The 70,505-nt window shown below is 46.0% G+C and overlaps 2 protein-coding genes and 1 long non-coding RNA gene across 4 annotated transcripts; 1 reads left to right on the top strand and 2 right to left on the bottom strand.

Annotated features, from left to right (window-relative positions):
• Positions 1-16,235: 16,235 nt before the first annotated feature.
• On the bottom strand, positions 16,236-19,785 carry LOC309833286. The gene is made up of 5 exons (XR_014297739.1): positions 19,646-19,785; positions 19,183-19,292; positions 17,736-17,800; positions 17,330-17,410; positions 16,236-16,471 (listed from the first exon to the last, which is right to left on the bottom strand). It is a non-coding gene; the product is annotated as an uncharacterized lncRNA (long non-coding RNA).
• Positions 19,786-20,025: 240 nt separating this feature from the next.
• On the top strand, positions 20,026-47,895 carry ZNFX1 (zinc finger NFX1-type containing 1). Its single transcript, XM_082671505.1, has 15 exons — positions 20,026-20,407; positions 21,730-21,845; positions 22,431-22,545; positions 26,711-28,519; positions 32,641-32,772; positions 34,219-34,367; positions 34,951-35,100; positions 36,405-36,519; positions 37,791-38,041; positions 39,725-39,864; positions 40,876-41,030; positions 41,408-41,553; positions 43,166-43,276; positions 43,698-43,793; positions 44,403-47,895. Exons 3-15 carry the CDS (start codon positions 22,485-22,487, stop codon positions 46,842-46,844), a joined length of 5,757 nt encoding a protein of 1,918 aa, XP_082527631.1. The 5' UTR covers positions 20,026-20,407; positions 21,730-21,845; positions 22,431-22,484; the 3' UTR covers positions 46,845-47,895.
• A 2,294-nt stretch (positions 47,896-50,189) lies between these two features.
• DDX27 (DEAD-box helicase 27) lies at positions 50,190-70,298 on the bottom strand. 2 transcript variants are annotated; one of them, XM_082671581.1, is made up of 21 exons: positions 70,149-70,298; positions 67,979-68,125; positions 66,734-66,793; positions 66,290-66,455; positions 64,954-64,997; positions 64,750-64,836; positions 63,963-64,068; positions 62,344-62,517; positions 61,520-61,670; positions 58,756-58,855; positions 58,495-58,636; positions 57,456-57,609; positions 56,547-56,628; positions 56,257-56,434; positions 54,434-54,540; positions 54,125-54,227; positions 52,460-52,554; positions 52,241-52,364; positions 51,632-51,719; positions 50,452-50,526; positions 50,190-50,320 (listed from the first exon to the last, which is right to left on the bottom strand). In XM_082671581.1, the coding sequence occupies exons 1-21, from the start codon at positions 70,239-70,241 to the stop codon at positions 50,302-50,304; spliced, it is 2,295 nt and encodes a 764-aa protein (XP_082527707.1). In that variant the 5' UTR covers positions 70,242-70,298; the 3' UTR covers positions 50,190-50,301. The 2 variants fall into 2 exon arrangements, with proteins under 2 accessions (XP_082527707.1, XP_082527708.1); XM_082671582.1 differs by having other exon boundaries at positions 58,495-58,606.
• Positions 70,299-70,505: the final 207 nt, after the last annotated feature.

The following is a 70,505-nucleotide window of genomic DNA, read 5'->3' as shown; positions in this document are numbered from 1 at the left end:
TCCCATCATGGTAGTCTCACAGCCAAACTTCTTCGATGGCAATTAATTTATTCCAGAGCAATGTTCCAAAAGCCAAGGTGGAAGCTACAGGGCTTCTTACAACCTCAGAAGTCAGGCACGTCACTTCTACTCCATTCTGTTGGTTTCGCAGGGTCAGCCCAGAATGAAAGTGGGAGGGGCCATACCGGAGTGTGAAGAGCAGAGTGCGTGGTTCTCTACGGGCCATCTTTGGAGGCCAGCCACTATAGTGTTGCCTGCCAGGAAACACTTTCTTCTCTTCCTCCTCCTCTTACCTCACCAGCCACTCCTTCTTAGTTGCTTTGAGTGGTTTTTGCTCATCTTCTGGCTTCAGATTAATCGAGTGCCCCCAAACCCAGATCTGGCCTCTTCTCTGCCTACACACTCTCCCTTATTGGTCTCATCTGGTCTCGCGACTCAAAACACCGATAAGTTGACAACTCCTGAATTTACATCGCCAACCTGGACCTTTCCTCTGAAGTCTAGCCTCTAATATCCAACTGCCTGGGACTTCCCTGGCAGTCCAGTGGTTAAGATGCTGTGCTTCCAACGCAGGGGGAGCAGGTTTGATCCCTGGTTCGGGAACTAAGATCCCACATGGCGTGGCCAAAAAATAAAAATAAAACTAACCATGCAACTGCCTAATTGACATCTATGCTTGGGTATCACATGGGGACCTCAATGTCAGCAGCTTTAAAAATAACTTCGAGGGCTTCCCTGGTGCACGGGACACGGGTTCATGCCCCGGTCCAGAAGGATCCCACATGCCGCGGAGCGGCTGGGCCCGTGAGTCATGGCCGCTGAGCCTGCACGTCCGGAGCCTGTGCTCCGCAACGGGAGAGGCCACAGCAGTGAGAGGCCCGCGTACCGCAAAAACAAAAAACAAAAAACACAAAACACCTTCAACCACCTGCTCCCAGACACTTCCCAAAAGAGTATATGTGAATAGCCAGTAATTGCACATAAAAAGATGCACCATAGCATTAGTCATTAGGGAAATGAAAATTAAAATCACAATAAGATACCACTGCACATCCATTAGAACATCGAAAATTACAAAGACTGATCATAACAAGTGTTGGTGAGGACAGGGAGCATATGGAACTCTCATACGCTGCTGGCGGAATGCAAAATGTGCTAAACCATTTTAGAAAATAGTTTCTTGAAATGTTAAACCTGTTCCCACCATACGATACCATCCAGCCATTCCACTCCTATGCATTTACCCAAAGAAACAAAATATTTGTCCACAAAGACTTGTACTTAAATGTTCAGAGCAGCTTTATTTGTAATCACCAAAAACTAGAAACAATCTAGAAAGTTCATCAACGGATGAATGGATAAACAAATCATGGAACATCCATACATGGGATACTTCTCAGCAGTAAAAAAAAAGAAAAGGATTGATACCTATGGCATCTCAAAATCATCATACTGAATAAAAGAAGCCAACCTCCATCACCTAAAAATGAGTACATACATTGTGATTTCATTTACATAAATTCTAGAAAGTGCAAACTAATTTATCGTGACAAGAGTAGGTCAATGTTCGGGGGTGGGGGGAGGAAGGGAGGGAGGATTGCAAAAGGGCACAAGGATGGATAACAGATTTGGAAGGTGATAGATATGTTCATTATCTTAATTGTGGTGAAGTTACCATGGGTTTGACATGTAGCAAAACTAATCGAATAACACACTTTAAATGTGTGCCGTAGAGTGTATAATATAGTGTATTATACCTCAATAAAGTTGAATCAAAGGAAAAGAACAAAGGACCAAAAAAAAGACATGTGTTTGGATGAATACACACCAAAAGTTAATCATCATTACCTTCAGGGAGTGGGAAGGGGGGGCAAGAACTATCACTTGTTACCTTACATGCACCCAGCTTCCTAGTTTAAATGTTTTCCAACACGCATGTATTACTAATGAGCTTAAGAAAAAGAGTAATACATTTTTTGCCCCAAACCTCAGCCCAGCGCTCAGGAGACCTGTGTCACATGCCCCCAGTGGACCAGGTTGTTCCGCTAAACAAAGACACCTCCTGGAATTGAGCCAAGGGTTTCTGGGCCAAATTCCCATCTGGAGACAATGAAAAATGCTCTCCCTCAGAACAGGGACTTTATTTACACCTTATATCTACATTCCAGACTGAGGCCCACATGGGATGATTGCCCAGGAAGATAATGGAGTCATTAATCTCTGCCCAAGACTGAGCTCTCGCAGCCAACTTCCCATCTGAGTAATTAAACCAGCTGGCAGCCTGGTATCAGTCTCCACAGCATCTGCAGGGCAGAGGGAGAGGGTACCTCTGGATGCCGCACTTGACTTCTCCAGAGGGGCAGCTTCCTGGATGACTTTAGGACAAGCGAACTGAACAAAGGCTGGGGTCCTTGGTCTTGACTTGGCTAAGGCCAGGACTCAGGCAAACATGGACCTCTTGGCATGTCAGGGCTTTGGGAACAGCTGTCTGAGCTTCTGTATTTGTGATGTTGCCCATGTGTGTGCTTCTATTTTTCCTAACCTCACCCTAAACACTGGTTCCACTGAATGCCACAGGAGTGGGCTACCCCACAGCTAGTCTACCTCTCCCCCAACTTTCTCCCTTCCTCAATAACAGCATCAAGGTGTTTCAGGAGACGGCCGCCTCCCCCTGCCCTCAGACCCAGAAGGTAAATCTTGATTCGGCTTGGCCCTCACTACCCAGAACAGAGTCCAGCATCCGCATCACCTGGGAGCTTGTCAGAAATGCAGAATCTCAGGCCCCATCCCAGACTTACAGACCCAGAATCTTCATTTAAAAAATTTTTTATTTATTTATTTGGCTGTGTGGGTTGTCTTGGTTGCAGCAGGGAGGCTCCTTAGTTGCAACACGTGGGCTCCTTAGTTGTGGCATGCAAACTCTTAGTTGCGGCAGGCATGTGAGATCTAGTTCCCTGACCAGGGATCGAACCCGGGCCCCCTGCATTGGGAGCGTGGAGTTTTATCCACTGCACCACCAGGGAAGTCCCCAGAATCTTCATTTTTTTTTAGCAAGATCTCAGGTGATTTGAACACATTAGTTGTCAAACCTACTTGAACATTAGAAGCCCCAGAGAGAGTTTTCCCAATACCAGTACCTGAGATTCTCAGTTGAGATTTTGATTCAGTTGATCTGAAATACAATTTGGACATCAGTATTTTTTACATTTAGTAAAGTTAAGTGCACTAACTTTAAATGGATAGATTGGTATTTTTACACACATGTACACCCATGTAGCCACCACCCAGATAATGACATAGAACATGTCCAGAAAGTTCCCTCTTGCCCCTTCAAAGTAGGATGACACACTGTCCTGATTTGTCCAAGACTGGGGGTTTTTTCTGGGATGTAGGACTTTCAGTACTAAAACAAAGAATGTCCAGGGCAAAGTGGGACAAGTTGGTCACACTTCTTGAAGGTCTATACCCCAGCCCACTTCCAGAGGTAACCACCATTCTGATTTCTATCCAGTGGTAATTTTAAGAGTTGCCCTGATGACTTCAGTGTGTAGCCCGGGCTCAATCCAGTGTGTATCAGAATCACTGGGAGACCTTGGGAAACCATTGCTGGGCCTCATCCCTCGCCTTTCTAATTCACTAGGCCTGGGGTAGAACCCAAGAATTTGCATATCTAACAGGTTTCCCAGGTGGTGCTGATCCTGCTGGTCTGAGCACCTTCCTTTAAGAACTAGCTGTCTAAGCCAATCACAGTCATCCTATCTCCTTGCCAATGACGGGTTAGCCTTGACTGCAGGACGCTCTTCTGGCTACGGAGACGGAGACGTGAGGAGAAGACCGCTGGGAGCTGAGGCAGCATTCCGGTAAAGTTTATTAAAGTGGTACCCCTGGGCTGTGCATATCAGTAGCCCTCGACGGGCGGGGGCTCTGGGAAAGACTTTCCCACTGATAGTGGGAAAGGCACAGGAGGAGATGCTCTCCTCTTCCCTTGGAAGTTCAGTAGTGTGTGGGTGTCCCCTGGAGCTGTCTCATGACCTTGAGGCAACAAGCCTGAAGACTAAACGCCAACCACCCGGGATGGGGGACAGGAAAACGGGAGAGGGCCTGAGTCCTTAAAGAACTTGTTGAACTGCTGGATCAACCAACCCTGAACTTCCTCCTTGGGAACTTCTTTCCTTTTTATTTGTCACGTATAATTGGCTTCTCTCTTATTTGTGTCCAAAGGTATGCAACACCCTGCTATTCAAAGTGTGGTCCTAGAACCAGCAGCATCGGTCTCGCCCGAAATCTTGCTTGTATCAAATGGCAAAACTAAAACAATTTAGTAACGTGTTCGATGTCTTTGTTGAAGGGCAAACAATCCATGGAGTGGGGGAGTACAGCGCCTCCCGAGCAATGGGACACTGTTCCTGAGGGGTTTGGGGCAAGAGCAAGTTTTATAGAGCATTAGAGGAGGCAATACAAAACAAGGGGGACTTCCCTGGTGACGCAGTGGTTAAGAATCCGCCTGCCAATGCAGGGTACACGGGTTCGAGCCCTGGTCCGGGAAGGTCCCACATGCCGCGGAGCAACTAAGCCCGTGTGTCACAACTACTGAGCCTGTGCTCTAGAGCCCGCGAGCCACAACTACTAAAGCCCGCACGCCTGGAGCCCGTGCTCTGCAACAAGAGAAGCCACCGCAATGAGAAGCCCGCGCACTGCAACGAAGAGTAGCCCCTGCTCGCCGCACATGCACAGCAACGAAGACCCAACACAGCCAAAAATAAATAATATTTTAAAAAAATACAAAACAAGGCATGATGGGCTAGAAGGTCCTGCTTTCTAGGGTTAAGGTCAGCTCATGAAGTTGGAGGATTGTGATTGGTGTATGTTAGGATTCCTTGACAGGTGTTTCCCACAAGTGCAGGCAGACTTAGGTTTGGATCTGTGACATGAGCCAGGCCACTGAAGCAGCCCTCACTTTGTGGGTCCTGATATACAAATTCACTTTATCATTAGAAATGCAGAACCTCGGGTCCCGGCGCAGAATCTGCCTTTGAACAATGCACATTACCCCCACAGTAAGGCCTGAGAAGCACTGCTCTAATCGACACAGCAGCACGTATGCTTTGAATATTCTGGGCCTTTCGGCGGGCTGCCTGCCCCACCTAATAGCTGCATGCAATCATGCTATTGCAACCACGCAAGGGCTCCTGTGCCCTTGGCGCAGAAAGCCAACGTCTTGACAGCTGTTTGCAGCAAAGCAGGGCGCCAAGCAAGGGAGTGGGAGACAAGCCTCAGATGACTCCAACTTGGTCTTTGATTAGGTTTTTTTTTTTTAAAGGGGAAGAACAAAGAGGTTGGGATTAATCATTATCTTGTGACATTTCTTAATCCTAGTTTCGAGAGTCAGAATGTCTCTGGTTTATGATTCTCTGGCCAGGTGGTCCATGACTTGGGGGTCTGTTAACTCACCTTGCCCTGAAGAAACAACCTGAGTTTGTACGTTAATGATGACGTATCTATAACAGCGATTTTAGTACGTTAACAATCTTATTGACAACAGCAATTGTAGTCACAATTGTAGTCACAACAGCAATTGTAGTCACTCATCTGGTTGATGAGTGGTTAGCAGAGGATTGAGGTCAGAGGGGACAAGAAAGGGAATAAAGATTTGGAGAGAGAGAGATTAATCATAAACTCAGTGAGGGAACTTGGTTTTAGGGAGACTCAGTTTCATGATTATTAATAATCATATGAAAAGATGCCATGGGCACTGCATCTAGAAACTCCCTGGCCAAGTTTCCCTTGCATCTTATTGGTCAGAACTGAGCTGCGTGCCTTAATGCAAAGGAGGCTTGGAAGGTGAGTGGCTGGCTTCATCTGCCTCTAGAGTGGGAGACTGGTTGCAGCAAGGACACGAGGCAAGGAAATGGCTGTTAGGTAGGAACCAGCAGTATCTACCACAAATAAATATTATTAATGACTTTTGCAGAGATTGGACAAGGCTCAGAGGTGTGAAGTCACTTGCCTACAGTCACAGAGCTAGAAAGTACTTGCCACTTCGTAGAAAACTGGTAAATTTTTATAAATGAAGGTGGCTGAGTCAGTGCCTAAGCTGGGCCTTGAACCGTGATGTCCAATATAGTGATCTAGCCACTTCCTCAAGCTGCTTTCCTCTCGCCCTTTGCGTGTGTTTATATCTTAAATAATATGTTTTTGAAGGACAGAGCTAACTCAGTGGGCAATATGTGTCTGTGTGACTTCCTGTATGGCTAGCCACACCCAGAGTGAACAGATGGATGCCTGAGAAAACTGGAATTTTCCCAGCTGCTTTTGGATACCACCCAAGCCAAAATGCATATGGTACCCTCAGCCACCAGGAAAATGTTATTTTCACCATTTCCTGCCAAATGTCTAGCGGGCTCCACTGGTAAATGATGAAGTTTAGGGTGGAGCCAGGTGTATGACCCTCTCTGGACGGTTAAACTTCCAGCTCAATTTCCCTCTCTGGCAGAGAGAGTCTGAGAAATTGGAGGCCCATTAGTTAGAGATGAGGAAAATTCCTTCAAAGCAAATGAAACACAAGTGTTTAGAATGTCTGGAGTTTTCCATTTGTACTCCACATTAACAAGAGTCCAGGTCTGATAAGTGTTTTTTGTTTTATTTTGTTTTTTATAAATTTTTTTTTTTTTGTGGTACGCGGGCCTCTCACAGTTGTGGCCTCTCCCGTTGCGGAGCACAGGCTCCGGACGCGCAGGCTCCGGACGCGCAGGCTCAGCGGCCATGGCTCACGGGCCCAGCCGCTCCGCGGCATGTGGGATCTTCCCGGACCGGGGCATGAACCCGCATCCCCTGCATCAGCAGGTGGACTCTCAACCACTGCGCCACCAGGGAAGCCCTGTTTCTTATAAAATTTTTAAAAATAAATTTATTTATTTATTTTTGGCTGCCTTGGGTCTTCATTGTTGTGCGTGGGCTTTCTCTTCCCGGGCCAGGGCTCCTACCCGTGTCCCCTGCATTGGCAGGCAGATTCTTAACCACTGTACCACCAGGGAAGCCCCTAAATTTATTTATTTTTTATTATTTATTTTTGGCTGCGTTGGGTCTTTGTTGCTGTGCGCGGGCTTTCTCTAGTTGTAGCAAGCAGGGGCTACTCTTCGTTGTGGTGTGCGGGCTTCTCATTGTGGTGGCTTCTCTTGTTGCGGAGCACGGGCTCTAGGCATGCAGGCTTCAGTAGCTGTGGCACGTGGGCTCAGTAGTTGTGGCTCACGGGCTCTAGAGCATAGGCTCAGTAGTGTGGCTCACAGGCTTAATTGCTCTGCGGCATGTGGGATCATTATGGTTTATCACAGGATATTGAATATAGCTCCCTTTCCTATACAGTAGGACCTCATTTATCCATTCTATATATAATAGTTTGCATCTTCTAACCCCAAACTCCTAACGCATCCCTCCTCCACCCCCCTCCCTCTTGGCAACCACAAGTCTGTTCTCTACGTCTGTAAGTCTGTTTCTCTTTCGTAGATAGGTTCATTTGTGTCATATTTTAGATTCCACATATAAGCGATATCATATGGTATTTGTCTTTCTCTTTCTGACTTACCTCACTTAGCACGTTAATCTCTAAGTCTATCCATGTGGCTGCAAATGGCATTATTTCATTTTTTTTTATGGCAGCATAGTATATCATTGTATATAGGTACCACCTCTTCTTTATCCATTCATCTGTGGATGGAAACAACCTAAAAGTCCATGTCTTGGCTATTGTGAACAGTGCTGCTATGAACATAGGGGTGCACGTATCTTTTTGGATTATAGTTTTGTCTGGATATATGCCCAGGAGTGGGATTGCTGAGGAACCTCCATACTCTTTTCCATAGTGGCTGCACCAACTTACATTCCCACCAACAGTACAGGAGGGTCCCCTTTTCTCCACACCCTCTCTAGCATTTGTTATTTGTAGACTTTTTAATGATGACCATTCTGACCAATGTGAGGTGGTACCCTACTGTAGTTTTGATTTGCATTTCTCTAGTAATTAGCGATGTTGAGCATCTTTTCATGTGCCTTTTGACCATCTGTATGTCTTCTTTGGAGAAATATCTACTTAGGTCTTCTGCCTATTTTTTTTAAAGCATTTTGGGGGTTTGTTTGTTTATTTTTGGCTGTGTCGGGTCTTAGTGGCGGCACATGGGATCTTCATCACAGCATGTGGGTTCTTTGTTGTAGCGCAAGAGCTTCTATCTAGTTGTGGCTTGTGAGTTTTCTCTCTCTAGTTGTAGCACACGGGCTCCAGAGCACGTGGGCTCTGTAGTTTGAGGTGTGTCTGCTCAGTAGTTGGGGCATGTGGGCTTAGTTGCCCCGCAGCATGTGGGATCTTAGTTCCCGACCAGGGATCGAACCCGTGTCTCCTGCATTGCAAGGCAGATTCTTTACCACTGGACCACCAGGGAAGTCCCCAAGACTGTCTTTTAAATGGAAGATTTCTTCAAAAATGACATATTCTAATTTTTTTTTGGATGTGGACCATTTTAAAAGTCTTTATTGAACTTGTTACAATATTGCTTCTGTTTTTTGTTTTGGTTTTTTGGCCCAGAGGCATGTGGGATCTTAGCTCTCTGACCAGGGATCAAACCTGCACCCCCTGCACTGGAAGGTGAAGTCTTAACCACTGGACCACCAAGGAAGTTCCAGAAAATGACATATTCTAATAACTCCATTGCCAGCAGAAGTTCATATTCTAATGATATGTCCAACACCAGCATTGCCAGAGGAGAGTTCATTATTTCTCACTGAGAAAGGACCCTGGGCCAGATGTCAGGAGAAACTCACTATGTCCTTGAACAAAGCAAGCTCTCTCTTTGGGACTCAGTTTACTCATCTATATAATGGGGATAGGGTTGAGGGAGGGCCCTTTTCCAACAGCTCTTACATCTCTGACAGCCAATGACTATAAGCTGTGATGCAAATACTTTTTTCCATAAGGGTCATAAGCTAGTAGACCCACAACAGTAAAAACCAGAGGGGACCAGCTCTAAGATGAATTATTTGGGTGGAACTATTTTACACCTATGTGGGTCATGGAAAGTTACCTTATGTTAACACTGTGGCAGACACTGCTCCTTCCATATTACCAGAGTTTATTGTTGCCCTTGAACATTTTTTTTCTAATTGTGGTAAAATACACATAAACATAAAATGTACCATCTTAGCCATTTTTAAGTGTACAATTCAGTAGTGTTAAGCTGTGCAACCAATCTCCAGAACTTTCTCATCTTACAAAACTAACACTCTGTACCCAATAAATAACCCCCAATTGTCCCCTCTCCTCAGCCCCTGGCAACCACTCTTCTATTTTCCGTTTCTACGTGTTTGACTACTGTAGGTACCTCATATAAGTGAAATCATACATTTTCTTGTCTTCTCATAACTGCCTTATTTCAAGGATACTGTCTTCAAAGTTCATCCATCTTGTAGCATTGCCAGAATTTCCTTGTTAAAGTTGAGTAATGTTCTGTTGTATGTATATACCACATTTAAAAAATCCATTCGTCTGTCGACGGACATTTAGATTGCTTCCACCTTTTGGCTATTGTGAAAATGCTGCTGTGAACATGGGTGTATAGCTATCTCTTTGAGACCCTTCTTTCAATTCTTTGAAGTATATACCCAGAAGTGGAATTGCTGGATCATATGTCATATTTTTAATTTTTTGAGGAACCACCATAACATTTTCTAAAGCAGCTAAACCTTCCTACCAACAGTGTGCAAGGGTTCCAGTTTCTCCATATCCTCACCAACACTTGTTATTTTCTGCTTTTTTTGTATGGTAGACATCCTCGTGTGTGTGACGTGATATCTCATTGTGGTTTTGATTTGCATTGCCCAAATGATTAGTGATGCTGAGTATCACTTCAAGTCCTTGTTGGCCATTCATAAATCTTCTTTGGAGAAATGTCTATTCGAATTCTTTACCCTTTTTTTAAAAAAAAAAAATTTATTTATTTTTGGCTGCGTTGGGTCTTCGTTGCTGTATGCAGGCTTTCTCTAGTTGCAGCGAGTGGGGGCTACTCTTTGTTGCGGTGCGCGGGCTTCTCATTGCAGTGGCTTCTCTTGTTGCAGAGCATGGGCTCTAGGTGCGCAGTCTTCCGTAGTTGTGGCACGTGGGCTCAGTAGTTGTGGCTCACAGGCTCAGTAGTTGTGGCTTGCGGGCTCTAGAGCGCAGGCCCAGTAGTGTGGTGCACGGACTTAGTTGCTCCGTGGCATGTGGGATCTTCCCGGACCAGGGCTTGAACCCGTGTCCCCTGCATTGGCAGGCGGATTCTTAACCACTGCGCCACCAGAGAAGTCCCAGGAAATGTTTCTCAAAATGATTCTCATTAAGAACTTGGGGGTAGGGTGAGGGTGGGTGTGCAAGACTTCACTAGGAGATTGTTCCTAAGAACAAGTCATGTCAAGCTAGCATTGTTTTTTATTTGTTTTTAATAGAGTCCATATACTAGCAGGCACAGAAAATGCACTTAGCAACATTTCCTGTAATTGTTGGAGAAAAGAATAGAAATGAGAGTAGAGCCTGGTCCAAGCCAGAATGAAAACACCGTGGCTGGCAGGAGCAAGCAGTTCTAGGATGCCATTAGCAAAGAGGTTATTTTGGAGTCCTTGGGTTCGAATCCCAGCTCTGCCTCTCTACCAGTCCTGGCCCACTGGAAATAGAATAACTCTAAGCAGAGTATAATTCAAGAAGAATACAGTGGTGCTCACAGAATATAAGGAAACCACAGGAGCTAGTACAAAACCTTGGAGCTGGAAGTAGAGGGGATACCCCTACATCTGAAGGGGCCAGGGAAGGAGCATCAGAGCCCAGAAGGAGGGTCAGGTAGAAGAACCTGTGGAGACGTGTCCCCACAGGGTGCGGCCAGGGGGATGCATAGGCCATCCTCACTCCCCAGCCCCACCTCCATCTCCTGCTGGAGCTCCCACCACAGGGCTTAGAGCTGGCGCTGATGTGTCCCTGCTCTAGGAGTGGTGAGCAAGGTGGACTAGGGTAAGGAGGGGACCTGGATGGACAAGGAAAGGCATTGGTAGAGCCATTTACTGACTGTGTGACTTAGGTAAGTCACTTCCCCTTTCTAAACCTCAGTTTCCTCATCTGTAAAGTCAGGATGATAATATTACTGCCCTTGCAGAGTTGAGGTGAGGAATAAATTATTTTAAAATGTAAAGTACCCTAGATTAGAGGCTGGTAAGAAATTTCAATAAATGGCATTGCAGTTATGGTGCTGTTACTATTATGATTCAAGTAGGGAGAAATGGAGCTTACAGAGGAATGTTTGGACTTGACCATACAGTGCAACAGTGAAATATTTGAGGCAGCCTAGCATTTACTTTGATGAATACCACCACTCTCAGCAGGTAGCTCCTCTAGCTGTAAAAACACCAGGTCAACCTGGGCACAGCCAAAAGTGATGACAAAGTCCCAGTTTGCACATGCCACCATTTTAACACTGGAGCAAAAAAAAAAAAAAGAAAAAGAAAAAAATGCTCTCACCCACCAGGACCACCCCCATCCCAAACCCTCCCACCTGCAAACTGTGGCCCTGTGGCGCCAGTCTGTTTTAGCAAAAGGACCATTTGTTTAAATGAGCCTGCCAAGTGAAAGGATCCAGATTTCTCCTTTTCTCTCTTTTTAAAAAAGCCACAGATATAAATAAGCCCAAGATGGTCTGTTTCTGCCATGACTAACAGATAAAGGAAAAGACAGTTGCCTTCTAAACAAACCTGCAATTAATCAACATTGGGACCTTGGGAGAAACTGATCAGGGGACCAGCCCAGGGGACCATAGGACCTGCCAATTCTACCCATCCAGGCATTACAGCCAAATTGTAAACTATCGGGAAATTTCAGAAACCCCAATTCCCCCCCCCCCCCCCGCCAAATAATCTGAGAGGAAAGTTCAAGTTGGCAGAGATACAAGTTACTCAGAAGGAATGAGGTCCATCAAGGCTTCATCTTAAAGAACAGATGCACCATCCCAAGCCAGATGCTCCCTGGAATGAGGTTGCCAGATCTAGCCAATAAAAATACAGAACACCCAGTTACATTTGAATTTCAGATAAATAACGATTTTTTAGTGTAAGTATGTTCCATGCAATATTTGGGACATGGTTAAAATTATCTGAAATTCAAATGTATAATAACTGGGCATCATGTGTTTTACCTGCACCAGGAATGACAAGGGCGGTGCTGAAAGGATCACAGCTCAAACTCCAGAGGTCTTACACTGGTGGCCTCTGGGCTATATGAGGCTCACACGTGTGCATTGTTCAGTCTTCACAGTTTATAAAATTGGAATCAGTTGCCAACATTTTAAGGGTTTCTGGCTTTCTTTAAAAATTGGAAGCTCCAACCATGTTGGTGGTAGCTGCTCCACTACAACGAGAACAGAAGGGAACACGGAAAAGTGAAAACTGATTACTGACATGTTAGATGAAGGGATCGTGGGTAAATTTGTTTTTGGTTGGTTTCTTACACTGTGAGTGGTGGTCGCACGATCAGCAGCCCATGATTCAGGCCCGGGGAACTCGCCCTTTCTCAGGCTCCCCTGTGACAGCCAACCCGCAAAGTGCTGGCTGCAGGATCTGAAAATCTGGCCTAACTATGAAAACTCCCCTGCGGGCCATCTTCCTTCTTCCTAGCCGGAGAGTGGAGGCATCTCGCACAGGCTGGAGAAACGTGTGTCCACAGCGCCCCCTGCAGACACAGGCTGGAGCTGCAAGTTCTGGAAGGGATAAATGGGATTGTAATGAACAAGGGTGGGGTATGGATTAATGAAATAATGATACAATATGGCACATGGTAAGCACTCAATGAGCACACTTCTTACATCTCCTCAGCACAGATTTTCTCCCATCTCAATGTGGCAGGAAGATTTGTTTATTCACTAGATATGAATTGTGTCCCTATAATGTGCCAGGCCTGGGCTAAGTGCTTTACAGACCTGATTTTATTGAAGGTTTCAACTCTCTGAAGCAGGCATTGTTATGAACCCCATTTCACAGATGAGGAAACTGAGGCTGATAGAGGTAAAGAATGTGCCCAAGATCCCTCAGGTAAGAGGACAAAGAAGTAGAATTAGTCTGAGGCATCAAATGTTTTGTGGGACTGAAGCTGGGGGGACAAGATGCAAAGAATTTGAGCATCTGAGGCCTATCATTGCCTTTGGGGTTCAGGGAAGCAGTGATAGCAAAGCCTAGAGACTTAAGGGGGTGGGAGCTCTCTAGGGAACTTCTCTGACCCCTGGCTGGTAGGCATTTGGGGCCACTTCTGACCTCAGAGGTGTCTCACCAACAAGGAAGTCAAAAGCATTGAACTGGACTTCCCTGGTGGCCCAGTGGTTGAGAATGCGCCTGCCAATGCAGGGGACACAGGTTTGATCCCTCGTCGTGGAAGATCCCACCTGCCGCGGAGCAACTAAACCCATGTGCCACAACTGCTGAAGCCTGCGCGCCTAGATCCTGTGCTCTGCAACAAGAGAAGCCACCGCAATGAGAAGCCTGCGCACTGCAACGAAGAGTAGCCCCCTCTTGCCACAACTAGAGAAAGCCCACAGGCAGCAACGAAGACCCAATGCGACCAAAACATAAATAAATAAAATAATTAATAAATAAATAAAAGCATTTGAACTTTTCAGAACCGGAAATTGGCTCCCTCCTGTATCAGTCAGACTGCATTTCAGTAAGAGGCTGCAATTAAGCCAAGGGTTACAAACTCAAGAGCCAGACTTTAGAAACTGCAGGTGATACAAAGAACTGAAAACACTTCTTGTTCTGGTAAAAGGCAGTTAAGTTGGAGAGAGAAAAGGAGTCAAATAAGAGTTTGTGACCTGATTCTGTCTCATATAGAGACTGAGTTTCCTCATCTGTGCAATAAGAGTGAGAATCATGCTAGTTCTCACCTCACAAGGCTGTTGTGATGAGTAACAAAGTGTGCCAGTCAAGGGCTTCCCTGGCGGCACAGTGGTTAAGAATCCGCCTGCCAATGCAGGGGACACGGGTTCGAGCCCTGGTCTGGGAAGATCCCACATGCTGCAGAGCAACTAAGCCCATGCGCCACAACTACTGAGACTGTGCTCTAGAGCCCGTGTGCCACAACTGCTGAAGCCCGCACACCTAGAGCCTGTGCTCCACAAGAGAAGCCACTGCAGTGAGAAGCCCATGCACAACTAGAGAAAGCCCACACGCAGCAACGAAAACCCAATGTAGCCAAAAAGAAAAAAAAAGAATAAACCTTTTAAAAAGGTGTGCCAGTCAAGTACCTTAGCAGTCCTGCCACAAGGCAAGCGTCTGATTCACTTTTTTTTTTTAAAATATTTATTTATTTTGCCGGATCTTAGTTGCGGCACACTGGATCTTTGTTGCAGCATGCAGGATCTTTAGCTGCGGGATCACAGCATGCCGGCTTCTTCGTTGCGGCGTGCAGACTCTTAGCTGCGGCATGCATGTGGGGTCTAGTTCCCTGACCAGGGATCAAACCCGGGCCCCCTGCATTGGGAGCACGGAGTCTTACCCACTGGACCACCAGGGAAATCCCAGATTCATTCTTTCATTTAATATTTATTGAATGGCCTACCATGTGCCAGGATCTGTGCTGTGTGCCATGGAGGGGCCACAAAGGAGGGACAGCTGCTATCTACACTATCTATCTCTTGTACTATCTACCATGGAGTCATGGTCTAATGTAGGGAGACAGATGACAAACATATATGCTACATAAACATACACATATAATGTATGTATACTGTATACACATAGGCACTATTTATTAGGCAGTGGAAAATAATACGAAGAAAAATATAAGGGAATAGAAAGTGATGGGGAAGATTGTTTTAGATAGGTTCCCAGATAAGGTGACATTTAAGTAAACAAAGGGAACCATGCAAAGATCTGGCAGGGCTGGGCCTGGTCATTCATTCCAGGTTGGAGTGCACCTAAAGTGATGGAGGAGTTAGACCTGTGTGACTGAAAGAGAAGGGAGGAGATGAGGTCAGAGGTTAATGGAGAGGAAGATGGTCCAGGCCATTGAGTCCAGCTTTTACTGTGTGAGGTGGGGAGACACAGGACGGTTGAGCAGGACAGTGGTGTGATCTCTGGTTTTCAAGGGCACTCTGGCTACATATAGAGAATTAGATCTCAGGGAGCAAAGGTGGAAGTACAGACCAGTAATCAAAGCTTGGATGATGGTGGCTTGGATCCGGAAGATGGTAGCAATGGAGGTGGGAAAAGGGGTGAATGTCAGATGTATTTTAAGGGTAAACCGGGAATTCCCTGGGGATCCGTTGGCTTCTGGGGTCCGGGTTCAATCCCTGGTTGGAGAACTAAGATCCCGCATGCTGCATGGCACAGCCAAAAAAAAAAAAAAGGTAAACCAACGTGGGGAATGGAGCAAAACGTCAAGCGTAACTAAGATTTCTGGCCTGAGCACCTAGCTGACAGTGTTGCGACACCTGGAATAGAAATGGTTGTGGGAGCTGCAGCCTTGGTGGAAGGGGGTCAGTTCAGGTTTGGACATGTTAAGTTGAATGCTCACAGGCATCATGGTGTCAGTAAGGTTTCTAGTCACCAAATACCAGGGGAGGATCTGCTCCCAAACTCAGTTGTTGGCAGGACTCAGTTCTCTGCACATTATTGGCTGGAAGCCAATTGCAATTCCTCACTAGCTTGTTTCACTAAAGTGAGCAAGCCAAGGAATAAGACAGGAAGGGAACTAGGCAAGAGGATGTCAACAAGTCTTTTATAACCTAATATCAGAAGTAATACCCCTCTTGGACTTCCCTGGTGCAGCAGTGGTTAAGACTCCGAGCTTCCACTGCAGGGGCATCAGGCCGTGGTGTGTGGCAAAAAAAAAAGTAATATACCCCTTTAGCGAGTTTTCTATTTACCGGATGCACTAGGTCCACACACTCAAGGGACTTGGAGTCAACATCAGGAATCAGATTAGAAGGTACAAAGTCAAAAAAACCCACAATGGAATCGTATCTTCCTAAGATTAGTCAGATCAAGTATCTGGGACAGAGTAGGGAAGTTAAAGTGAAACCAGATTAGCCCTATGTCACTAGTCTGTTTGGAACTTTCCATGTTTAAACATTAAAATTTTAAGTTTAATATTAAAAGCTCTCTCTGCCCCTAGAGCTTTTTACCTTAAGTATCATTTGGTTCAAGGTCTCTATCTCCAATGACCAAATACAACAGTATTTTGATTCAAAGGATTTTATTTTCTTTCTCCAGATAGGAAGGCTACAAAGTTAGAAATTTTTATCTAAGTTTAATATAATACTTGATTCTTCAAAACAGCCAGAGGCTTTTCAGCTCTGGACACTCGGGTTACACAGCAACCTTATGAGACTGATTCAACTGGAACCTTCATGCTTTCTCAGTAAACAGGGTCATCTTTTTCCAAGAGACCTTGCATTCCAACTCCACAGTTGAGAAACTCCTTAAAAGAAAAAAGATACATCACGATCAGGACTTCATTCTGATGTAAACTGATATAAACAGCTACTTGTTTGGGATGTGGAAGTATCTAGACTTCAGGAACTAGGTGGATGTTGAATTAAGTACCAGACCGAGGAGAGACTTCCAACCTCTCGAGTCTGGCACCTCACTGAAGTCTGTGTTGTTCCTGATAACGTCAAAATGTTCATCATCAATCTACAGCCTTTCTAGGTACAGTAAATTGAGGTAAGGGAGACAAACCCAGGACCACACCAAAAGTTATGTTGATTCTAGAGGGACTTAACACAAATGAAACTCATTCAAAAGATACTTTAGGGACAAATGGGGGCATCTGAAATATAAAGTGGATAAGCAGACATTAGGGATACAAAGTGTTATTTGTTTAAAAAGAAAGGAGGCAGGAGATAGAGACTGCCTGTCTCCTTGGCTTGCTCACTGTGATGCAGCAAGCCACTGTGTTCCTTACCCATGGGGTAAGGAACTGAGGTTGGCCTCCAGCTAACAGTGTGAAGAATTCAACCTTTCAAAAAAAATTACAACCAATTTCAATCTCAACTCAAAAGATGGCTTGGAGCTCCTCATCTCGTATTATCTGCCAAGGCAGAATTAAGTTTTCATTTAATTTTTCCCCCTTTCTTAGGGAAAGACCTGGTAGTACCAATAGGTCAACAGTACTGCCAAGGACACGATCTTCCCCTCCTGTTTTGCCCAACTTGGAACTGGGTACTCAAGTTACTCCCAAGTGGGCAAACCCAACACCTCTCTACCCTGAGCACATTTAGTAATCATTTTACTAAGGAGGGGTTAACACCTAGATAACAATTTGCAGAAACCTCACCTGTTACAGGACAGACTGAACCAAGCTGAGATCAGGCTGCAATCAACCTACTTACGCCCTGACGTACAAAGGGCTCTGGTCCTGTAGGAAGTTAACAGATGAAGCCAAGATAAATGACTTGAATGATGGAAGAGGGAAAAACCCCATAAGGCAAGCCCAATTCCCACTAAAAAAAGCCCCACAGAAAGTAGTCTGTTGGTGGTTAAGCAGAAAACAGATAAACAGAAGTCTTTGTGGCCAATGCATCAGACAAAACTGGCTAATAGTTCAGTTAGATCAACAGGGTCGATCTGACGGGGAAAAAAGTTAAGTCATCAGCTGCTATGGCCATACGAGTCACAGAAAGTAGAAAGCAATGGGGATAACCTCTTTCAAAGAAAAGCAGTTAATAATGGACGTGACTTACCAATTCTCTCCCAATCCTGGATCCATCATGGTCCATTCAAAGTCTGCTTTCTGCCAACAGTGAACCTGAGATGAAAACAGAAACATGACCGCCAGTCAGCTAGATACCCAAAGGAGTGGGGGACAGAGGAGATGCTCAAGCTGGCGTATCAGACAGAAACTGGCTTAGAGAAGTTAGATCAACATGGTCGATCTGTCGGGGAAAAAAGTTCAGTCATCATTTATGCCAGCAGGAAGCTTTTCGCCTCTACATAAAGAACCCTGGGGACTTCCCTGGTGGTGCAGTAGTTAAGGATCCGCCTGCCATTGCAGGGTACATGGGTTCAAGCCCTGGTTCGGGAAGATCCCACATTCCGCGGAGCAACTAAGCCCTTGTGCCACAACTACTGAAGCCCACATACCTACAGCCTGAGCACCGCAATGAAGAGCAGCCCCCGCTTGCCCCAACTAGAGAAAGCCCGTGCGCAGCAACGGAACGCCCAATGAAAGAAGGGAGGGAGGGAAGGAAGGAAGGAGGGAGGGAAGGAAGGAAGAAGAAAAGAAAGAACCCTGAACTAGGAATAAGATTTGGTTCGTCTGTTTCTCTACCTTCGACTTCATGCAGTATTTCAGCACTTCTGTGTCCTGTTCTCGGCAATAAGATAGTAGCTAAGACAAATACCTCTGACTTCTGTGCTTACATTTGATAGAGGCCAGCATGGCTGGCAAGAATTGTGGGGAAATGGCTGGGTTTTACTTAGGTGACTGCAGGGTTTCGACTATGTGTTAGGATGTTACACTTTAATGCAAGATGTCATCACTTAAAACGCGACTTAATACTCTGGGACAGCAAGGTTTAAGGAACACTTCGTCCAAGAAGTCCCACCCTTAAAGTGCATTTCTGGACTCAGTTAAGTTAAGGAGTTGGTAATTAAAGCAAATAGGCCAACAGAAACACATTTGGCTTTCCTTAAAAATGTCATCACACCTAAATGGGAAGGAAATCTGAAAAGAGGGGATATATGTATACATGTAACTGATTCACTTTGCTGTACAGCAGAAACTAACACAACATTGTAAAGCAACTCTACGCCAATAGAAATTTTTAAAAAATGTCATCACATTATCCATCCACTTGGAAGCTTAAGTATAAAAGAAAGCTGTTTATTAAGAAACAAGTGAAGGAATGGCATCTGAAAATGTGCCTTAAACAGCATTACAAAGACATTTAAAATTTAACACCTATTCACTTTCAAGAGATAATTCACTTATTTCACTTTGTAATAAGATATGTTTTTGTGAATTATAATAAAACCAAGCACCCAGAACACCTCAAAGAAAACCTAGTAACTAAAATATGCTAATTGGCTGCCCTTAATCATCTTTTCTTTCCCTCCAAGCTGCCTAGCAAACTAAGAGGCTCCTTAGAGCATGCGTTTCTTACAATAGGCCCAAAGACAAATGCTTACTCCAGAGGTCAGGAGATTGAAGGTTGTTCATGTCTACACGTGGTTTCCTTGAAGGCCCAGCAGGGACCCCTTCCTCCAAGATCCATTCTGTATGCTGTGATCGCGCAAACCTGCGAACCAACAAAGAAAGGTCATCAAGCGCCATCTTCCCACAGTCGGAAGACAACATGGCAGCGCCTTTTGAGGCCGGTGTCTCAGAACTAACTGGCAAGTATTCAAAGACATCAGCATTGTCGATCTGATGGGGAAAAAAGTGAAGTCATCATTTACACCAGCCGAAGACTCCTCAGGCCCGAGCACAAGGCGCGGGCTTTTCCAGCTCTAACTGATCTCCCCAAAGGCGCTGAGGCCTATTTAGGGTCAGAGCAGAGGCAACCACGAGGAGAGGGGGCCACCGGTAGGGGCGACCGCACAAAAAATGGAAAAAGAGGCACAGAGATCTCGAAGCGAGGTTTCCACTCACCACATACAGTAGTAAACCCTGGTTGCCGGGATGCGACGACACGGGAGGAGAAACAGAGGAGCTACGGCGAAGAACGGACAGCACCGAGGACGGAAAAGAACAAGCAGCTCCAAAGCCTCCCTTATATAACCAGAGGGGACTCACGCCTGCGCACTGGGCCCGAGGCGCTTCCTCCCCGCCCCCCAAGCCGCGCCACGCGAGGCCCTCTGGGAAATGTAGTCGCCGCGCCGCCCAGGCGGAGGAGGCCTAATGGTTGTCAAGGCGACACTAGCCCCGCCCCTTCCCGGTACACACGAGGCCACCCGGGCTCGTCGGCCTCGCCGCCATGTCGCGCTTCACACGCACCAAGCTGTCCGCTGGGTCCCCGCTCCTTTGGGTACGGCTGAGGCCTGCAACGGCCTCGGGTGCCGTTAAGCCGCCCCCCGCAGTCCCCTCCCCTCAGCGGCGCCGGCCCAAGACCGCCTGCCCCGCCGCCGCGGGGAGCTGAGGCGACGCCCGCGGGTCCAACCGCCCCTGCCGGGCCTAAGGGCGGGGGCGCCGGCTGCGCCAGGGCCCGGCCCCCTCGCTCGCCGTCCCAGGCCCCCTCCTGCTCCCCTCCCTCCTCCTCTGGGCCGGCCCCTCGGGCCGCCCAGTGTCTGCGGGGAAAGGAAACCGAAAGTAAGCTGCGCCGGGCGGGGCCGCTGACCTGCTTGGGCCCGAGTCCGAGCAGCAGACGGCGGCGGCGGCGGCTTCGCTGGCAGAGAGAGGACGCGCTGGAGCCCGGTGAGCGACCCCCGCCCCGCGCCCCGGTCACGCATTTGCTCCCGCCCGCCGCGACCCCCGGCGCCCGCGCCGCCCCTCCACTGCCACTTTTGCCCCGACGCCCGCCTCAGCGCCCCCGCCACCTCCTCAGCCCCCGCGCCCCCATCACCCGCTTCAGCACCCGTCACCGCCTCAGTACCCGTCACCTCAGCGCCCCCATCACCCACCTGAGCCCCTGGCCCCTCTCCTCAGCGCCCCTCTTAGCCCCCTCAGCGCCTCCATCACCACCTCCGCCTCCAGCCTCATCACCTAGCTCTCCTCTGTCCCCCCATCTCCATCCTCATTTTCTGCCACAGCTCCCCCTTCATCTTCCAGCGTCCTCAGCTCCCCTCATCACCTCATTCATCCCCATCCTCTACAACCACCCTCCGCACCTAGACTCCCCACTCCTATTTCCAGGCCCTCATCACTTTAGCAAACAGCCCCCAGCTGAGCTCAGCCCCACCCTCTCCTTGAGGCCCCCAAAGCTCTTCTACTGTCCCCCACCTCCCCAGCGGCTCCCCGCTTCAGCTTTGCCCTGGCACCTTCTTCACTGCCGCACACAGCCCTGGCTCTCCCTTGACCCTACAGTATCTCCATTAGGAGCTGCTGGGCGCCTGGGTGACAGGGACTTCTCCATCCTTTCTTATACTCTCTCAGGACCCTGGAGACTTCCCCCTGAAACCCAGCTCTAACCTCTTTCATCCCATCCTGGTAATTAATATTCCTCTCTAATTTAACCACTACAGCAGCCTGACCATCACTGATTTTCTTCATCCTGCCCTTACAGGCCTTGATTCCCAAAGAAACCCGTTCAATTCTGCTTTTGTGGTAGCATTTCCTGTTCCTCTCTGCTCCTCCCTTTCCTTGCCTTTCTTTTTTCTTTTCTTGTTTCTTTTATCCCAGAAAATTTGTGAGTTTCTATTCAACAAGAGGAAGAAGGAATTTTCCTCTGAGCATTTTTTTCTAATTAGACAAACAAACAAAAAACCCTCTAAATATTGAACCTGTGCCATGAGAGCTGGGTTTGATAAGATGAGGGATGAGATTCACCAAAAATATTCCCAGCAGGAAGGAAAGGGACTCCTTTCTCTGATGAGGGTAAAAGCTACTCCTCATGTAATGCCAGATCTATTCACAGTTTCCAACTATGAATGTTTTAAAACTCAGTGAAAGGGACAGTTGAAAAAGTCCCTTTGCTGAGGACTCTCAGTTAGCCACTCTTTCCCTAGCCCCAGCCCACATGATGTGTATGAGTAGGATGGAGAAGTTTCCTTATAAGGGGCTTCCTCTTTCTCTTACAGGACTACTGTCGAAAACCATCAAGATAAAAGAAAGAGGAGAAGGAAAGAACTGCAGATATCTAGCTGTCCTGAGGAAACAGCATCCTGTAGATGCTAAGCCTCCTGGTTATTGAAACGTAATTTCTTTCTCTTGATTCAATAGAGCGGAGGACTTAATCCATTTGGCTGTGTTCCAAAGAGTAGTATAGGGATAACTGCTCACTAATTATTTATGTACTATAGAGTACTGTAAGCTATAGAGTATTATATAGTATAAATGCTGGATGGAATGGTAAATACATGGTTTGGGGGTTCATAAAAATGTACTTCTTTCTGTTGTGGCAACAATATTTGTTTGCTTTATAGGAGAGGAAAGTGAAACCTAGCAACTGCTTAAGTATCTTGGCTAAAGGCATAAATCAAACAGGAGTTTTGAATGGGAATTGATGACACTCCCTTAACCCCAAGAAAGTACAAGGATAAAGGGAAGGGGGAATTTGATCCTTTGAAATTTGATCCTAGATTGTGAATTTAGTGTTTTGTATCATAATTGAGCATTCGCAGAATTGAACACTTGTGCACATGATTAAAATCTATGTTTGACTCTTAATTAACGAATCATTAAGATGTAGAGGTAGAAAGGATTAGCTTGATACTATTTGGGTTTTTTTCCTGCTGGATGCTGTATTTCAGAAGGCACTAATAACTGTCAACCTGTGCAGACTTCCAGACAACTGAAAGTAACGTGAACGTGGAAGAAATCAGGTGACTCAGACATGGAGAACCGAAGACCTTGTCCGGAGGCCCGGCCCAGGAATCCTCATATTAACCACAGAGGTGAGCAAGGGTTTCTACCTTCAGATGGTCCCAGACTGATGATGGTTCCACTTATGATTTTTTGACTTTGCAACATGGTCCAAAAGCAATATGCATTCAGTAGAAACCATACTTCAAATTTTGAATTTTGAACTTTTCCTGGGTAAGATACTGTCTTGTGATGTTGGGCAGCGGCAGTGAGCTGCAGCTCCCGGTCAGCCACTCTGTCCCAAGGGTAAACAGCTAGTACACTTACAACCATTCTGTACCCAGACAACCATCCTGTTCTTTCAGTACGTTATTCAGTAAATTACATGAGGTATTCAACACTTTGTTATAAAATAAACTTTGTGTTAGATGAGTTTGCCCAATGGTAGGCTCATGTAAGTGTTCTGAGCACATGTTAAGGTAGGCTTTGCTAAGCTATGATGTTTGATAGATCAGGTGTATTAAATGCTTTTTCGACTTAATGTTTTCAACCTACAGTGGGTTTATCGGGAAGTAACCCAGTTGTACGTTGAAGAAAATCTGTAATGGGAAGGAAATTGAGTTACTTATGAATGAGCAGGCCCACCAAAATAGACTGCATCTCTCAAGTAAAGAATGGTTTATTCCTGGGAATTCCCAGATGGCCCAGTGGTTAGGACTTGATGCTTTCGCTGCCAAGGCCCAGGTTCAATCCCTGGTTGGGGAACTAGGGTCCTGCAAGCCGCACAGCATGGCCCAAAAAAAAAAAAAGAGAATGGTTTATTCACTAGCTACAACATGAATGACTCAGACTAGACGACCGTCCCCTCTCCTTAAGAGAGCTTCTAAATGGGTGCAGTTCACTTTAGCAAAGGTAGTGTTGAGGTGTTAGAAATGGAAATAACTGTTTTTTTTTTTAAAAATATTTATTTATTTGGCTGCGCTAGGTCTTAGTTGCAGCACGTGGGATCTTGTTCCCTGACCGGGATCGAACCTGGGCCCCCTGCATTGGGAGCACAGAGTCTTAGCCACTGGACCACCAGGGAAGTCCCCGGAAGTAACTGGTTTAGAGGAGCATTATCCAGTAGAAACATAATGCAAGCCCAAAACTTAATTTTTAATTTTCTAGTAGCATCATTAAAAACAAAAAGAAACAGGTAATATACATTTTAAAAACTTAATATAATAAAATTTGGTATTTGTCTTATTTAAGCCAATATATCCAAATAATATCATTTTATTATAATTGAATATATTTTACTATTATAGTACTTTTCTTGGAGTTTTTTTTCTTTCCAGATTTATTGAAATATAATTGACATACAGCACTGTAAGTTTAAGGTGTACAGCATAAATGATTTGACTTACATGTATCATGAAATGATTACTGAAATAAGTTTAGTGAACATGTCATCTCATATAGATACAAAATTAAAGAAATAGAAAAAAAATTTTTTCCTTGTGATGAGAATTCTTAGGATTTACTCTCTTAACAACTTTCCTATATAATATATAATGGTGTTAATTACATTTATCATGTTGTACCTTATATCCCTAGTACTTATCTATCTTATAACTGGAAGTTTGTACCTTTTGACTCCTTCATCCATTTTCCCCTCCCCCAACTCCTTGCCTCGGGAAACCACAAATCTGATCTCCTTTTCTATGACTTTGTTTTTGAAGTATAATTGACCTACAACATTATGTTAGTTCCTGTTACACAACATAATGGTTCAGTATTTCTATATATTTCAAAATAATCACAGTAAGTCTAGTTACACAATCTGTTACCCTACAAAGATATAACATAATTATTGACTATATGCCCCACACTGTACATTTCATACCCATGATGCATTTATTTTGCAACTGTAAGTTTGTACCTCTTAATTTGCCTCATCTATTTATCTTCTCCCCCTACCTCCCTCCCCTCTGGTAACCACCTATTTATTTTCTGTATCTATAATTCTGTTTCTGTTTTTTTGTGTTTGTTCATTTCTTTGGTTTTTTAGATTCCACATATAGGTAAAATCATACAGTATTTGTCTTTCTCTGTCTTATTTAGCGTAATGCCCTCTAGGTCCATCCATGTTGTTGCAGATGGTAAGATTTCATTCTTTTATGGATGAGTAGTATTCCGTTTTATATGTATATGTATGTGTATATATAGTGTGTGTGTGTGTGTGTTTGTGTACACCCCACATCTTCTTTATTCATTCCTCTGTTGATGGGCAGTTAGGCTGCTTCTGTATCTTGGCTATTGTAAATAATGCCGCAGTGAACCTAGGGGTGCACATACCTTTTCTAATTAGTGTTCATAGTACTTTAATAATCTTAATATTTGTATTGACTCCCCCCAGATATTCAAATATTATAATTTTAAGATGTTATCAATATAAAAAATTTTAATGAGGTATTTAACATGTTTTGCTGTTAAGTCTTTAAAATTCCATGTGTCATTTTACACATCTTAATTCAGACTAGTCATATTTAAGATGCTTAATAACTACACATAGCTAGTCACCGTGTATTTGATAGTACATGTCTAGAGTCCTAGGCACCAAAGCAAAGTTAGTTCCGAAAGCATCACTCTACTGTAGTGATTATTCTGTTTGCTCAGAACTTTCTAAAACGAAACTAAACTGAATGGATTCTTGCCTTTCCCTAAGTTTGCAACATGTCTTCTGAGTATCAGTCATGGAACGAATGAGGAGGAACTGTAGAACTTTATTTTATGAGCTATGTGAATGTTGAAAGGATGAGAAATGATACAATTTTCCATTCTTCCAAAATACTGAGTCTTCTAATCAGATCAGATTATTAAAAGTAGGACTTTCTTATGATGTCTTGGGAGTTTGAAAAGTAAATATAAAAGTAACAATTATAAAAATTTAAAGTTCGGTATTACAGTATTTATATTTTACCAAATTTTCCTTTGTCTTGTCACATTAAAATTTTCTCGACAACATACAAAACAAGGAAATGTACATTAGTGGATTTAGGATCTGATGGCATGAAATGGTACAATCATCTTGAATATGATGTGCATTTGAAACTTTCATAACATTTGTTATCATCCAATCATGGCATACAGTCTTCTTTTGTTTATTTGTTCTTAAAATCTCCAAGTCATTCTGCTAAGTTGGGTCAGCTTTAGAATCCGTTTTAGAGAAAAGGAAATTGAAAGAAAAAGGGCTTGGGTATGTTTGCCAAGGTCACTTATGAAATGTGTGGCAGATCAAGGAAGACAAATTCAGCTTCAGCCACAGGATGATGTTAGCTTTCCTGTGTGTGCTGGGTATGTCTCCTTCCTCTCCCCACACCTCCTTGTCTGAGGCTTGGGAATAGATAAGTACTAGGTCGATGAACTCGTGCTGCAGAAAGGAGGAAAAGTTAATTTTCATTTTTCAGTTTCCTGAATCACAGTTTGAGTTTCATTTCTCAGTTTCCTGAAATAGAACTTGAGTTTTATTTTTCAGTTTCCTTCACAATCTATTATTTGGCTCAAAAACATCTTGGTAAAGGAAGCCCTACCTTCCCCTTTGCCATCTGATGCTGAGGAAGGTTCAAAAAGCATTTCCCTTTATGGTTTTATCCCATTTGATGTCTCTGTTGCCTATGACCTAATTGTTTAGAGGCAGAACAAATGGTCCTAGAGATCAGCAGCGTATTCCCAATAAAAAATTATTAGTATTTCTGTTAGTAATTAACATTAATGAGAGCTTTTTATGTGTCAGGTAGTATACTAAGCATTTTATAAACATTTAATCTTTACAGCAACCCAGATGGTGAAGCTTAGAGAAATTATGCAACTTAGCCAAGGTTATACAGTAAGGAAGTACCTAGACCAAGGTTTGAACCAGGTCTGTTCAGCTTTGAAACTCATGCTCTCACTGTTGTTCGGTACTGCCAAGAGACTGAAAGCAATGAGATGACCTTTTTGAGCCTCTGAAATAATCCCAGCTTGTGAGGATTAAATGAGTAGTTATCCTCTATCATGTATTAGGCACTCAACAAATGTTTATTTTTTCTGTTGCACCCTTTGAAAAAACAATATTTTTGTAATATATACAACAACCCTTGTAAACTAGTTTATATTTATCACGACTTGGTCGGAAACCTTTTTTCTCTCCAAATAAAACCTAAGCTCCTTAGTTGTTTTGGAAAATGAAAGTATGTCCATATCATTGTGCTTACCCAAAATTCCCATTGTGTTTAGGGCCTATGGATGGAGAATTACCACCAAGAGCTAGAAATCAGGCCGATAATCCAGCGGCCAGTGCTCTCAGAGGAGGAGCCAACCAGCCCGGAAGGCATCCTAGGGCCAACAACCATCCTGTTCCTCATCGGCAAAGAGAAGAGAGGTTTGGGGCAGTGGGCAGGAACCCACATCAGGGAAGGAGAAACCAGGAGGGGCATGCCAATGATGAACCTAGAGGCCAAAGACATGGTCAGGAAAATGACACCAGGCAGAGAAGTGGCAACCAGGAGGGAAGGAACCGCAGACCACCACGATCCGGTGAAAACTTTCAGCAGTGGCGGAACCCCCACCAAAAGCCTGTAGAACAGCCACAGCAGGTGAAGAAACTGGGCTACAAGTTCCTAGAAAGTCTTCTGCAGAAAGATCCCTCTGAGGTGGTCATCACACTTGCCACAAGTTTAGGACTGAAGGAGCTCTTGTCTCATTCTTTTATGAAGTCCAACTTCCTTGAGCTCATCTGCCAAGTTCTTCGGAAGGCTTGCAGTTCCAAAATGGACCGCCACAGCGTTCTCCATGTTCTGGGCATATTGAAGAATTCCACATTCCTCAAAGTCTGCTTGCCGGCTTATGTGGTAGGGATGATCACTGAATCCATCCCCCATGTTCGAAACCAGTATCCAGAACACATTAGCAACATCATCTCCCTCCTCCAGGACCTTGTAAGTGTCTTCCCTGCCAGCTCTGTGCAGGAAACTTCCATGCTCATTTCTCTCCTGCCAGCTTCTCTTAATGCTTTGAGAGCCTCTGGTGTTGACATAGGAGAAGAGACAGAGAAGAACCTGGAAAAGGTCCAGACCATCATCGAACATCTGCAGGAAAAGAGACGAGAGGGCACTTTAAGAGTGGACACCTACACTCTCGTGCAGCCTGAGGCAGAAGACCATGTTGAGAGCTACCGGACCATGCCCATTTACCCCACTTACAATGAAGTGCACTTGGATGAGAGGCCATTCCTTCGCCCCAACATCATTTCTGGAAAATACGACAGCACTGCTATCTATCTGGATACCCACTTCCGACTCCTGCGAGAGGATTTTGTCAGACCCCTGCGGGAGGGCATTTTGGAACTTCTCCAAAGCTTTGAAGACCAAGGCCTGAGGAAGAGAAAGTTTGATGACATCCGAATCTACTTTGATACCAGGATCATCACCCCCGTATGTTCGTCAACAGGCATTGTCTACAAGGTGCAATTTGACACAAAATCACTGAAGTTTGTTCGCTGGCAGAACTCCAAGCGATTGCTCTATGGGTCCTTGGTGTGCATGTCCAAGGACAACTTTGAGACATTTCTTTTTGCCACCGTGTCTAATCGGGAGCAGGAAGATCTCTGCCGAGGAATTGTCCAGCTCTGCTTCAATGAGCAGAGCCAACAGCTGCTAACAGATGTCCAGCCCTCTGACTCTTTCCTCATGGTGGAGACAACTGCATACTTTGAGGCCTATAGGCACGTCCTGGAAGGACTCCAGGAAGTCCAAGAGGAAGACATCCCCTTCCAGAGGAACATCGTGGAATGTGACTCTTATGTGAAGGAGCCAAGGTACTTGCTAATGGGGGGCAGATATGATTTCACTCCCTTAATAAAGGATCCCTCTGCCACTGGGGAATCTCTGAGGAATACTGAGGGCTTGAGACATCCCAGAGTTAATGTCTTAGACCCCAGCCAGTGGCCCTCAAAAGAAACCCTGAAGCTGGATGACTCCCAGATGGAAGCCTTGCAGTTTGCTCTCACAAGAGAACTGGCTATTATTCAAGGACCTCCTGGAACAGGTAAGAGAAAATTTTTCAGAGCACATGACATCTGCCCTGTGAGATAGGCAAGGGAGGCTTGACTCTAGGTTTCTGGAATGTCTCAGTTTAAAACATTGCCCTGAAATGGGCATTGAACTTGTTGAAAAAGCAGCTTCTCATAGTGATTTTCCAGTGAGGACCCATTGGTGTGCGTAGTAAGACTGCTGAGGGGTCAGACTTAGGGAGATGCATTACTTCTGCTCCGTTGCAGGCTATATTAATTTGCTTGATCTTATATAAATTTAAGTTAAATAATATCAGGTATATAATAGCACTGGACACCAAATACTGCTGTATATGATTTGCATCTGTTAACTCATTGCAACTCTGTGAGGTAGAAACCATTCCATTTTACGGATGGAAAAAACTAAGGCAAAGAGAGGTTGAATAATATGTTGAAGCTCACCCAGATGACAAGTGACAGACCGAAGACTAGAACTCAGCAGTCTAGAAGCCGGCTCCTGGCTTCTCTCTCTTCTCTTGGAAATATACTTCCCTACATCTTCCTCCCTGTGTGCCACTCTCTAATCCTCCTCTGAGATGATAGCTACTATTAGCAGTTTGACATGTGTCTTTTGAGATGTTTTCCAAAGTTAAAACTGATATATCTTTGTGTCTTTATGGGTATTTATATGTTTACATAGCACACTTTTCCTATTTTTTAAATAACAAAAACAAGATTATGCTCTATATATTGGCCTACAGTTTATATATATGTGTATAACATGTACGGATATTTTTACATTCTTTACACTACAGTCACATTTAGAAATATACCTCACTCTTTTTTACCATGCCTGCATTCATGGCATGAATGCACCAAGATTTTTTTTTTTGGTTTCATAGACAGTGCTTAATAAGTATTCATAATCTATATCTGTGTGTGTTTATCTCTGAGTACTCTGCTTATTATTTCTGTAGTTTTTTTCCTAACGTGGGAATTCACATTAATAGTTAGGGTAGGTACTGCTAAATTACCCTCCCAAAAGAATATTTAAAAAATAAAAAACAAAACAGGAAGAGGTTCTTTAAAAATAACGATAAAAGAATGGCAACTCATGATAAAAAATTAATGTAACAAAATGGAAAGTTCTTTCTGATAAGAAACACCCATATGATGGGAAAATCTGCATAATTAAAGTGATGCTTTCAGGGCTTTAGAAGAAGAAAAAGGATGTACCAGTTTGTACTGCCACCGAGAATGAATTAGTGTTCCCATTTCCTTATATACTTTCCAGCATTGTTGTATGTTATCAATGTTTGCTCATCAGCAGTTTTTGCTGATCTGAGAGGTTAGAGTTTTTGGCTCATTATTAATTTTAACTTTATGTTTTAATAAAAAATGGTTCAAATATTTTAAAAATTCCACGTCTCTCTCCTCCCACCATCCCACCCAGTACCTTTATCTAAAGCAATGTTATTGTCTTCCTGTTTATCCTTCCCGAGATAGTCTATGAATATTCAAGCAAATGCATACTTATATTTATTTCCCCCCACTTTTTTTTGACTCACTATGCTAGAAAACACTTTGCATGTGTTTTGCTTTGCTCACTTATAAAATACATTGGTGATCCTTTCATACTGGTGCATAAGTATTATCTCACTCCTGTTTGTGGCTGCATAATATTCCATTGTATAGATAGCTCATAATCTCTTTAACCAGTTTCCTATGGAAAGATTTACTGATACAAACAATAGGTCAGTGAATAACCTTGTTTGTGAGTCATTTCACACAGAAGCAGAGTATATCCAGGAGAGAAATCCCTAACTGAATCAAAGAATATGTGAATTAGTAATTTTAATAGATAGTGCCAAATTGTCCTCTGGAAATGTATATCACAGTGGTTAATTTGTATTTCTTTAATCAAGAGTGAGATTAAATATCCTTTCTTGTTTTTATTAGCTATCTATATAACTGTTTCTGTAGATTGCCTTTTCGTATTTGCCATATTTCTGTTGAATGGTTTCTTTTTCTTACTGATTTATAGAAGCTGTTTGTATTTTCAAAATATGCATGTTGCAACTAATTTCCCCTAATGTTATCATTTGACTTGAGACTCTTTAGCTCCAAGTATAGTAATATAATCATTTCACTCTAGGTTGACACACACACACACACACACACACACACACACACACACACACACACACACACACACACACACACACACAGAGCTACTAAGAAACAGCCTACCTGTGAGTTTGAGAGGAATGTGACAACACGCTAGGTTGGTACACACACACACACACACACACAGAGCTACTAAGAAACAGCCTACCTGTGAGTTTGAGAGGAATGTGACAACACGCTAGGTTGACACACACACACACGCAGAGCTACTAAGAAACAGCCTGTGAGTTTGAGAGGGATGTGACAAAGGGGGTCATTTTTGAGGTGGAAATCCCGAAAAGTATCCATTCCAAGGGGAAGGAAGCAGTAGGAGAGGATGGGGTAAATATTGAATTATAAAGATTTTCTTTCCTCCGAAGGACTCCTTAGCCATCCAGTCCTCCAAATTAGAAACATAGGAGTTATCCTTTTCTGTTCCTCACCCCAGCCAAACCATTATCAAGTTCCAGTCAAGTTTATCTCTGAAACTTCTCCCCAGTCTGCGTAATTATCTCAACTGCTGGAGCCAGACCTTGTCCTCACTCACTGGAAGATGTCAGGAACCTCCCAACCAGTCCATCCCTGTTCCGCCTTGCCCGCTCTTACTCAGTTATCACTTTCCCAGGGAAGCCTCTTCTAATCTCATTGAGTAGGCCAGAATCCCAATTATTTGTTTTCTTGGTACCTTGTATTTCTCATTTCCCACATTTGTGATTTTTGCATTTGTTTGTGTGATTATCTTTCTCTTCTGCAAGTCTGTCAGGTCCAGGAAGATAAGAACCATGGCTATTTTGCTCACCATTGTATTTCTTGCACCTAACCCAGTGTCTAACACCTGTTTGGCACTCAATACATATTATTTGAAGAAAAAAAAGGAAGCAAGAAATTGTTATTTATCTATACTGAAAAGTATTCAGCTGTACTGAAATGTTTATTTTCTTGTATTGCTCACTCAACATTGAGTATTTTTTAGGACAGTGGCTTCTCAGCTTGACACAATGTAAGAATTTAGCTGTTTGTAAACAATTAATTATTGACCATTTATTAATGAGCCCATAACTCTAACTCCGATGTTGATTTCTGTGAGTTTTTCACTCCTATCACAAAGGCAAGTCTACTGTGGTATATTAAAAGCATTTCTAGGGCTTCCCTGGTGGCGCAGTGGTTAAGAATCCACCTGCCAATGCAGGGGACACGGGTTCGAGCCCTGGTCCGGGAAGATCCCGCATGCCACGGAGCAACTAAGCCTGTGCGCCACAACTACTGAGCCTGCGCTCTAGAGCTCGCGAGCCAGAGCTACTGAGCCCACATGCCACAACTACTGAAGCCCGTGTGCCTAGAGCCCGTGCTCTGCAGTAAGAGAAGCCCTACAATGAGAAGCCTGTGCACCACAACAAAGAGTAGCCCCCGCTCACCACAACTAGAGAAAGCCCTCGTTCAGCAACAAAGACCCAACACAGCCAAAAATAAATTAAATAAATAAATTTATTTTTAAAAAAAAGCATTTCTAAATAATTTGCTGTGTGAGATTGGAAACAATGTATATGTCCATCAACAGAAAACTGGCTAAAAAAATGCCTTACAGCCCTGAAAAACAAAAAGAGGATTCTTTTTATGTACTGATAGAGAACTATATTAAGTGAAAAAAGCAGGATGTAGAACGGTGAAAATAGTCTGCTACTGTTTGTATTTTAAAAAGGAAGGGGAAGGCTAGAAAAAGACTGTATATTCGTTTTTGTTTGTGCATAGAATGACTACCTCTGGAAAGTTACACAAGAAACTAGTAACGCCGGTTGCTTCCAAGAGGAACTAGGTGGCTGGGGGCAGAAGAGTGAGGAGGACATAACACACCCATTTGCGCTTCTAGGATTTTAAACCATCTCAATATATTACCTTAAATTTTTAAATAATAATAATAATTTGCTGTACATAATTACTCCTTTTAGAAAGTCTCTAAGTTTTTTAACTCTCCTTTTTCCTTGTTTTTTAGGCAAAACCTATGTGGGTCTAAAAATTGTTCAGGCCCTTCTAACCAACGAGGCTGTTTGGCAAATTAGCCTCCAGAAGTTCCCCATCTTGGTTGTGTGTTATACTAATCATGCTTTGGACCAGTTTCTGGAAGGTAATATCTGTAGGCAAAATTGTTCTCTGTTGGGAGTTCCCTGGTGGCCTAGTGGTTAGGATTCTGGGCTTTCACTGCTGTGGCCCGGGTTCAGTCCCTGGTCAGGGAACTGAGATCCTGCGGGCTGTGCAGTGTGGCCAAAAAAAAAGTTCTCGACTTTGAACCATCAGCAAGTTCAGTAGCTTTCTATTGCTCTTTGGATAAAGTCCACAGCCTGAAAGGCTGTGTGTGGTTTGCTCCAGCTTAATTCTGAACCTCATCTCCTACCTCTTCCCTTGTTCTCTCTAACTCCAGCAACCCTGACTGTCTACAGTTTCTTGACTTCCTCCAGCTTCTCCCTTGGCCCATGCTGTTCCCTCTGCCTAGCATGTACTTTTTCTTTCTCCCGCTGTCTCCATCTTGATGCACCCAGCCTGGATGGCTCCAGCTGATTCCTCAGGTCTCACTTCATGTGGACTTGCCCTCTTGGCCCCAGACAAGGTTAAGACTCCTTTTGTATTTTTTCCTTCAAATACTTAATTAGCATATATGTACCAGTTTATTTGTATGTGTCTCTACCCTAGACTATAAACACTAAGTGGATTGGTCCTGTTTCTTGCTATATTCACAGATCCTGGCACATACTAGACACTCAAACAATACTAATTGCATAAATGAATGAATAAGTATTTGTTTTTCCTCTGGAAAATAACGCTTAGACTATTATTTTCCACTCTTTCATATCCTCCTTTCACCTAGATTAAATCTTCCTTATTCCTAGAGTATCAGTTTAAATTAGATCCTTAAAAATTAGATCTCTGCCCCACCCAAGCTAGTTAAGGTCCCCTGTTATACACTTTTAGCATGTATTTATAGTATTAAGTTTTATTATGATAAAATGTTTAATATGTATCTTCTCTGGTAGACTGTGAGACATGAGAACAAATGAGGAACTGAACCTGTGTTTTGACCACTGTATCTTCAGAAACTAACACATGCCTGGCACAAAATAAGCAATTAGTAAATATCTGTAGAGTGAATAATAGAGAACATTTACTAATGCTTACTTTGGGCCAGGCCCTCCCTAGGAGCTATAAGGATACTCTCTCATTTATCCAGACTATAGCCTTATAAGGAAAGTATTACTGTCTTCAAATCACAGACAAAGAAACTGAGGCTCAACTTAAGTAACCTGCCCCAGGTTACATAGCAGTAAGTGTGCAGACAAGACTTGGGTCCCCAAGTGTCTGATTCTAAAGCCTGTGCTCTTAAGCACCACACTTTACTGCTCTGCAGGTCACATCATCTCTGGGGCCTTCTTGTTCACTGGTGGGGTAGGTTCCCTGTAAGTACCAGTTTGTACCCTAAGGGACCGGCTGCAACAACGTCCCAAACATACACAGCTCTCACCTGAGAGAATCCAGCATAGCTCCTCTTAACTCTGCCATGCTCTGCTTTGCTCCACAGGCATCTATAAGTGTCAAAAGACCAGCATTGTGCGGGTAGGTGGAAGGAGCAACAGTGAAATCCTGAAGCAGTTCACCCTGAGGGAGCTGAGGAACAAGCGGGAATTCCGCCGCAACCTCCCCATGCACCTCCGAAGGGCCTACATGAGTGTAAGTCCCAGCTTTGGAGATCTGAGGTAGCTCAAGGGAGAACTAACCAAGATAGCAGTGGCTTTCTGGGTAGGCAGTCCAGGGGAGATAGGGAGGCTCCACAAAGCTGTGAAGGACCCTGGTTCCTTCCAGCATTCCATTCGGGTAATCCTACGGTGTGATCTTTGCTCTCATAATCCAAGATGGGGAAAGGACAGAAAAGGGCACACCACCCCTCCCAGCCCCTGCCAGGGCCTTAAAGCTACTTCCCCAAAACCACCCATAGCACTTTTACTTACAGCCTGTTGACCAGGTAAGTATCATCTTCTAGCTGGGCAGCATTGTGCCCAACCAAAACTTTGAGTTCTTATTACTAAGGAAAAAAGAGAGCAGTCTCTACCACAGTATATTTGGCCTGCTTTTCTGTTGTATTATTTGTTTCCTTTTCTTACTAGTTGGTAGGAGGTTTTTAGACATTTTAGATATTAATCCTTTGGTTAAAGACTGGCTGTTCCTGTGTTAGCTTTGTTTTCCCTCAAGGCAGAGACTGAGTTTGGGACATGATGATACTTCTTCATCATTTCTTTCCCTCTGTTCTTGATAGATCGTGACACAAATGAAAGAGTCAGAGCAAGAGCTGCATGAAGGGGCCCAGACCCTGGAGTGCACCATGCGTGGCGTACTACGGGAACAGCATCTGGAGAAGTACATCTCCCTCCAACACTGGAAAAGCCTGATGAATGGACCAGTACAGGTAGGGATCATCTTGTGGGGCACAAGCATCTCTCTTGTCCCCATATTTGGCAGCAGAAGTAGAAGTCCAAAGCATTAGCTATAATCTGCTGAGATGCTGCTGTGATGTGAAAAGTTCCTTTTCGTGAGAAAAGGCAGCTGAATATACTAGTCAGAAACAAGACTCTGGAGCCAGTCTGCTGGATGTGAATACTGATTTTGCTCTAGGCAAGTTACTTAATTTTCTTGTTCCTGTTTCCTCTTTTATAAAGTGGGGATAGGGACTTCCCTTGAGGTCCAGTGGTTAAGACTCCAGGCTTCCACTGCAGGGGACACGGGTTCCATTCCTGGTCGGGGAACTAAGATCCCGCAAGCCGTGAGGCGTGGCAAAAAAAAAAAAAAGTGCGGCTAATAACATTAAGTTGAACCCCGTGAAATTGCCAATATTTTTAAATTTAACTTGCAAAAATGGCAGTTTCTTACAGATCAACTTATTTCTTATAGGATTGTTATTGAATAAACAAGTCAATATTTGTAAACCTCTTGATTTAATAAGTGCTCTAAGTGCTTGTTAAATTAAACAAAATCATAACGAGGCAACCTAGCACATATAGAGGGTCTGGGACTTGACAGACTGGTCACACAGACTTGTGACTTGAGCCAGTGTGATCCTCAGGTCCCTCAGCAGTCAAGCAGGAATAATAATAACGCCTGCCTTCAAAGGATATTATAAGAAGTATCTGCTATCTGTGTTTTTTTTTTTTTTTCTTTGTTGGCTGTACTGCGCGGCATGCAGGGATCTTAGTTCCCCAACCAGGGATCAAACCCGTGCCCCTTGAAGTGGAAGCACAGAGTCTAAACCACTGGACCACCAGGGAAGTACCTGACACGATCTCTGTAAAGTGGTTGGCCAGGAATCCAGTGAGATGGTAGCTCTACTATCAATGGGTTGGTGATTTCCAGGGTTTCAAGCCCCAAAGCCTAAAAGGGTCAGTCAGAGTCCTATAAAGGACTGAAGCAGGCTAGATGTGAGGCGTTGGGAAGTAGCAAGGACTGAGGCAAACTGGAAAAGGGGTGGCAGCAGCCAACTTCGGCCATTTGTTGCCATTTAGGAATGCAGGCTCATTGCTCCCATAGCTCCTGATTTTTTCAAAAGAGGCAGGAAATTTTTGTTTTTAAATCTATGCAAGTCATATTAAATGAGCCAGTTGCCCAAACGTTGCATTTTTAAGAGAATTTTAAGGGAATTACCTCTTGATCCTTTGAGAAGACCTTTCCTCATGCTAGTTGTCATAGAATTCTCATGACTAATAATTCTTTCCTCAGAATAGCGAATGGGTTTGCTTCCAGGGCTGGAAGCATTCCATGATGCTGGAGTGGCTGGGTCTAGGTGTTGGTTCTTTCACCCAAAGTGTTGCTCCAGCAGGACCTGAAAATACAGGTAAGAGATGCATGTCTGCCTAGAATCACATCTTAAGGTGGAATGGTAAAGACTAGAAGAGCAGGACTTAAAAGTAAAGAGCTATAATCAATCAGAAAAAGACAAATAATAGGTTAATAGGAAAACAGATAAAAGACTTTTAATAAGCACATCACAAAATAAATCCTCATGGTCAATAAACATGAAAAGTGCTCATTAGAAATGAGAGGAATTAAAACTACAATGATATACTATTACACACCTACTAGATTGGCAAAAATTTAAATGTTTGATATAATCCCACATTGAAAGAATGTGGAGCAGTGGGAACTCTGATATGAGGCTAATGGCGATATTAACTGGCAAAACCACTTTATGATAAAAGAAAGGCAGAAGGAACTCAAATATCCATCCACATTTGTATACCAGATGGATAAATTACAGTCTATTCAGATAATGGACACAACTGTGAAAAGGATTGAATTACAGCATATACAGCAATATGTATGACTCAAAAACATGCTTGGGCTTCCCTGGTGGCACAGTGGTTGAGAGTCCGCCTGCCGATGCAGGGGACGTGGGTTCGTGCCCCAGTCCGGGAAGATCCCACATGCTGCGGAGCGGCTGGGTCTGTGAGCCATGGCTGCTGAGCCTGCGCGTCCGAAGCCTGTGCTCTGCAACGGGAGAGGCCACAACAGTGAGAGGCCCGCATACCGCAAAAAAAAAACCAAAACCATGCTGAATGAAAAAAGCAAGTTATAGGAAAATATTGATATATACAGTATGATTTCATTTATATAGAGCTCAGAAAAGTCAAAACTAGATGATGGTGGTTGTTTGAAGATATATATATATTATATATGTGGTAAAGTTAAAAGGGAGGTATGACTAATATAGAATTCAGGTTAGTAGAGCCCACAAGGGTCTTCAAAGAAATTGGTAACTTTCTGCTTCTTAAGTTGGGTGGAAGGTACTTGGATGTTCATTTTATATACTTTTATAATCCTTTAAGTTGCACATTTACGTTGTATACTTTCCTTTGTATATGTATTTGACATAAGTAAAACCTTCCTTAAAAAGGCATACATTCATGTGATTTTTTAAATGTAACAAAAATGTATGCAAGGAAACCTAAGTCTCTCTCCCCTGTCATTCCTCCCATTTCCCTACCCAGAGGTAACCACTTAAACCCCTTAAGAATGTCTTCATGCATCTAAGCTCTTATAGGTACCCTTTTTCATCCTTTGGCTTCAAGAGTCTCCATCCCTGTCCTGACTGCTTTCCTCTCTTAGCCAAGGCAGAAGGGGAGGAGGAGGAGGAAGAAGGGGAAGAGGAGGGTTCGCTGATTGAGATCGCAGAGGAGGCTGAACTGATTCAAGCAGACCGGATGATTGAGGAGGAAGAGGTGGTGAGGCCCCGGCGACGGAAGAAGGAAGAGAATGGGGCAGTACAGGAGTTGGCTAAAGTGCTTCTGGCCATGAGGCTAGACAACTATGGCCCCGGGACAGCAGCCGGGCAGGAGCAGGCTGCAGGAGAGTGGGAGGTAAGCTCACTTCCTCGTAGCCCCTGCAAGTCCTAACAGAGTAGGAAATGGGAGTTCAGTTATTATTGCCAGGTGGGTGTGGGTAACTCTCCTAAACAGGCCTGAGAGCATATGTTCTGACCAGAACCGCAGCCCCTGATTTTCACTCACTTCTGTTGCACCGTATTCACTGCATCCTCATAATTAGCTTAATTTACCCTTTTACAACCTAATCCTAGTATAAGATAGGTCTAGGGCTTCCCTGGTGGCGCAGTGGCTGAGAGTCCGCCTGCCAATGCAGGGGACACGGGTTCGTGCCCCAGTCCGGGAAGATCCCACATGCCGCGGAGCGGCTGGGCCCGTGAGCCATGGCCGCAGAGCCTGTGCATCTGGAGCCTGTGCTCCGCAAAGGGAGAGGCCACAGCAGTGAGAGGCCCGCGTACTGCAGGAAAAAAAAAAAAAAGATAGGTCCAGTTTCCAAGAGTATAAAAATTATGGCCTTTTAGAGGGGCCCTGGCAAGAAATGCTAACTTAGAAAGACAGGAAGTAGGTAGCCAAGTGCTTCTCTTGAACTTTTAGAGAAGCGCAGCACATATGAGTCAGATCAAACACTTACGGTCTCAGTGCTTGGTGCTTTCATGGATATTCTCTTTTCAACTACAAACAAGTCTGTGCATTAAGATTTTAGAGGATTCAAGTAAAACAGAATGAAGTAAGCTATGTAGACTGGATGGAATATTTATCCTTCAATCACTCTGAAATTTGATATTTCTCTTAGAGCCAGAATAGTATAAATGCCCAGACTTTCTGTCCGCTCCTTCCTTTGGTAGAACCTAGTGGTCCTCAGAATTTACCGTGTCTTACTCTGACAATAGAACACTGAACCCCACTGATGATTTAAGGGACTTTAAGGGCAGCTTTGAATGCAGCTTTCTCCAGTCTGCTGGCTTTGAATCTGATCTCCTAGTTCAGTTCAACATCTCTATGCGAGGGACAGAATCATGAGCCCAATACTTGGAAGCATGGATTGGGCATCTGCCATCTGGCCTCTGGAGGAGTTGAATTGTTTGGTTTTGAAGCGGAGGGGGGTCCATAGTATTGTGACATCTATCTGGCATGCCAGTCCTTCTAAAGGCTCATGCAGAGCCGGGGGGAGCACTTTCTCCGAAATGGTGCCTTTTACCCACTTGTTAAAGGTACTATCTTGATATAACGGCATTAAGACCATCTTAGCAGGACCTGTATGGCATTTAACGAGAGAGACGCACCTCCACTACTGTCATGACATATGCTTTAGGAATGAGAAGCAGACTGTGGTCAAAGATGTTCAGTAATGACTAGTGCCAGCACTCTTCTAAAGTGCTTTCCATGTATTTACTCCTTCAGTCAATCCAGCAACTCTGTGAAGAGGTACTATTGTTATTCCCATTTTATGGAAGGGGATGCTGAGGCACATAGAGGTTCAGGTTCAGTAACTTACTCTAGGTCCCGCAACATATAAGAGGTAGATGGGACTTTGAACCCAGACAAACTGGCTCCAGAGCCCTCATTTAGCAATGAAATATCTGTTGGGAGAGTGTGAGACACTTAGAGAAGTTCATCAGAGATGACAGCTCCTTTTTTAAATGTGCTCTAGCCCCCGCCTCGGGCTTAGAACCAGGCCCACCTCTACTCAGTGACTCTGACTGGTATTGATATCCACAGACCCAGCGCAACCAGAAAAAGAAAATGAAAAAGAAGGTGAAGGTTGAACTTCGCAAGCTGAACACCATGACTGAGGCCGAGGCCAATGAAATCCAGGATGTTTGGCAGCTGGACCTGAATTCTCGCTGGCAGCTTTATAGGTACTGTACCCACCCCACCCCCACCTACCCCCAGCCCCAGCCAGCCCATGTAATTTCCCCAGGGGGTTCCTTTCCTGTTCCTAGAATATAAGCCCTTCAGATCTTCAATATTAGTGTTAACCGACGATTGATTGAGCACCCCACTGAGCTGAGTGCTAGATGCAGCCATGGGATAGAATAGACACGCTTGGTTCTACCCTCACAGGGTTTAGAGGCTATCCAGGAAGACAAATCAGTTAGTTCCACAAATAAAAAGTTACAAACAGGCATCAACACCAAGGAAGAAAAGAGCAAGGAGTGCTAAGAATATTAACATGGGAGCTGATCTGATCTGAGATATCTAGGAAAGTGACATTGGAGGCAGGATCTGGAAGATGAGTAGGCATTAATAAGGCCAGTTGGGAAGGGGGAGCAGATGAGCTTGCAGGGACCACACAGGTAAAGGCCTCGAGGGGGGAGGGAGCATGTTTGAGAAATTGAAAGAAGGCAGCCAGCATGGCTGTATCTCAGACAAATAGAAAGTGAGGTCAGAGAGGTGGGCAGGGGCCAGACTGTGCAGGGCCTCTTAGGGCTGAAGAGTACCACTGGAAGGTTTTACAGCAGAGTGGTGAAATGATCTGTTTTACTTGTGGAGAGTTACAAGTAATTCTCCACAATTACAAGTAATTGTGAGGGGAGGAGTGGGGACTCGGGCAGGAATGGAGTAGGGACAGTTTGTGAGAAATTCTTCCTGAAGCTTTTAAAGTCCCTTGCTCTTGTCGTAGTTAACCTCTGTTCTTTAGCCCCCTCCTTCCTTAGCTCCTGACCACTTATATACATCTCCCTGCACATCATTTTGTTGGCCATTTTGGACTCTCAGGTCCCTGCACATCTGGGTCTCTCCTTTCTCTGTGGCTTGTAACTTCCTCTAGGGTGTAGGTTCCACTTCATGCACAGGGCACACTGAAGGGGCTTCCTCCACCTTCTCAAAAAGCACATGGCTTCCTCTCCCTGGTTCTTCACATTCTCCAGGCTGTGGCTACAGATGTACCAGGCTGACACCCGCCGAAAGATCCTCAGCTATGAACGTCAGTACCGCACATCAGCAGAGAGAATGGCAGAGCTGAGACTCCAGGAAGACCTGCACATCCTGAAAGATGCCCAAGTTGTAGGAATGACAACAACAGGTAAGAAAGCATAGAGTTCACTACTGTTGCCAATGCCTATCAGATTATCTAGGACAGGTAAAGAGAAACTTCTTTAGTAGGTTAGAGGAAAATACCATGAAAAGCTATTGGAAGCAAGCTGTGTTTAGGGTTCTCTTGGTGAAATTCACCCACTTGCTTCTACTGCATTTAGAACCTCAACAGTGACAACATGGGGATGGTGCTCTGGAGACCACCCAGCAGCACTCATTCTCATGCAGTGGTCACCGTGGCCCTGGGTGAATGTGAGGACTCAGTTGTAACAGACCCAGGCTCGGGGGTCACCAATCCAGAAGCCCAGTGGCACAGCGAGTCTAGTACATCCGCTCAGAGAACTCTCTTTGTTCTCTTGACTCGAGGTGCTGCCAAATATCGCCAGATCCTGCAGAAGGTGGAGCCTCGGATCGTCATCGTGGAAGAGGCTGCTGAAGTCCTTGAGGCCCACACCATTGCCACCCTGAGCAAAGCTTGCCAGCACCTCATTCTGATTGGGGACCACCAGCAGGTAGGCCAGGGGCCCCTAGAAGATAGGCTGGCTCTCTGCAGGAGTGGAATCAGGAATCAGACAGGAAGACCCTGGTCTCTGCTTTACCAGTCCTCAAGCTTATTAGTGGCTGTCTGTGACACCTCTTTTCCTCACCTCCCATGTTCAATCTAAGAGCAGGTGCTCTTAGATTGGGGGCATGTTTTAGAGGTAGCATTATCCATTTCAGGTTCCCTTTGCTACTTTTTTTTTTTTTTTTTTTTTGGCGGTACGTGGGCCTGTCACTGCTGTGGCCTCTCCCTTTGCAGAGCACAGGCTCCAGACGCACAGGCTCAGCGGCCATGGCTCACGGGCCCAGCCACTCCACAGCGTGTGGGATCTTCCCGGACCGGGGCACGAGCCCGTGTCCCCTGCATCAGCAGGCGGACTCTCAGCCACTGCGCCACCAGGGAAGCCCCCCCTTTACTACTTTTTAATAATCTACCGTGGCCTTTTTTTTTTGCGCTGCGCGGGCCTCTCACTGTTGTAGCCTCTCCCACTGTGGAGCACAGGCTCCAGATGCGCAGGCTCAGCGGCCATGGCTCACTGGCCTAGCTGCATCGCGGCATGTGGGATCTTCCGCGACTGAGGCACGAACCCGTGTCCCCTGCATCGGCAGGCGGACTCTCAACCACTGCGCCACCAGGGAAGCCCTACCGTGGCCTTTTAAGTGGCCTGTTAAAACAGCGTGTTCCCCATCCCACTGCTTCCATTTTTGCCACCTTCTAATCCATTCTTCATAAAGGAGCTAAAAAGTAAATCAGGTCATGTTACTCCCCAGCTTAAAACCTTCCAGTGGTTTCCCATTGCACTCAAAATAAAAATCAAGCTTCTGGGGCTTCCCTGGTGGCGCAGTGGTTAAGAATCCGCCTGCCAATGCAGGGGACACAGGTTCGAGCCCTAGGTCCGGGAAGATCTCACATGCCGTGGAGCAACTAAGCCCATGCGGCAGTACTGCTGAGCCTGTGCTCTAGAGCCCGTGAGCCACAACTACTGAGCCTGCGTCCTGCAACTACTGAAGCCCACGTGCCTAGAGCCCATGCTCCGCAACAAGAGAAGCCACCACAATGAGAAGCCTGCGCACCGCAATGAAGAGTAGCCCCGCTCGCCGTAACTAGAGAAAGTCCGTGCACAGCAACGAAGACCCAACGCAGCCAAAAATAAATAAATAAATAAGTCAGGCTTCTTAAAGTGGCCTACAAAGGCCAGTATTCTCAGGGTTCAGCCTGCTTCTCTGACCTCACCTCATACCACCATCTATCTCATTTGCTCACTGTGTTCGCACCCTCTTCTTTCTGCTCTCTCTTATGGCTTGCTCTTTGAATGACTGGTGACTTCCTCCATGCTGGTGTCAACTCAGATGTCACTGTTCAGAGAGGCCTATGTAAAGAACCTCCACCCCTGGGCATTCTGTCCCATCACCCTTATTTCTTGGCTTCATGGCCTTTGTCACTCTTTGTCCTTAGCCTGTTAACAGCTAAAGCAGTGCCTGGAACACAGAAGCCACTTGAAAAACATTTGATAGGTGGGTAGATGGATGGATGGTTAAAATACATTTTCAGTGGAGAATCCTCAGACGTGTTTCTTTTCTCAGCTGCGCCCCAGTGCCAATGTGTATGATCTGGCCAAGAATTTCAACCTTGAGGTGTCCCTCTTTGAACGGTTGGTGAAAGTAAACATTCCCTTTGTCCGTCTGAACTACCAGGTGAGAAGCTAGACCTTTGTTACTACCAAATGTCCAAGGGAAGGCTCCTGGGAGCCTGCCAAATGCCAACAAGAAAGCTTGGCATTTTTATTTCTTTAAAATACTGCTAGTTTAGTAATGAAATGACTCTGTCAGATTTATTTTGTTTTTTTGTTTTAAAATACCGCAGGTTCAGCCTGTGTTGAGTTTGTGTCAGATGAAGGAGCTGTTTACATTCTGCTCTTTTTTCCCTATTATTCTTTTCAAATGTTACTGCCCCAGATTTTCCACTAGCAACTTAGTCTTTAGAAAACTGTCCATTTTACTCTTTGCCCATGTTTTTAATGACATACGTGTCTTGTTTCAGCACCGCCCATGTTTTTAATGACATACATGTTTCAGCACCGCCCATGTTTTTAATGACATACATGTCTTGTTTCAGCACCGCATGTGCCCTGAAATTGCCCGGCTTTTGACACCCCACATTTACCAGGATCTGGAAAACCATCCCTCTGTTCTCAAATACGAGAAGATTAAGGTGAATCTGCCCTACCTGATCTTTCTCTGATGCTGTCAGCAACCTAGGAGGTTATATTTTCCTCAGGACAAAAAAGGGCTTTCAGAAGGGAAAACAGCCAGCTTTTTAAAAAGCTGCCTATTGGGAATTCTCTGGTGGTCCAGTGGTTAGGACTTGGTGCTTTCACTGCCGGGGCCTGGATTCGATCCCTGGTTGGGAACTAAGATCCCTCAAGCCATGTGATGTGGCCAAAAACAAAAATCAAAACAGTAAAAAGCTAGTTATTAAGAAGAGGAATAGAATATAAGTTGAGAATACAGACCTGGGTTTTTGAATCCCAGCTCTGCCATTTAGTAGCTGTGTAACCTTTAGCAAATTATATACCAATTCTGAGGGTCAGGGTCTTCTTTTGTACATGAGAATAATGGTTGCTGCTTCGTAATATTATTGTATTGAAGGAGATAAAGTATATAAAGCATTCAGCACAGTGGAATGCTCCTAAATTAAAGATTATGGTACAGAGTATGTAGAAGCCTTCTAAGGTCCTTCCCTGGGACAGGGTCAGTGGCCAACGCACATGAAGGTAGAAAAAACTACCATGAATGTACCTTCTCTTCTTTTTCTTTCCAGGGGGTCTCTTCCAACCTTTTCTTTGTAGAACACAACTTTCCTGAACAGGAAATCCAAGAAGGCAAAAGCCACCAGAACCAGCATGAGGCTCGCTTTGTGGTGGAGCTGTGCAAGTACTTCCTGTGTCAGGAGTACCTGCCCTCCCAGATCACCATCCTCACCACCTATACCGGGCAGCTCTTCTGCCTGCGCAAACTCATGCCTGCCAAGACATTTGCTGGTGTCAAGGTCCATGTGGTGGACAAATACCAAGGGGAGGAGAATGATATCGTCCTCCTCTCACTAGTGCGCAGCAACCAGGAAGGCAAGGTGGGTTTTCTCCAGATACCCAACCGCATCTGCGTGGCCTTGTCCCGTGCCAAGAAGGGAATGTATTGCATTGGAAACATGCAGATGCTGGCCAAGGTGCCCTTGTGGAGCAAGATCATCCATACCCTTCGAGAGAACAATCAGATAGGCTCTGCCCTCCGGCTGTGCTGCCAGAACCACCCTGTTATCCACACTTCAGTATCCAAAGCTTCTGACTTCCAAAAAGTGCCCGAAGGAGGCTGCAGCCTACCCTGTGAGTTCCGGCTGGGCTGTGGGCACGTCTGCACCCGTGCCTGCCACCCCTATGACTCCTTGCACAAGGAGTTCCAGTGCATGAAGCCATGCCAGAAGGTGATCTGCCAAGACGGGCACCGGTGCCCCCTTGTTTGCTTCCAGGAGTGTCAGCCTTGTCAGGTGAAGGTGCCCAAAGTCATTCTCCGGTGCGGCCATGAACAAATGGTCCCTTGTTCCATGCCTGAGTCAGATTTCTGCTGCCAAGAGCCTTGCCCCAAGGTCCTGAAATGTGGGCACAGGTGCAGCCACCCATGTGGTGAAGACTGTGTGCGGTTGTGTTCAGAAAAGGTCACCGTGAAACTCAAGTGTGGGCACAGCCAAAAGGTGAAGTGTGGCCATGTGGAGGACCTCAGGTATGACCTGCCAGTCAAATGCACCACCAAGTGTGGCACCATCTTGGACTGTGGGCATCCATGTCCCGGCTCCTGCCACAGCTGCTTCAAAGGGCGCTTCCACGAGCGCTGTCAACAGCCCTGCAATCGCCTGCTCATCTGTTCACACAAGTGCCAGGAGCCGTGCATTGGTGAGTGCCCGCCCTGCCAGCGGACCTGTCAGAACCGCTGCGTCCACAGCCAGTGCAAGAAAAAGTGTGGGGAACTGTGCAGTCCCTGTGTGGAACCCTGTGACTGGCGCTGCCAGCACTACCAGTGCACCAAACTCTGCTCTGAGCCCTGTGACCGACCCCCCTGCTACGTGCCTTGTACTAAGCTGCTGGCTTGCGGCCACCCCTGCATTGGTTTGTGTGGGGAACCATGCCCCAAGAAGTGCCGTGTCTGCCACCAGGAAGAAGTCACCCAGATCTTCTTTGGCTTTGAGGATGAGCCAGATGCCCGCTTTGTACAGCTGGAAGACTGCAGCCACATCTTTGAGGTGCAAGCCCTGGACCGCTACATGAACGAGCAGAAGGATGACGAAGTTGCCATCAAGTTGAAGGTCTGCCCTATCTGCCAGGTGCCCATCCGCAAAAATCTGAGGTATGGAACCAGCATCAAACAGCGGCTGGAAGAGATTGAAGTTGTCAAGGAAAAGATCTTGGGCTCAGCAGGGGAAATTGCAGTCAGCCAGGAACAACTTAAGGCCCTACTGGAGAGGAAGAATCTCCTCTACCAGCTGCTCCCTGAAGACTTCCTGATGTTGAAAGAGAAGCTGGCCCAGAAAAATCTGTCAGTGAAGGACCTGGGCCTTGTTGAGAATTATATCAGCTTCTATGACCACCTGGCTGGCCTATATGATTCCCTGAAAAAAGTGCATGTCTTAGAACAGAAGCAGGTGAGGACTCGATTAGACCAGGTCCATGAGTGGCTGGCCAAGAAGCGTTTGAGCTTCACCAGCCAGGAATTGGATGACCTCCAAAGTGAAATCCAGAGGCTCACATACCTGGTGAACCTGCTGACCCGCTGCAAGATAGCAGAGGGGAAGGTGAGAGGCCGCGTAGCAGAAGAGGTCTCCAGAGTCCGGAAGATCCTCGAGGGGACGTGTAAGTTCACCCGGGAGGATGAACAGCTTGTGCAGAGAAAGATGGAGGCTCTGAAAGCCACCCTTCCCTGTTCTGGCCTGGGCATCTCAGAGGAAGAACGAGCGCAGATCGTCAAAGCCATAGGTTACCCTCGTGGCCACTGGTTCAAGTGCCCCAATGGCCACATCTATGTGATTAGTGATTGTGGGGGAGCCATGCAGAGGGGCACGTGTCCTGACTGTAAGGAGGTGATTGGGGGCGTGAACCATACTCTGGAAAGAAGCAATCAGCTTGCTTCCGAGATGGATGGGGCCCAGCACCCTGCCTGGTCTGACACGGCCAACAACCTGCTGAACTTTGAGGAGATCCAGAGGATGATGTAGGAAGATGACATACCGCTGCCTTTTGCCCCGGCCACCATATGGCTGGGGCCGGCTCCCCCATGAAAGAACCGAAGTTTGTTTTTTATTACTGTCCTTATAGTCTTAGCACCTATTTAAGGATCCACTTTTAGGGCTTGCCCACATTTGTTTCTAGATTTACCCCTGCTCTAGAGTAAGCACTTTACTTCCAGAACTGAGAGCGAAGTTAACAGGTCTCTTCTCTCTTCTGCAAGTTAGTGGACAGACTGCCTGAAGCACGTTTGGGGCTTCCACCCAGGCTACCTAGTAGTGTCTCTGGATCCTGACTCAGTCACATGTTTTTTTCCGCAGTGCTCCAGAGGCAGATAGGAGCTCAGTGAAGCAGACTCATTCTAAATTGCCAGGACCTAACTTGCACACTCATTTCCAGTCTAATAAAGAGGCCCAGAGGAGTTGTTTATGAGCTGCTTATCCTTTCAAGGAGCACAAGAATCCCTCCTACCCTCCTCCTCGGGCACCCTCATTCTAGGAGACGGAGGCACGTGATGAGACAAAGACTTCACTGACTAATCCTGATGTTACATATTCACTGAGAGTGGGGGAAAGTGTGATAGACCACAGCTGCTGGCTTATGCAGCAGGCCCAGGCCAACTAAGGAGTGATCCCTGTACCCTTCCTGGGACTTGCACTTTGGAATGGTTGAGGTTTTTTTCCCTGCAATAGGAGAGGCTCAGTAGCTGTGCTGGTTCCCCAGGGCCTTGAAAGGACTAAACTCTCATTTAGTACCAGCAGCGCCTATCCAAAGTGTGACCCTTTTGTCCCAACACCCTCTATTGCAGCTTTTGCCTGGGCAGGGTTCGCATGCCAGCAGCTTCTGTAGGTCCCAGGTCCATACCAGAAGCCAGCCCCCAGGCCTGCTGCCTGCATACGTATTCCCTCAGTCCAGTGTTCCCTAGAACTGATACTTAGGCATCTCAGGTCTTTCTAATGTTGGCGAGAAAACGTCCCTTTGCTATGTATACATTTCCTTTTTTGTCTTTACTATGCACTTTAGCCTATAAAGCCAATTAATAAAAAGAGTGAGAAAAATCAGTGGTCTGTGTTTGTCCTCAACTGTTAAAAGCAGCTCAAGCAGCTTGAGACAGTGAGGATGGGAATGGAGGCAGTGCCTACGAGGAGGTCATACTTCTGTGTCTGTGTCTTTGGCTGGTAAGTCATTTTCACTCTTGGTGAAAAGAAAACTCCAAAGGTATACTTGAAGTTTCCTTCCCCAGAGGCACTCCTATTAACAGCTTTATGAGTTCTCCCAGAGAAAATCGATCAATCTGTGCATATGCAATATCTAACCCTTAAAAAAGTACGTAGTTCTGCACTTGGCCTAACGATCTAGCTTGGGGATCTTTCTGTAAGCATGTAAAAACGGTGACTCTGGGCTTCCCTGGTGGCACAGTGGTTGAGAGTCCGCCTGTTGATGCAAGGGACGCGGGTTCGTGCCCTGGTCCGGGAAGATCCCACATGCCGCAGAGTGGCTGGGCCCGTGAGCCATGGCCACTGAGCCTGCGCGACCGGAGCCTGTGCTCCGCAACGGGAGAGGCCAAAACAGTGAGAGGCCCGCGTACCGCAAAAACAAGAACAAAACGGTGAGTCTGGGACTGCCCTGGCAGTCCGGTGGTTAAGACTCTGTGCTTCCACTCCGTGGGGCACGGGTTCAATCCCTGGTCTCCACCTTGTGTGTGTGCCAGTATTTACTGAACTGGAACCCTCTGTTGGCAACTTTTAGGTACAGCCTAAATGAATAGCGTTAAACATACTCTAATCTTGAGGGTATATGCTACTGGATAATAATTTTTGAGCTGAAAGAAAAAGGTCTGTGTACTGCTTAAAATTATGACATAAACTACAATCACAATTTTCCCAAGGAGTGTCCTCTGGCTTTCAATCTAATTGTCAAAGGGACCTGTGATTCAGAAAAGGATGAGAACCACCATTCTACAGGGTACAACCTGTTTTTTTTGCAACAAAGAGCTAATTTATCTGGTACCCTTTTCTGGGTTTTTTTGGCCGTGCCGCATGGCATACAGGATCTTAGTCCCCCTACTGGGGATCAAAACTGTGCCCCGTGCAGTGAAAGCGCAGAGTCTTAGCCACTGGACCACCAGGTAAGCCCCTATGTGGTACCCTTTCTGTCCCCTTTGAGCTTCCGTCTCTCCAGTAGCACTTCCACACCATAGTAAAGGTATAGGTTGAGATATACCACGATTTCAAAAACTTGAATTCCCAACTGTGCAATTTTGGAAAGTTACTCCATCTTTCTAAGCCTCTGTTTCTTTATCTGCAAAATGGGGATAACAGTACCTGCCTCATAGGGCTGTAGTGAACTGAATGAAACAGTGCTCAGTACACAGAAATGTCTGGCGCACGGCTGGTGCTCAATAGATGACAGCTTTTTGTTTTAGGACATTGACAGAACTTCTAGCACGAATATCCTTATTCCATACCCAGCTCCTCTACAAGCATAGAGATGCATACCAAGTATATATGGCAGTGCCAAGCTAGCAGACGACGTAGACTGTGCTATGGAGGGAAGAGACAGAAGGATAAGATATACAATTAGACTGGTCTCTTCAGCCTCCCAAAAATACTTCTTCCATTTGGTATTTTCTTTTTTTAATTAGTTTATTTTTGGCTGCGTTGGGTCTTCATTGCCGCGCGCGGGCTTTCTCTAGTTGCGGCAAGTGGGGGCTACTCTGTTGTTACATGCGGCTTCTCATTGTGGTGGCTTCTCTTGTTGTGGAGCATGGGCTCTAGACGTGCGGGCTTCAGCAGTTGTGGCTTGCAGGCTCAGTAGTTGTGGCTTGTGGGTTCTAGAGCATAGGCTCAGTAGTTGTGGCGCACAGGCTTAGTTGCTCCACGGCATGTGGGATCTTCTTGGACCAGGGCCTGAACCCGTGTCCCCTGCACTGGCAGGCAGATTTTCAGCCACTGCGCCACCAGGGAAGCCCCCTAGTATTTTCTTTATGTGAAAGCTAATCAAGAAAGGAGTCTTGGGGCTTCCGTGGTGGCGCAGTGGTTGAGAGTCCGCCTTCCGATGCAGGGGACACGGGTTCGTGCCCCGGTCCGGGAAGATCCCACATGCCGCGGAGCTGCTGGGCCCGTGAGCCATGGCTGCTGAGCCTGCGCGTCCAGAGCCTGTGCTCCGCAACGGGAGAGGCCACAGCAGTGAGAGGCCCGCGTACCGCAAAAAAAAAAAAAAAAACGGGAAAGAACCTTTGCTGACAAGGATGCTTAGGATGCTTAGGAAACAGCTATGTACCACCACCACCCCCAACTTTTCCGTTTCTTTAATGTACAAATGACAAAGATGTATTAAAGTTTTAAATAATTTTTTTACAAACAGAAAAGAGAGACCAAACCAGGATGACTTCCCACAAAGAAGGGATCTAAGAGCCGCCCCATGAACTTCTTCAGGCCACCACGGCTACTTCCTCCTCTTGTACCTATGAAGAAAATGAGCAGAGTAAAGACCAACGCTAAGACCAGAAAGAGGAAGGAGAAGCTCCTTTCCCAGGAAAGCTTTCCTCTCCAACCCCACTCATAGCCTCTGGTCCTCCAGAACTATAAACATTACCTGGATTTAGATTTAAAGTTTCCTCCTCGTCTCTGGTGGGGCAAGCCCAATTGTTTTCTTTCTTCAAAGGAGGGGCTGTGAATGAGAGAAGATGGCAAAATATTGGACAAGCAGGCAATGTTTCACCCCCCATCCTACCAGCTCCCACACAAAGCAGCAGCACCACAGATGTGTCATTTTCAGGGCCTGAGGTTCTAAGTCTGTGTTCTTCCACCTGATAATATGGGTTTATGGAAGTCAGGGCCCAGCACTAAAACAAGACGAAGAGGCTCTTCCTTCTTGTGTATGTAATAAAACTGCTGGGGTAACTTAGTTTACCCAGCCACCAACCCCAGCCCAGAGGATATGAGGAGGAAAGCACATTCCCAAGAGCACACCAGAATCCTTTCTTTGGGGTTCTATCACTCCCCTGAGAGAAAGCTCTATTTCTGAACCAAAAATGTGCTATTTCACCTCCAAGGCAGGAGGGCCTTAACACTTCTCTTACTCTCACCCTGGGAATCCACAGATGGGCTGGCGGGGAAGGGGACAGACAGGAGCCCTTAAAATTATATACAGGCAGACCTCAAAGATATTGAGGGTTTGGCTCCAGACCACTGCAATAAAGTGAGTATCACAATAAAGCAAGTCACACGGATTTAGTGGTTTCCCAATGCATGTAACGGTTACGTTTACACTATACTATAGTGTCTTAATAAAGTGTGCAATAGCATTACATCTAAAAAGAAAAACAATGCACATATCTTAATTTAAAAATACTCTATTGCTGGGAATTCCCTGGTGGTCCAGTGGTTAGTACTCCGCACTTTCACTGCTGGGACCCAGGTTCGATCCCTGGTCGGGGAACTAAGATCCTGCAAGTGTGTGGTGCGGCCAGAAAATAAATAAATAAAAATTTAAAAAATAAAAATACTCTATTAAAAAAAAAAATACTTATTGCTAAAAAAAGGCTAACCATCATCTGACAACGCAGGGTTGCCACAAACCTTCAACTTGTAAAAACTGCAATATCTGCGAAGTGCAAAAAGCGAAGTGCAATAAAGCAAAATACAATAAAATGAGGCATGCCTGCATTATAAAGCTGTAGGTATATGAGAATTGGGAGTGGGGAAGGAAGGAGGGAGAAGATTCATAGCTTTCATCAGAATACCAAGAGCTCCATGATGACTTAAAACCCTACCCAGCTCGATACTGTTTCAGGGCCTTCTTGCTTGTGTTGGTGAGTTCTTCGTCAAATACAGATTTCTTCACCTGCTTTTGCTTCTTTGCTGTGCACAGAGAGAATGGGTTAGATATGGCCTTTTTGTCCCAAGCTCCTAAATCCCCTTAAGCTCAAGGTAATGGTTCCAAGTTCAGTGGATGCTCTGGCCTGATGTTTTGACATGGAAGCAAGACATCAGATCCCAGCAGAAAAGAGATAAGGAATCATAAGTACCAGGTGTGAAGAACCACTCCAAAGGATGCCTGCAGAGTCCAAAGGTGGAATGGACCATGTAAACATAAAATGGGCTGAAAACATCTTCCCCTCATTCCACCCTGACCCATTCCTTCAAGCAGCAGCTGGTAAGGATTTAGGCTCCAGAATCAGAAAGGCTTGTGTTCAAATGCTACTAAACATGGGGTCACTTCACCCCTTGGAGCCAATAAAGGACAGCTGTACACACCTACATACTCATTAGTCAAAAAGTGTGGGCTCTTATCATCATCCCTCCCCTTTTGTCCCTGACCACAAGCCCAGGTTTCAGGCAGAGCCTTCCTACCAGCTCCTTCAGGTTCCCCATCTGCCTACCAGGGCCCCTCACTGGCTCCTCCTCGGGCATTGCTCTGGCCCGCTTGGCTCTGCGGTTCCTCTTGGCCAGCCGCTCAGCGAACATCTGTGCCTTGAGGATTTCAAACTGGGACCTTTCGTCTGCCTGGGGAGAGGATGACATGTAAGTGTGGAACAGACCTGGCAGCCTTGACCCACATCCTCAGGCAGGGACCCAACTCCAAAGGGGAGGCTACTCACTGTCATCTCCCCCTTTTTCTTGACATCCTTCATAAACTTCTTCCTTTTCTTCTTTCCTCTTATGGCTAAGTCAAACTCCTGCAGAGCCTTGGCAACTGGGATGAGAAGAGAGCACGAGAGTCCAGGTACCATTTCATAAAATCTTTTTTTAAACTTACAATAAGAAGTGTACATATTTGGGCTTCCCTGGTGGCGCAGTGGTTGGGAGTCCGCCTGCCGATGCAGGGGACGCGGGTTTGTGCCCCGGTCCAGGAAGATCCCACATGCCGTGGAGCGGCTGGGCCCATGAGCCATGGCCACTAAGCCTGCGCATCCGGAGCCTGTGCTCCGCAATGGGAGGGGCCACAACAGTGAGAGGCCCAGGTACCGCAAAAAAAAAAAAAAAAAAGAAGTGTACATACTTAAAAGTGATACATTTAAGGGCTTAAAATGAAAAGCAGCAGTCACTTCCTCTCCTGGCAGTTACCTCCATCTCACTAAATAACCTGCTGGTTCCACTATTTCTTAATTAATCTACTTGAGACATTCATTATATATCTGCCTCATATTATGAAAGATATACTTCCCACCCCTTCCCACAATATAGTTATAACTCTATTTATAACACAGAAACTTAACATGCATCACCTTAATTTTTTGTCCCATCAAATACAGACAGTATTTCTTAAATGCTGGTACTACCTCTTTGGAGGGTAATTTTGCAATCCCTAACAAAATAATGAATACACATAGCCTCTGACCTACAATTTCACTTTTTGGAACTTACCTTGTAAATCAAATATGCTTGCTTAATTGTGAACGGGCATCTGTATAGCTATCTACTACATCACTTGTTTATAATAGCAAAAGATTGGAAACAACCTCAATGTCCCTCAATGGGGAACTAATTAAAATAAACTATAATCCACCTATGTGATGGAAGACCACATAGCCACTGAAAACAAGAAAAAGCAGCTATATATGTGCCTATAAAAAATGATCTCCAAACTACAAAATTCATTGAAAAAAGCAAGGTGTAGACAATGTGAATTTGTTTGTTTTTTAAAGGGAGAGAAAAGGGAATATATATATCTAAATATCTTTCTGACTTACTTTTTCTAAATTGTGGCAAAATATATATAACAAAGTTTGCCATTTTACCCATTCTTTAGTGTACAATTCGGTAGCATTAATGACATTCACAATATTGTACAATCATCACCATTATCTGTTTCTAAAACTTTTTCATCATCCCAAACAGAAGCTCTATTACCATTAGAGCTTCCCCATGGCTCCTGGTAATCTCTATTCTACTTTCTGTGTCTATGCATTTGCCTATCTAGGTACCTATTATAAATGGAATCATAAAGATGTGTCCCTTTGTCTGGATTATTTCACTTAGCATGTTTCCAAGGTTCATCCTTATGGCATGTACCAGAACTTCATTATGGCTGAATTAATATCCCATTGTATGTACCTACCACATTCTGTGTATCCATTCATCTGCTGATGAACATGGTTGTTTCCGCCCTTTGGCTATTGTGAATAATGCTTCAATGAATACTGGCATACAAGTATCTGTTTGAGTCCCTGTTTTCTGTTCTTTGGGGTATAGACCTAGGAGTGGAATTGCTGGGCCTGATGGTAATTCTATGTTTAGCTTTTTGAGGAACCTCCCCAACATACTTTTTTCCTTCTTCCTCTCTTCTTTGGTCTGGAACCAGCTCCTTTCAGGCTCAGGGTTTGGTGCCCCCTTCCCTTTCTCCAGGAGCCACTGTGCTGTGTTGATCTGTGGGGACAGCAAAAGGATGCCTGCCATGAAACCTACATCTGATAATACAGAACATGGTGGCTGCAGGAAGCCACTGCCTGTAAATACTTGGGGCTCTGATGATATGTTTGGCAGACACAGCATATCAGAAGGCAGACCAGCCGGGGCCCATGCAGTCTGCTTACTAAGCAGCATGTGGACCAGAGCGCTCCTCACAGCCTCACCTGGGCTTCTGACTTTTGCATCTCTTTTTCTTCAGCCTCTAACTGCAGAACTGCATACACATCCTTCTCCATTTTCTCAATCTTGTCCCGGAATTTGAGGATGACATCTCAGGGGAAAAGAACGAAAAAGATTTTAAAATAAGGATGAACATGGTGTAGCTGATGCAAACAACGCAGACGGCGATTTTTCTTTAATTATTTATTTATTTTTGGCTGTGTTGGGTCTTCATTGCTGCGCGTGGGCTTCTCATTGCGGTGGCTTCTCTTGCTGTGGAGCACGGGCTCTAGGCACACAGGCTTCAGTAGTCCTGGCATGCGGCCTCAGTAGTTGTGGCTCGCGGGCTCTAGAGCGCAGGCTCAGTAGTTGCAGCGCGTGAGCTTAGTTGCTCCGCGGCATGTGGGGTCTTCCCTGACCAGGGCTCGAACCCGTGTCCCCTGCATTGGCAGATTCTTAACCACTGCGCTACCAGGGAAGCCCTCAGATGGGTATTTAGTGACGCAGAAAACTGGGTTTTTGGGGGGTTTTTTATGTGTGGCTGCTCTGCTTAACACCTCCCCAAAGGCTTCCTGATGCTCGTGGAATAAATTCCAAACTCCTCAGCATGGCCCCTGCCTACCTCTCTGACCTCTGCCTACCCCTTGCTCACAGGCCTCGGGCCTCTGGCCCTCCCTGTCTTCTACTCCCACATCAAGTGTGTTCCTGTCTCTGAGGCTTTGCCCTGGTTTTCCCTGCTTGGCACACTCTGTCCCCAGACCACCCACAGCCATCTCATTCTTGTCATCCGGGACTCGGCTCAAATGCCATCTGTCAGAGGCCTTTTCTCAGCAGCTTTTCTAAAGTAGGCACTTCTCCTGTCGTTCTCAATCACACCTACAATTAGCTTATTTATTGTGTCTTTTTCCCAACAGCGTCAGCTGTTTTGTTTCCTGCTGTATCCCCAATACTTAGAATACAACAAACAGCAATAGACTGAATGAATTAAATGAAATTTTTTTAAATGAAAGGAAAAAAAAAGACCTATGAATGGAAAAAAAGGTCTTGAAAAGATGTGTATCTAAATGCTATGAGTGGTGAGCTCTTTCACATACAATTACATTTTTATTCTTATTTGATTTACTTTTTTCCAACACTGAATACATATTACTTTTGTAACTTAAAAAAAATTTTTTTTAACGATGTGCATTATATGACCGCTACAGATGAGTAAAAAAGGAATGAAAGATATACAAAAAGAGTAAGTGCTGACTTCCTCCCCATCCGGGGCCCCCACCAAGAGGAAGTGGTGAAGGGTTAGTGGGGGTGGTGCCTTAAGAGGCCTTCTTGGGCTTCCCTGGTGGCGCAGTGGTTGAGAGTCCGCCTGCCGATGCAGGGGACACGGGTTCGTGCCCCAGTCCGGGAAGATCCCACATGCCGCGGAGCGGCTGGGCCCATGAGCCATGGCCGCTCAGCCTGCGCGTCCAGAGCCTGTGCTCCGCAACGGGAGAGGCCACAACAGTGAGAGGCCCGCGTACCGCAAAAAAAAAAAAGAGGCCTCCTCTTCCCAAAGGCTGGTGAATACCTATGACTAAGCACTTGGGGCACAAGTCTCTCCTCAGTCCCTTTCACACACAGAGAGAATGAAGCCCAGAGAGGCAAGGGGAGACCTGCCCAGGGCCCCTCAGCAAGGAAGTGGCAGAGCTGGGATTCAAATCTGGCTCCTAACTGCAAAGCGCCTGCTCTCACCCATTACCCTCTGCCCGCTGCCCCGTCCTTCGGGGTCTGAGCTAGGATGCTCCCCCACCCACCCGAACTGCCCTGAGCCGCGGCACTGACGCCTGCTCACCCTGGGGCGGCGTCCGGGCCTTCACGGGGGCCTTGGCGGCCTTCACGATCTCCTTCAGCATCTTCCGCTCCTCCTCTCCCACCAGAGAGACTGAGCGCCCGGCCCGGCCGGCACGAGCTGTTCGCCCCACCCGGTGGACATAATGCTTGATGGTGTTGGGCATCGTGAAGTTGATGACCTGGAAGGCCAAAGTTAAGCATCAGTCAGACCTGGGAGTCGGCGGGGAGAGGGGGACATGAGGAGGCAAAAGGACTCCCAGCAAAAACTCAAGGAAGATGGGGCCCGCTCACCGTTTTGACCCCATCGATGTCAAGTCCACGGGCTGCTACATCTGTGGCCACGAGGATGTCAATCTGTTCATCCTTAAAGCGCCTGGAAACAGCCACAAACATGTTCCTCTGAATACCTGACCCCAGTCAATACTCTGCAGAAGCCTGAGCCAGCGAAGAGAACACAAACCCTTCTGGAGTCAAGCAGCAGAGTACAGACCATCGCAGTGGAGACAGATCCTAAGTGTCAGCCTAACAACACTCACATGCCCCCCAAACATCCCACGACATAGAGCAAATGTAGTTTTGTGTGTACCACTTTAAACAGCAATTCCTATAAATAGAGAAGCTTGGGAACCACAGAGCTAGACTATAACACAGAGCAGAGGCAAGTGCCTCAGCATTGAAAACAGCCTTTAAGAAACAACTCTCAGCTGCCTGTGTGAATAAGGACCAGTGGAGGGTCCTAAAGGGTTCCTCCTTGCCTACCAAGCTGACTCGATTCTGCGAGAGTTAAACAAGAAACCACGTGGAAAAGCACAGGGCCTGGCAAGGTAAGTGCTCAAGAAATACGAATGGATTTGCTTCAGGATCTCATTCTAGCAGACCTGGGTATGTCCCCTGCTCTGGAAAGGCTGCAGAGATCAGAGTGTGTGCTGCATCATCCCAAGTCAATTTCCTGCTGTGACCCCGCTCAGCAGCTCCCACGCTCAAATCCTGGGGCAAGAGTATCATTTTGTACAAAGTCAGAGTTCTGAATGTCTCTAAGACCTGACCTTAGAATGGTTAGGCTAGAATTTGTGAAGTGGGGAACTGTACTGTATCCCCTGGTACCGCTCACACATGACCTCTGGAGGGTACTTTCCGTCTCTGGAATGAACAGAGCCCTCTCTGAAGGACGGGTGGGAGCCTCAGCCCCCGAAACTTTACCGGAGGGCCTCCAACCGCTGCGTCTGTGACAGGTTGCCATGGAGCTCGCCCACCTGCAGCCCCATCAGCCCCAGGAGGATGTGCATGCGGTGGGCCTGCTTCTTGGTCTGGGTGAACAGCATCACGTGGTCGGTGAAGGTTCTCATCAACAGAGCTGCCAGGGAGAGAAGAGTGAGCGGGTGGCTGCCTCCAGCACGTCCTCCCTCCTCGCCTGCAAAGCGGCTGCTGTGCCTGGTTCGGGGGTGGCAGGTGAGGCCCCTGCCTTGGGGAGCTCCCACTCCAGGGCAGAGACGGAGAGGCCGAGTCCCAATTCTCAAGGGCGGTAAATGCCGTGAGAGAATGAAGAGAAGATGCGGCAGCTTCAGGGCTGGCCTCTCTGAGGAGGTGACATTAGGCTGAATGACAAGGCAGTCTCATCCACAAGAAGATTTGGGGGAAGATTCCAGGCAGAGGAAAGAGCAAAAGCTTGGGGGGTTTGAGAAAGCGAAAGCAGGCGGGTGTGGCTGGAGGGCCATGAGCTAAGGCACCAAGGCCGGGGGCTCCGGGCAGGCCGGGGCAGGTCCAGGGGTCTTACAGGACTCGCTAGGGAGCATGGATTTCAGTCTAAGAGCAATGGAAGACACCAGAGGGTTTAAACAGCGAAGGAACAGGAGCGAATGCTTGTTTGTACATGATCCTTTTAAATGGTCTGCAGTGTGGAGAAGGCATCTTCCACAGGACAGGGTGGAAGCAGACGGCCAGGTCAGAGGCCACTGCAACAATCCAGGTGACACAGTAGTGGCCTGGACGAAGGGCCAGAGGGGCAGCTGGAGGGAAGTGGCTAGGAGTTCAGCAGGACATAAAGAGGACTGGACGGTGGAAGGGAGGTGAAGCGACGAAAGAAAGGGAGGAAGAACTCGTGGAGCAGAGGAACAGCAGTACCACACGCTGGGGCACGGGAGACCGGATGGAGGAGTCGCCGGGGAAAAACCAACACTTCGGTGTGAAGCTCAGGGGAGCTGAGCAGCCCTCCCTGCTCAGTCCCACCCTGGGCTTTCACCTGCCACGATGGCTTCCCGGTCCCCTTCCCGGTTTGGCCGGATCCGGATGAACTCCTGCCGCAAGAAGGGGGCCACGTCCGTGTTGCTGTTCACAAATATCCGGACAGGATTCTTCAAAGAGACAGAAGCCAGATCTTTCACCTGCCAGGCACAAAGGCAGGGGCGCTGACCAGCCTGTCAGGAGGCAGGGAGGGAGGCAAGCCGGCGCTCCAGCTCAGCCCGGGGTCCTCTGCGCCACCCCTCTGTTCCCTACAGCCCACCTCATCCGTCATCGTGGCTGAGAAGAGCATGGTCTGGCGGTGGTGGGAACACATTCGGATGATCTCCTTCATCTGCTCCTCGAAGTACTCGTCCAGCATCCTGGCAAGCAGGGGAGGGGAGGAATCAAGAGAAATGGACTGGGCTTGCATCTGTATCGATGAAGGACAGAAAACACTGCACAGATGATGTTTCGATACTGTCATTGGTTATGTTTCAGGCTCATTTATTTACTTATTTTATTAGCATTATTTTACCCTTTTTCCAAGATTCACCAAGAATTATCATTATCATTTTATATTTGCTTAGTCTTTCTTTTTTTTCTTTTGCTGAATCATATGCTATTAAGTTGCAGATATCATGACACCGGACCCCTAAATATTTCAGCACACATTCCCTAAGAACGGTGACTTTCTCCTACATAAACACAATGTCGTTACCACATCTGAGAAATTCAAGTGTCTGAATGATATCTAAAGTAAAGTACAATGTATATTCAGTTTTCCCTAACTGTCCCCCAAACGTCATTCTAGAGCTGTCTTTTTATTTTTTTAGTCCAGGAATGACAGTTCCTACGTTGTACTTGGTTGTCACATCTCTTTAGTCTCCCTTAGTCTACAAAGTCCTCTCATCCTTTTTCACACTCTGAATATGTCTAATTATCCCCCAGTGACTGGATTCAACAATCATTGCTGGGAGCGGGGTGGGGGGCAGCTGTGCACCTCACTCTCACTCCATCCGGAGACAGACAGTTTGTTCCAGCATCGCAGTTTGGTCACTTGGTTGAAGTGGTGTCTACCAGCTCTCTCCACTAGGAAAGGAACCTCTTTCTCTTTGAAGGTAATAGTCATCTGTGAGATTACTTTGACTCCAATTTTTTCAACCCATCCAATCCTTTACAGTATTTCTCGTCCAGTTCAGGCTGCAGTTGAGGGACAGGTATCACCTTTAGTTGTCGTGTCTCTTTGGTCTCAGTCTGAAACTTCCACAGCCTTTCTTGGTCTTTTGAGACATTGATATTTTTGATATTTAAAACCTAAATCTGATCATGTTCCCTTGGCTTAGAACGATCTCCTTTACCTCCTTCAGGCCTCAAGAATGCTCGGGGGAGGCAGTCTACCAGTTATTCAACACCTATTGTGCACCTGCTAGATTCTAGACACGGCCCTGGCACTGGGATGTGGCAGCAGGCAACACAAACACAAAGTCGGCCCTTCTCGAACATGAAGTTCTGGGGAGAAGAGGGACACAGCCACCACATGAGCATTCAGGTAACAATGCGGGAGGTCAAGGAGGTGTAGCACCTCAGAGAACATAAGGCAGGAAGGGAAGGACGAGGCGGGGGTGTGGGGGGAAGGGAGGAACTGTTTTTTTTTTGTTTTTTAAAAAATACTTCATTTATTTATTTATTTATTTTGGGGGGCTGCATCGGGTCTTCGTTGCTGTACACAGGCTTTTCTCTCTAGTTGCGGTAAACGGTGGCTACTCTTCATTGCGGTGCGTCGGCTTCTCATCGTGGTGGCTTCTCTTGTTGCGGAGCACAGACTCTAGGCGCACGGGCTTCAGTAGTTGTGGCGTGCAGGCTCAGCAGTTGTGGCGCATGGGCTTAGTTGCTCCGCGGCACGTGGGATCTTCAGGGGTCGAACCCGTGTCCCTTGCATTGGCAAGCAGATTCTTTTTTTTTTTTTTTTTTTTTTGCTGTACGTGGGCCTCTCACTGTTGTGGCCTCTCCCATTGCGGAGCACAGGCTCCGGATGCACAGGCTCAGCGGCCACGGCTCATGGGCCCAGCCACTCCGCGGCATGTGGGATCTTCCTGGACCGGGGCACGAACCCGTGTCCCCTGCATCGGCAGGTGGACTCTCAACCACTGCGCCACCAGGGAAGCCCGCAAGCGGATTCTTAACCACTGGACCACCAGGGAAGTCCCAGGAACTGTTATAGAGTGGCCAGCAAAGTGACAGCTGGAGCAGAAACCTGAGGAGGTACAGGAGGTCATTCCAAGCTGAGGGAACAACGATGCAGAAGAGAAGCCCCAAAGTGGGAGTGTGTGGATGGGATTTACCAATGGATATCCTGGGGGGATGAGAAAATGAGGAGACAAAAATGGCACTGAGAATATGGCCTGAACAACTAGAAGGCTGGAGTTGCCCTTCAGTGGGATGGGAAGCGGGAGAGGGGCACAGAGGATGAGAAACTTGGTTAAGGACCTGGTTAGTTTGAAGATGCTTCAGTTTGAGAGTAAACTTGAACAGCCTCCTTACCCTGCCACCTCCACAGCAGTCCAGTTCATTAAGAGTTCATTCTGTTGAGTCATGAAGGAAAGAGGTGAGCAGATGAGACACGAATGAGAGAAAGGAAGGAAGAGAGGGAGGGAGGGAAGAGGAGGGAGCGGGAAAGGAGGGGGAGCCTGCAGAGTAATCGAGGCTGTCGGTTGAATCCTCCCTATGCACTGGCACTATACCGCAGTTACTCCTTGACTCTTCAACAGCATGAGGTGGGTACTTATCCCCCACTTACAAACAAGAAAAGATTTGCTTTAAGACTCTAAATAACGTTTCCCAATCTCAGGAAGCAGTGGAGCCAGAATTTAACTTGCCTTCCCTCTTAACCATCACATTACAGAAAAAGAGCAGGATAATCCGGGCTAAGATGGACAAAGGCTCAAACGTGAACAGCTGAACTGGTCAGAGCCAGGTAGGACCAGGCAGAGTGCAGGTTCCCGCCCCGGGGTGTGGCCCTGGGGACCCCACCATTTCAGGTGTACCTGTCAGCCTCATCCAGGATGAGCACTTCGATGCTGCTCAGGTGGAAGGAAGGGCAGTTGTGGAGGTGATCGATGAGCCGGCCCGGGGTGGCGATGAGGATGTCAGGCGCTGCCCGGAGGGCTGCTTCCTGAGATTTCACGTCCAGGCCGCCTGCAAAAAGCAAAGCCCACCAGGCAGCCAGCTGAGTCACCCACCAGTACGGCCTTGAGCCCTGCTACCTGCCAGCTCCCGCGGCAGATGCCGAGCAAGCGGCAGAGCACAAGACTGACAGAGGCCCCACTTGCGCAGATTTTACGATATGGTGGGAGAGACAGATTATTTAATTACAATTGTGCCAAGTGCAAAAATCTAAAACGATGATGACACAAAGCCACTTCAGAATACAACAATTCAACCGTCCACCAACTGAGAGATGCAGCTGAGAAACTGATAATCTTTCTAAATCACCTACAATTTCCTACTGCATAAGGAGGGTAAAATGAAGGTTAGATAACACTATCATATAACATCATCAGAAAGATTCTGCCCCAATAAATATCTGATTCATTATTCATGCAAGACAAAATTATATCCTAAATTTGTTCAGTATCAAGAAAAAATTTGTTTCATCATTTTGAAGTTTTGTTTTGCAAGGCTGGTGAAGCCTCAGTCAAAGCCCTCCCCATCGCCCTCACTATCTACTGTGAAAACGTCATCTGGTTTTTAACTGGTTTCAATCACATGAAGGCTTTCCTGCACCCATCACCCTCAGACAGTGGTGCACATCCCCCCTCCACCGTGCCACACTCTGTCAGAGGCAGCCAGCCCTCAGCCAGACACTCACCCACAGCCAGGCAGGTGGTGATGCTGCAGAACTGGGCCAGCTGCTTGGTGACGGAGTGCACCTGGATGCCCAGTTCCCGGGTGGGAACCAGCACCAGCACACGGGTCACCGGAGCCTGGCGGGGTTTGTAGATCAGACGCTCCAAGACGGGAAGGGCAAAAGCTGCAGTTTTACCTGGAGGGAAGGGCAGCAGGAAAGCAAAATGAGAAAAGCTTCTGTCCTTCTCAGGTCCAGGTTTTCACCTGCACACAGAAAACCTAAATATCTACTCAGAGGGAAATGAAGCAACTTATTTTTCATAAAACTTTTTTTCTGGTTTTAAATCACATGGTCAGGGCTTCCCTGGTGGCACAGTGGTTAAGAATCCACCTGCCAATGCTGGGGACACAGGTTCGAGCCCTGGTCCGGGAAGATCCCACATGCCGCGGAGCAACTAAGCCCGTGTACCACAACTACTGAGCCTGCGCTCTAGAGCCCGCGAGCCACAACTACTGAGCCTGCGTGCCACAACTACTGAAGCCCTCATGGCTAGAGCCCGTGCTCTGCAACAAGAGAAGCCACCGCAGTGAGAAGCCTGTGCGCTGCAACAAAGAGTAGTCCCCGCTCACCGCAACTAGAGAAAGCCCGCATGCAGCAATGAAGAACCAACACAGCCAAAAATAAATAAATAAAATAAATTTTAAAAATCAATCAATTGGGCTTCCCTGGTGGTGCAGTGGTTGGGGGTCTGCCTGCCAATGCAGGGGACACGGGTTCGTGCCCTGGTCTGGGAAGATCCCACGTGCCGCGGAGCGGCTGGGCCCATAAGCCATGGTCGCTGAGCCTGCGCATCCGGAGCCTGTGCTCCGCAACAGTGAGAGGCCCACACACCGCAGAACAAACAAACAAACAAAAAAATCAATCAATCAATCAATCACATGGTCAATGTAAAAAATCTGGGAAATACAAAAATAAAAAAAAAGCAATAAAAATCACCCGCAGTTCAGCCAACCAGAGGTAAGCATTACCAAAACAGTATCTATATTACCAATCTTTTTTTTAATGGACAGAAATGTTAATTTTAATTCAATAACCCTATATATTGTTTAGTAACTTCCCTTTAAAAAAAAACATACATTTTCCTATTTCTTTAAGTACTCTACTTTTTTTAAATGGTTGCATCGTATTTTATTACATGACTATTTCTATTCTATTCTATTACATGACTATATAATTAACTGCACTAACACACAATGTTGTGATAAACATCCCTTTTATAAAATCTTTACTCCTATGACAGGGGCTTATCATGGGAGTGACAGGAGGTCATGGTTACAGAGACACCCTGATAGGATTAAACAAAAATGACCTTCACCAGATCACCTGAAACCTGTAACCTGTGACTACCCTATTTAAAAAAAGTAAACAGTATTTAAAAAAAAATAGAAAAATATATATTAATATTTTTTTAAAAGGGAAGTTACTACACAGAATATACAATGTTATTGCATTAAAATTTATATTTGCATATTTAGCAAAGTGGGCTTTTGGTAAGTCAACCCAGAGTCTATTCTATGTTGCACATCCTCCTTCTTCCTCCTCCTCTCCCTCCCCCACCCCCAAGTCCCTGTCATTTTTACCTGTCCCAGTGGCTGCACAGGCACAGATGTCCTTCCCCAACAGACCCACAGGTATGCATGCCTTCTGGATCGGTGTGGGCTCCTTGAAGCCCATGGCTGTGATGGCCTGAAGAAAAAGAAAAGATAGGGTCAGAGAGGAGAGGAGGGGGAGTCTCAGCACAAAACAAACAAGGCAGGTTTCCAAACAGGTTTCAATCCCTCCCAGTCATTCAATCCACCTACTGTATGTCACTTATCTAGGCCCTGAGGATATAGTAATAAACAAAAAGAACAACACTGCCCTTAGAATCTGGTAGAAAAAACAGGCCGAAAACAAACAAGTGTCATATGAAGATAAATGCTATGGAGAGAGCTACAGCAGTCAAGGGGGCTGGCAAGGGCAGGGGGAGGGGATGAGTGCAATTTACAGAAGGGCTGTCAGGGAAGGTCTCACTGAGCAGGGGATACTGAGTAGAATCCTGAAAGAGGCGAAGAGCACCCCAACCAGATTTCTGGAACGATCTTCCAGGTGGTGGGAACAGCAAGCACGAAGGCCCTGAGGAAGAAGATGCCTGGCCTGTGTGAGGGCCAGTGAGGCCAGTGCGACCAGAGCAGAATGGCTGCTGAGAGACATCATCAGAGGGGCCCCGAAGGGGCAGGGCCGTGCAGGCCAAGACGAAAACCTCTGTGTAAGAGGGTTCTTTGTGTGGACAACAGAGTTCAGGGAGGCCACGAGCCCAGTTTAGGGCAGACAGCCCGGTTACGGGGCGACTGCAAGAATCCCATGGTTGACAAAAGAAGCCACTACCTTCAGAAGAGGGCGGGAAAGGTTCATGTCCTGGAATGAGAGGTTTTCATCATACTGAGATGCATCTTCAAAAAATCCTCCTGCTTCCTACATCAGAAAATCAAAAGACAGAATGAGAATTCAGCAAAAAGGGAACTAAATGACCTTAAAATTCTTTCAGGTTGTAAAAACAAGCTGCACACTGTTGTCCAAGCCCACGCTCACCTGTCCTTTCTTCTTCTTCTTCTGCTCCTTTACTTTGAGTGTATCTATGGAGAAAAAGAGAGCTGATAATCAGGGCTCATACTTCCTGAGCACTCAGTCTGCTAGACACTGTCCTAAGTGCATTACGTAGATGGACACCTCACTGAATCCATGCAACAACCTGAGGGAGCTCCTGTCACCAGCGTCGCCTCACAGAAGAGGAGGCTGTGCAGCCGTGCAGGTAAGTCACTCACCTGAGGTCAGACAGGAAGCAAACTTGGCAGCTTCCAGAGACAAGGCTCCCAACCACTGTGCTATATAAGGATGCTTTAGCACTCATTTCTGCAAGAGATATTAATGGAACACCTACTACGTGGCTGGACTCATCTGAGGTGGGGGACCTATCACCCCAAATAAGTTTGAGTCATAGAAGTGTCAACAGCTGTGTGGGGCTGGAGATGAGGAAAAGAGTGAACGTGGGAATTCTCTGGCAGTCCAGTGGCTAGGACTTGGAGCTTTCACTGCTGGTACCTGGGTTTGATCCTTGCTCGGGGAACTAAGATCCCGCAAGCCTCGCGGCATGACCAAAAAAAAAAGAAAAGAAAAAGAGTGAACTCTGACTGCAAAGTACAACAACCCTACCAAAATCCCAAGGAAAAAGAGAAGCTAGGGCTTCCCTGGTGGCGCAGTGGTTGAGAGTCCGCCTGCCGATGCAGGGGACACGGGTTCGTGCCCTGGTCCGGGAAGATACCCCGTGCCGCGGAGCGGCTGGGCCCATGAGCCATGGCCGCTCAGCCTGCGTGTCCAGAGCCTGTGCTCCGCAACAGGAGAGGCCACAACAGTGAGAGGCCCGCGTACCGCAAAAAAAAAAAAAAAAAGAGAGAGAAGCTAAAAGAAAAGAAGTCGGGACTTCCCTGGTGGCACAGTGGTTAAAGAATCTGCCTGCCAATGCAGGGGACACGGGTTCGAACCCTGGTCCGGGAAGATCCCATGTGCCACTGAACAGCTAAGCCTGTGTGCCACAACTACTGAGCCTGCGCACCACAACTACTGAAGCCCACACGCTCTAGGGCCTGTGCTCCACAAGAGAAGCCACTGCAATGAGAAGTCCGCGCACCACAATGAAGAGTAGCCCCCGCTCACCGCAACTAGAGAAAGCCCGTGCACAGCAATGAAGACCCAACGCAGCCAATAAATAAATAAATTCATTTAAAAAAAGAAAAAAATTTAAAAAAAAAAAAGAAAGGCGGTCGACCCAGAGATCTTAAATTTAACTGTGTAGAAGAGCATAGGATAACCTACAAAGTAAAAGCGAACACTCCAATTTCCTGTCCCCATTTCTGACAGTATTGCCTACCTGCTTTGGTGAGGATGTTCTCATCAGCTGACGAGTAGTCAGTCTCTGATTCTTCATCTTCTGTGGCTTCCTCGTCTTTCCCTTCAAAGTCTTCCTGCTCCTCCGGTTCAGAGCCCTCCTTTGCTTCTTTCTCCTTCTCCAACTTCCCAGACTTGGCTTCTTTACCCTAGAGAAAGAAACTGTAATAAAGCAAGGCGACTACAAACTTCAGGAAATCCAGAACCTGTGAAGGGAAAGCGAAGGGAAGGAAGGGAAAAATATTATGCTCCCAGGCCTGGGAGAAAACTATGCGGATTCTTAGTGACTATGAACCACAGGCACACAGAGAAAGCCTGCCTGCACCAGCCGTACTGCAACCTAGGCTCCAAGAGAAACGGTGTGGTCACGCTGAGAGTAAAGCTCAGGGCTCACCTACAAAGAGAAGTAACTGCTTTGCTTACTCACCTCTGTTTTCCTTTTCTTTCGAACTTTCTCAATCTTCTCATCTAATGTTGTGGCTGCCCTCTACAGATAAAAATAAAGAGATGAAAAAGAAACATACGTATGGGAAAGAGATAAAGCAAAGGGCTTCTTAAGGTAGGGTCTCAGATGTCAAATATAGAAAAAGCTCATCTGGACAAAAGCTCATCTTTAGAAAAAGCTCATCTGGACTTGGACAGGTTAATCAATCCATAGATTATTCACAACAAAACAAACAAGCAAACAAAAAACCATTAAATAAATGGTCTTTTTGTGAAAAAACTTCAAATTACCTGGAACCAGTAAGAACACCCACATTGTCGGTGTTTAATATCGAGAATGATACAGTTACCAAGAGATGTCACATTGTATCTGAATGCTACTTGGAAAAACTCTTCCCCTTGCCCATCGGACATAATTTAGCCTATCAAACTGTTGAAAGGCGAGCAAATTCAGGTAACGCTGGATCTTGCTAAAACTTTCAAAAGGTGAGGTAATGGCAGGCCCCCTTGATGCACGCTCAAAGCACCCTGAACCACTACAGCGCTTACCACAGCCATAAGGAACGGCTTAATTGTTTGTCTAGTCATTTTCTACCCTGCTAGAATGTAAGCGCTATAAGACCAAGTCGGTAACTACATGAAGTACACATGAAAAGGAAAAAAAAAAACCCACTCAAGATGACTTTGAAAAGGCAATGCTGTTTTATTTGAAACAGAACAAGGACCAGCAGGGTCTGGATTAAACTGCCCTGAGCAGGCAGTATTTCCCTCAGAAGCATGTGAAATGGAAAATAACTTTTAAGCACCTTCTAGCTTGTTAACCAGATTCAAAGAAAAGCACAGGGTCTTGGCAAACAAGCAGATGACAGAGACATTCACGGCAGTTTTGGCCGTGATGTGTGGGAACCAGGGACCCTAAACAGAAAGGCCACATGAGATCACCTGGCAAGTGACAAAGAGTGATAGTATCTGTGGGGCAGAGTCAAGCCTTCAAAAACACCACTACCGAGGATGCCTGCTAGATTGTTTCTTTCTAATACTAAGGTTTCTTTCTAATACTCAAAACAAGGAGCGAATACCTAGAAAATAAACGATTGTAACATAGCTATGTCCATTTTTAAAGCAATTTATATGTAACATTTGGCATTCCTAAACCATTAGACCCTGAAGCTCACTGGCCAACCCTAACAGCCTACGGCATGGAACTGCCTATCTGTGTCAGTCTCACCTTCTTCTTGAGCTGGCTCATGACGTCAGCCATGGCCCAGCTGCCATCGTACATCCCCTCCTTCTCAGTGAAAACAAAGTCAGGGTTGAAATCGGCACTGCGGTTCTTCTGCAAGGCTTTCTGCTTTCTGTCCAGCACAATGGGCCCCTGGGAAGAGGAAGAGGCAGGATGACTATGGGTCTGAGATGAAAGAACACTGGAAAAAGAAGAAGGAAATGAGGGTACCCAATAAGAGAACAGAAATATACGGGGCAAAAGCTGACAGATGACAAGAAGTAGAATAATCTACAATTGTCCTGGGAGATTTTAACACATCTCAATAACTGACAGATCAAGCAGACAAAAAAAATGAGTAAGTCCATAGAAAATGTGAACAGCACAATTAACAAGCTTTATTCCAATGAACATATAGAGAACACTGCACTAGAGCACGTACATTCTTTCTAAGCACACGTGGAATAGTTGCAAAAACTGATCACATAGTATTCCTTTTAAGCAAATCTTCAATAAGTTCAAAAAATCAATATTATACAGACTCTGTTCTCTGACCCCAATTCAATTAAGTTAGAAATAAATAACAACAGCAACAAATTTTTTTAACTCATACATTTGGAAATGGGAAAGGAAGGAGAACTGGCTGAACTATGGCTTCAGGAGGATAAACAGAAGAAAAAACCCTGAGAGCTAAAAAGTGCTATACTGATTTTTTTTTCTTACTTGAGTTAAACAATTTCATAAGAACTCTGACCCTAAACTTTATTATTAGTAATGATTATATCTCATTTCTCCAGTACCTAGTTTAAATCGGTAATTGTATAGCACTTCAAGCTAAACTTGAAGTTTAGCATTATCATTTGCCATATTTCCTTCAGTCCTTTTCTATGACAATTTTTAAAAAAAATTTTATTGAAGTATGGTTGATTTACAATGTTGTGTTTAATTTCTGCTGTACAGCAGAGTGACTCAGTTATACATATATATTCTTCTTCATATTCTTTCTCATTATGGTTTATCACAGGGTATTGAATATAGTTCCCTGTGCTATACTGTAGGACCTTGTTGTTTATCCATCCTATACATAATAGGTTGCATCTGCTAACCCCACACTCCCAGTCTTTCCCTCCCCCCAACCCCCCTTGGCAACCACAAGTCTGTTCCCTATATTTGTGAGTCTGTTTTTGTTCCGTAGATATGTTCATTTGTGTCGTATTTTAGATTCCACATATAAGTGATGATATTTCTGTGACAGTTTTCCATTCAAGAAACAAAAAGATTCTGGCTGCTAAGTGGAAAATACACTTGGGGGGAGGGGGGGCGACAAGAGAAACAGTTAGAGACCAGGTATGTTAGGATTGTAGGTATCCAGGTACAAGATGGCAGTGTGTCCTGGACTAGGGTGGAAGCAATGTGGACTGAGGGAGAAAGAAGCTTAAGAGAGATTTCTGAGGTAGCCTGCAGAACACTGGAGGGGAAAGAGGCTGGATAACTCCAAGGTTTCTGGCTTGAGATAAAGCAGGTTGGGAGGGTGAGGGAGACCAGAGTTCAGCTTTGGAAAAGCTGAATTTGTAGAGGCCGAGGGACACCCAAACCAGAGGTGTCAGTAAGCAGATGAGGCCACAGAGGTGAAAACACTTGAGCTGGAGCTTTAAAGGATGAGCACCTTTTCGTGACACCGGTCCCTTTTTAACTGCCATGCTGTTTAATGTCTCTAACTCCCCACCACAACATAAGCTTCAGGAGAGCGGTGTTCCTTGCCCTTCTTGTTCACTGCTGTGTCCTGAATGCTTAACACTAGGTGTAGCACATGTAGTCAATGAATACTGACTTAATGAACGCATGGATAACCATGGCTCCTTGACTAGGAACCAGGACTGACTCTCTCTCTGGATCTCTATGACACAGCGCCTGGATTAAATATCAATTCAGTGAATGGGTACTGAGTTCACCAAGGCGACACAGAATAGCACGAGCACAGGCGCGGAGGTGAGGAAAAGCTAGTGGCGAGCAAACTGAGGAAGATCTGGGGGTCCGGGTGAGACCCAGGGGCACTTGCCGGCCTGGCAGAGGCTGCTGAGCCCTTGGGGGCAGGGACCTGAGGCACCACGGGGAAGGGAAGCAGTCAAGGACATCGGCTGCCCGCCGCCGCGCTCCCACCCCGATCGGCTCATACCTCCTCCTCCTGGTCTTCGGAGTCAGTCTCTGGCTCCACCGGCACCTCATCATCTTCGCCTATGGTCCCGATTAAACCCAGCTCCGCAAGCATGTCGCCGCAGCAGCCACTTCCGGAAACCAGCGCGGCGCGCTAGGCTGCTCTTCTGTTTCCCCGACCTCCGCGTAATCACTGCGCTTGTGCTTACGTCACTTCCTCTCGGAGGCCGCCCTGGCCCGCCCCCTCTCGCAAACTCTCGCGGCGCGCGAGCGGCAACCTGGGGCGTGGTTTGTGTGACGAAGGCAAGGCACGGCGTTTGTGTTAAACAAAATCCGTACTCTTGGTGCTCAGAAAACGGTGGGACGGTTGGAGGCGTGT

This window comes from Grampus griseus (assembly GCF_964374135.1).
Source record: "Grampus griseus genome assembly, chromosome: 14".
NCBI lineage: Eukaryota > Metazoa > Chordata > Mammalia > Artiodactyla > Delphinidae > Grampus > Grampus griseus.
The sequence above is the reverse complement of the archived record's forward strand: the minus strand, read 5'-3'. Positions and strand labels throughout refer to the sequence as shown.

What these genes read in the sequence shown, in the direction of transcription:
- ZNFX1 (XM_082671505.1), top strand. Translation starts at nt 22,485, where the DNA reads ATGGAGAACCGAAGACCTTGTCCGGAGGCCCGGCCCAGGAATCCTCAT. An exon ending in TCCTCATATTAACCACAGAG is followed by an intron (nt 22,546 to 26,710) that starts GTGAGCAAGGGT and finishes CATTGTGTTTAG; the next exon opens with GGCCTATGGATGGAGAATTA. An exon ending in TGATGAATGGACCAGTACAG is followed by an intron (nt 35,101 to 36,404) that starts GTAGGGATCATC and finishes TTCTTTCCTCAG; the next exon opens with AATAGCGAATGGGTTTGCTT.
- DDX27 (XM_082671581.1), bottom strand. Translation starts at nt 70,241, where the DNA reads ATGCTTGCGGAGCTGGGTTTAATCGGGACCATAGGCGAAGATGATGAG. An exon ending in CCGAAGACCAGGAGGAGGAG is followed by an intron (nt 68,126 to 70,148) that starts GTATGAGCCGAT and finishes TCCTCTTCCCAG; the next exon opens with GGGCCCATTGTGCTGGACAG. An exon ending in GGAGCCAGTGAGGGGCCCTG is followed by an intron (nt 51,720 to 52,240) that starts GTAGGCAGATGG and finishes CTCTGTGCACAG; the next exon opens with CAAAGAAGCAAAAGCAGGTG.